This window comes from Callionymus lyra, chromosome 15 (assembly GCF_982586985.1).
Source record: "Callionymus lyra chromosome 15, fCalLyr1.hap1.1, whole genome shotgun sequence".
NCBI lineage: Eukaryota > Metazoa > Chordata > Actinopteri > Syngnathiformes > Callionymidae > Callionymus > Callionymus lyra.
The window spans coordinates 18,986,065-19,057,960 of NC_141832.1; the positions used below are offsets into that span (position 1 = coordinate 18,986,065).

The 71,896-nt window shown below is 38.7% G+C and overlaps 4 protein-coding genes across 4 annotated transcripts in view; 2 read left to right on the forward strand and 2 right to left on the reverse strand.

Moving 5' to 3' along the window:
- The first annotated feature begins 4,723 nt into the window (after positions 1–4,723).
- mylk5 (myosin, light chain kinase 5) lies at positions 4,724–20,552 on the forward strand. The gene is made up of 17 exons (XM_087809329.1): positions 4,724–4,958; positions 10,338–10,475; positions 10,557–10,709; positions 13,438–13,626; positions 13,908–13,943; positions 14,461–14,588; positions 15,305–15,458; positions 15,523–15,828; positions 15,892–15,997; positions 16,740–16,943; positions 17,011–17,228; positions 17,291–17,414; positions 18,577–18,729; positions 18,801–18,927; positions 18,991–19,078; positions 19,149–19,289; positions 20,172–20,552. The coding sequence occupies exons 1-17, from the start codon at positions 4,832–4,834 to the stop codon at positions 20,375–20,377; spliced, it is 2,598 nt and encodes an 865-aa protein (XP_087665455.1). The 5' UTR covers positions 4,724–4,831; the 3' UTR covers positions 20,378–20,552.
- A 973-nt stretch (positions 20,553–21,525) lies between these two features.
- LOC148065215 (coenzyme Q-binding protein COQ10 homolog, mitochondrial) lies at positions 21,526–24,190 on the reverse strand. Its single transcript, XM_087808905.1, has 5 exons — positions 23,974–24,190; positions 23,533–23,685; positions 23,252–23,444; positions 22,191–22,292; positions 21,526–21,930 (listed from the first exon to the last, which is right to left on the reverse strand). The coding sequence occupies exons 1-5, from the start codon at positions 24,084–24,086 to the stop codon at positions 21,778–21,780; spliced, it is 714 nt and encodes a 237-aa protein (XP_087665031.1). The 5' UTR covers positions 24,087–24,190; the 3' UTR covers positions 21,526–21,777.
- Positions 24,191–25,759: 1,569 nt separating this feature from the next.
- hsd17b1 (hydroxysteroid (17-beta) dehydrogenase 1) lies at positions 25,760–29,889 on the reverse strand. Its single transcript, XM_087808809.1, has 8 exons — positions 29,829–29,889; positions 29,253–29,787; positions 28,611–29,119; positions 27,816–27,977; positions 27,569–27,748; positions 27,406–27,499; positions 27,156–27,339; positions 25,760–25,934 (listed from the first exon to the last, which is right to left on the reverse strand). The coding sequence occupies exons 3-8, from the start codon at positions 28,705–28,707 to the stop codon at positions 25,779–25,781; spliced, it is 873 nt and encodes a 290-aa protein (XP_087664935.1). The 5' UTR covers positions 28,708–29,119; positions 29,253–29,787; positions 29,829–29,889; the 3' UTR covers positions 25,760–25,778.
- A 30,416-nt stretch (positions 29,890–60,305) lies between these two features.
- stk17al (serine/threonine kinase 17a like) overlaps positions 60,306–71,896 on the forward strand; it is a 12,542-nt gene continuing 951 nt past the window's right edge. The window contains exons 1-7 of the mRNA XM_087808949.1: positions 60,306–60,552; positions 64,360–64,572; positions 68,954–69,098; positions 69,803–69,929; positions 70,014–70,062; positions 70,323–70,502; positions 71,594–71,896. The exon at positions 71,594–71,896 is cut by the window's right edge and continues 951 nt beyond it. Coding sequence (XP_087665075.1) covers positions 60,458–60,552; positions 64,360–64,572; positions 68,954–69,098; positions 69,803–69,929; positions 70,014–70,062; positions 70,323–70,502; positions 71,594–71,876 — 1,092 coding nt within the window. The 5' untranslated portion in view covers positions 60,306–60,457 and the 3' untranslated portion in view covers positions 71,877–71,896. The remainder of the gene's footprint in view (positions 60,553–64,359; positions 64,573–68,953; positions 69,099–69,802; positions 69,930–70,013; positions 70,063–70,322; positions 70,503–71,593) is intronic.

A 71,896-nucleotide genomic window follows, 5' to 3' on the forward strand; every position in this document is an offset into this window, starting at 1 on the left:
TCCCATGTCGTGAAACGTTCTTGTCCTAATGTAAAATCATCCGGACATGAAAACTGTCATCTCTAATTTGTTATTTTTCTGTGTTTGATGTTTAAAAATAAACTAATCATACACATGGCTTTATATTATTTCTTGTATTTTTTTATTAATTATTTTTCTTGCTGAATTAATCAACAAATTAATAGATATTTCAGCTTTTTGCTTAACGTAGTTAATAATTTTCTAATAGACTTCAATTCATTTGATAATCAGAAAATCATATAACAAAATGGATGCATGAACATTTTCTTGCCTTTATCTCACACATTGCTCTGAATTAAGGGCGAGATCATTGAATGCTTATGGACTAAAATAAACAAACTTACAAATATTAAACGAGGTCTACCTTCCAATAACATCTCCATTCAAGCTTAAATGCAACTGTTCGGCTTCACTCCGGCAGCATGAAGAAAACGATGAGCAAAACAAAAAGACGTGCACCTGTCGACTGATTGACGTTTGATCCCAACACCCCCTCACCCGCCTCTTTCTGAAGCCCACCGCAGTGCATCCTACTTCACCATATTGCGTCACCACACCTCAGTTTTACTTTCATTATTATTATTATTTGATCTTTTATCCGTTTCATTAAAACACTTAGACAGAATTAGGGAGTCCTTACAATATCAATATTTATTTTAATCATTAATGTATTCGTCATATTTATGACATTGCTGAATAAGTAACTTGAAATATTTATATTTATAACGTACAGTGGACCATAGAAATAATGTGGAATAAATATATAAAGTTGATATATTTGCTTTATTTCTCCACTATCAGGGCATCTACAGAAGGGGAGGGCAACTCAATTTCTCAAGGTGCCACATTACATAAGGTAAACACATTCATATAAACCAAAAAAAAAAATTAACAGCGAACGGAGGTCCTGTCAATGTAGTCCTGTGTTTAACCAGTTTTTAGACACTTTGTATAAGGCAACACTTATTAAAGACAGATGTAATTGGAAAAAAATTACAAAACAGAAGACAAAAATCTAATGACATCACAAACGTTTTATTATTTTATAGTGACTTATTAAAATGTTTTTTTTAACATGTATTTTTTTTTAATCAAATAACTTTTCTTATACATACATAAGCGTACGATCCTTCTCTGTGTGAAGCCAGATGGAAGTAAAGTCTCATAATCTTGTGGATTTATGTGCTCTTAAGTCCAAGTCACTACCTGCCTGGCAAGCCCACAGACAAACGTCCATCTCTGGCGAATGAGGCCTGTTGGGCAATATGTTCGATTGATATTAATGTCTTGGAATCCTCCCAGAGAGTGAAGCTAACACAAAAAGACTCCTGACGATGTTATTTTTTAAAAGGTCATGACTGGTTTTCCAGCGCTGATGGACAAACACTGTGTGTTATGATGTGCAATCACACCCTGTTGCTCCGTGCAACACATTTCTTATCTTCTTTTGTCACATGATTTATTCAATTAGTGACTTTAATGCCAGCACTTGAGGACATGAACTCCTCTCATGACAACGTTGCTCTGATGGAAAATAGAAGTAAGTCATAAACACTGTGTTCTTTGTCCGAGCTAGTCCCGATTAATTAAATATCTGTATTTTGTTTTTATTTCATTTATGCATGACGTCAAATAAAGGTTTTTGACAAGAAATTAATCTGTCATGTTACAACATGTTACTGCTTGGATATTTCATGTTGGCTGCTTCCTGGTTGATGTCATAACAGTTTCACCTGAGAGTACCTGACATTCTCCCTGAATACTTCTGCCAGCTTTTCCGTCTGAAGAGTCTTTCCTGAGCTTTACTGGAAATGTAACCCCTGTGGTCTAGTTCATTAAGATCTTCATGTATTTTGAGGCAATAGAATGCATGCTTTATAATGTTCAGCAGAGTATATGAAAGGGCTGTTTGCTGGAAGTCATGTAGGAGGCAAAGGGTAGATGAGGGTTCAGGTAAGGGTACAGGATAGGGTCGGGATTAGGGGTATTGTTATTGTTAGGTATCGCATAGAATTAGGTATAGGGATATGGTTAGGGTTAGGTATAGAGTTATGGTTGGGGTTAGGCATAAGAATATGGTTAGATACAGAGATGGGAATAGGGATTGAGTTAGAGTAAGGTTTAGGGTTAGGTATGGGGAATTAGTTATGTAAAGGGATATGATCTCTGAATGATTTTATCCAGGGGAATCAAGTACAGCAAAAAAATAAAGGACCCAGAACAGAACCTTGAGGCACTCCAACAACAGATCCGCAGATTCAGAGGGTTAGGTATAGGTATATGGTTAGGTATAGGGATGTGGTAAGGATTAGGTATAGGTATAGGGATAGAGTTAGGGTCAGGTATAAGTATAGGTATAGGTATAGGTATAGCTATATGGTTATGTATAGGGTTAGGTATAGGGATAAGGATAAGGATATGATTAGGTATAGGGATAGAGTTAGGGGCAGGTATAGGTATATGGATATGGTTAGGGTAAGGTATAGGGATGTGGTTAGGATTAGGTATAAGTATAGGGATAGAGTTAGGGGCAGGTATAGGTATATGGTTAGGTAAAGTGATAGGTATATGGATGTGGTAAGGATTAGGTATAGGGATAGAGTTACGGTTAGATATAGGTATATGGTTAGGTAAATGGATAGGTATATGGATATGGTTAGGATTAGGTATAGGGATATGGTTAGGATTAGGTATAGGGATATGGTTAGGATAATGTATAGGGATATGGTTAGGTAAATGGATAGATATAGGGATATGGTTAGGATTAGGTATAGGGATAGAGTTAGGGTTAGGTTTAGGGATATGGTTAGGAAAATGGAAAGGTATAGGAATATGGTTAGGATAAGGTATAGGGATAGAGTTAGGGCTAAGTATAGGGATATGGTTAGGATTAGGTATAGGGGTAGAGTTAGGGCTAAGTATAGGGATATGTTTAGGATTAGGTATAGGGATATGGTTAGGATTAGGTATAGGGATAGAGTTAGGGCTAAGTATAGGGATATGGTTAGGATTAGGTATAGGGATATGGTTAGGTCAATGGATGGGTATAGGGATATGGTTAGGATTAGGTATAGGGATAGAGTTAGGGCTAAGTATAGGGATATGGTTAGGATAAGGTATAGGGATATGGTTAGGTAAATGGATGGGTATAGGGATATGGTTAGGATATGGTTAGGGTTATGTATAAGGATATGGTTAGGATTAGGTATAGGGATATGGTTAGGTAAATGGATGGGTATAGGGATATGGTTAGGATTAGGTATAGGGATAGAGTTAGGGCTAAGTATAGGGATATGGTTAGGATAAGGTATAGGGATATGGTTAGGTAAATGGATGGGTATAGGGATATGGTTAGGATTAGGTATAGGGATAGAGTTAGGGCTAAGTATAGGGATATGGTTAGGATAAGGTATAGGGATATGGTTAGGTAAATGGATGGGTGTAGGGATATGGTTAGGATTAGGTATAGGTATAGGGATAGAGTTAGGGCTAAGTATAGGGATATGGTTAGGATTAGGTATAGGGATAGAGTTAGGGGCAGGTATAAGGTTATCAATAGGGTTAGGTATAGAGTTAGGCAAAATGTTAGATATATGGATATGGTTAGGGTGAGTGCTAGAGTTAGGGGTTAGGATTAGTGTTCAGTCAGGGTTTGGGTTAGGGATAGGCATAATAACAGGGTTGGGGTAAGGGCTTTCAGTTATGGTTATGGTTATGGGTTCATTATTAGAGTAAGTTGCTTTTTCGAATATAAATGGAGAAGAATTACGAAAAAGTTTTTGACGTTTACGTAATAATTTACTTTTTATGAACAATAAATTATTTACATGAACAATTAAAACAGATTGATAGAGTAAAGATCGAGGCAAAAGGGAAGATCAGGGAAATCAGGGAAATAGCAAGATGGATGTGAGAAAAGCTCTGAAGAAGAGGAAGCGTGGACCAAATGCAAAATTTTTGAAAACTTGTCCAGGCTATTACATCAGGAATCGTTCTCCCCTTGTTTCAGGGTCAAACTGTACTTCGAGTTGGCACTTTCAACAGTTACAAAAGCCAGTACAGTGCAGCATCAACCCCCAAAATGAAGGCGCCTTTGTGCGCAAATGATTCGGGAATCCTCTCCTCCCTTCACATTGTTATTCTGTGGGTTCATTGATGTGGAATTTGGGCGCCTGTGAAGGGAAGTGGAATTAAAGGGATTTTCGATCACCTCAGTGATTGTTTGCTATGCGCAATGACAGCCATCGCTTGAGTAGGTCCATCATTTCTCCTTCACGACTGAACGCCAACTGTTGAGTCTTCCGACCCGGTTGCCATCGCAGCTGCCATCGCCGTGGATACCGCTCCCTCTGTGGCACTAGCAGGTTCTCCTCCTGTGGGATTTACGGCCCTAACAAGCTCACGTTAAAGGACCATTTGTGGGTTGATCCCAAAGTTCAGCGTTGATAAGTGAGGGAGCAAACAGGGACGGTTGTCGCCGTGATCAACCAGAGGGAAGACAATATGACCTTTGCCTGGACCTGTAGATAAGTCCCTGTTTTCAGTCACCTGCTTCCTTGTTTACATGCTGCAGGGGGGAAAGTGGGGGGGGGTCTGACGTTACCCCCCAATTTACAGTGATAACGGCACGCATATAAATGACTGAACATTTGTGGTGTAGGTGGAGTTAGAGCCGAGGGAGGGAGGGCGACCATGTGTGAGGGCAGTGTGTGAGCGAGAGGCAGCAGAGAGGGGAAGTCAGATTATCTCGCTGGGAAATGACTCTGTAACATATTTGTTTAAGAATAGTCAAGTGACTCGCTGAACAGACATGAACGATGACAGCAGCAAACAACGCTACGTGTCAACATTCAGGATGCACATCAAATCCCCCGGCGCTGCCTCCGCCACAAGGATCAGACCAGAGAGCCGGAGATCACAGCAGAGCTCCGATACGGGTAAGTGGCGCGCGAGATGTTGTCGACATGTGGACTCGAGTAGACAAGCCTGGACTTGGTTTCAATTTCTGCCAACAGTCTGGTTTAAGTCATCAGTTCTGGCTGCAAATTTTTAAAAATCTATCTTTGGATTTTATCTGATCTATACGTGTTTACACGTCCATTCATGTAATTTGGAATTTAAATATGCTTCTTTTTCGCCTCTAGGTTTGACTTTTTTAAGTGAAGTTCTGATTTCTCTGAGTCATGACCCAGCTGTCTACAGCTATAACACCTGACCCTTTAACACACATGTGGGGATCAATGGCTCCATTCTGTTGTTGTGGGACTCAATTAGCAGAAGCACTTGTGGTATTTATGACCCGACGTGACACAATTTGGTTTTAGTTTTTGTTTGTAGCAGAGATTGAGGTACTACTAGTTGTAGTAGTTGAATAAATGTGTGGACTTGGATTGTATTCGTCAACTGAACTTATTTATTTATTAATTTTATTTTAGAATTCTAATTTTAAGCAATGTTTCTGACATATTTTGGATTAGCTTAACTCCAAAATTTCCTTCCAAAAATATTTTTTTAAATAATAAATAACATGGTAAAACATACAGTAATTTATTAATTTCGATTCTTTAAAAAAAGAGTGTCAAACCATGCATTTCCAACAAAAAATGTAACTGAAAACAATAAATAAAGGTATGTTGATACTGCTAATGTGTGTAAATGTGACAGCTTGTCTGCTAATTTGTGGCCTGTTTATTGAAACATTGAATGACAAAAAAAATGGTACCTTATATATAAAAAATTAAAAAAAATCATCAGACAGCCCCTAATAAATGTAACTATAAGTATTTCATTTTCTCTCAATGGTAAACATATAAGCATTTACTGTTACTACTTACTATCCTGATGTACAGTATTCTAATTCTTACGGAAAAAGAGTTTATTTGTAAATTTGCATTTTATTATTTCATTTTATATATTTTTTAACTGATAGATTCTGAATGTGGATCATTAAAGAAAGCTGGAAAGCGCAACAAAATCCTGAAACAAATTTAATATATATATATACCTGTATATATATATATTATTACTATTTTTTTTATTAATTTCAGGAAATTTTAGCTTTGTTTCAATGATTGTCAGTAAGTAAGTAAGTAATTTTTATTTATATAGCGCTTTTCCAGACCAGGGTCACAAAGCGCTTAAACAATCAGAACAATATTCAATAAAGTTTATACTTTAAAGGGCAACATAAAACTGATAACACAACAGGAGTTCCAGAAAATCAAGGAAAAGCCTGAACAAATAAAAATGTCTTAAGATGTTTCTTAAAAGAGTCAGTAGATCCATCAAGCGCAAAGAGAGAAGATCGTTCCAAAGCTTAGGAGCAACAGCCTGAAAAGATTTCTATCCTCTGGTCCTGTAAGTATGTTAATATAAGAAACTGCAAAATGTTCTTTCAATTTATTTTGATGGACTGGAATCATTAAACAATATTAAAAAATAATTTAAAAGAAAATAAAGTAAACCTAATTAGTTTCAACAAGCTATATTTAATATTTACAATTGCAAAAAAAAAAAAGAAAATGAAAATATAACCCGTTGTTTTCTATCAGAAACCTTTCTACATTTTGTTTTATTGTGTTGTATAAGAATTAAGAGCCACATGTGGCCGCCAGCTCTGACACACGTAAGCTTGTTCTTCTGACGCTCATCCTTCACTGAGGTATTTGAAGGCAAGTTGAGGCGACTGTTCTGTCTAGTACATCACAAAATAAATGAGGCCATAGCGTATCTAATCTTTGATCTAGTTGGAGGATTTCACAGGAAGGATAAAACAAACGTGTGAGGATGAGGAGGAAGAGAAGGAGGGGAACTGGAATGACAGACTTTCTGTGGAAGTTGTACGTGGGAGGTTAGATTGAACACAGTTGTTGAAGAAAAAAGACACTCTTTTGTAAGGATTTCTCTTAATTTAGTCATTGCGACAACTTCCTCGATCAAATTTGAGCGGGTTTTAAGCAAAAGAAGGTCAAGTTTTGCAGATCCTGTTAAGATCACTTAGTTGTAGATGTTTCCGGTCGTTGTCGTTACAAATCGGACCCTTGGGTCTGATAACATCTTCATGTGAAGACCCTTAAGTCAGTGACGCATACACTTTTAGAATTTAAAAACAGTTGAAATAATCATAAACTAGGATAAATGTGACAGATTATGGGTTGACTTAAGAGCTAATGTTGGTCACGGCTGCAGTCATAGTGGTGTGAGCTCTAACTCACGAATGATAGCTGTTGACTTATCTGACACTCGTGACCTGGACAGTAGCCCTGAATTAAAATATAATGTCATTGCAGTGAGGTCATTGGTCTTGTTGGTTTCATGGTTTTGTAATATCTAAATATAGATAATAAGTAAGTACACGAACACAGGAGTCCCAGAAAATTAAGAAAAATCCTGCACAAATAAGAATGTCTTAAGATGTTTCTTGAAGGAGTCAGTAGATCATCAAACACAGAGAGAGAGGAAGATCGTTCCAAAGCTTAGGAGCAACAGTCTGGAAGGATTTCTCTCCTCTGGTCCTCAACCGTGTGTGTGGAACCATCAGTAGATTCTGATCCACAGACCTCAGAGCCCGAGCTGGGGTGTAAGGCTGGATCAGATCACTGATGTAAGGAGGAGCCTGACCATGAATAGATCTGAAAGTAAGAACCAGAATTTTAAAATTGATTCTGAAAAAAACTTGCAGCCAGTAGAGATTTTTGGGTTTGGGGAAATGTGAGTTCTTCTACTAGAGCAGGTCAGAATTCTCGCTCCAGAGTTTTGTATTAACAGCAGGCGAGACAGATCTTTCTTGTTTAGACACCAAAAATAAACTGTTACAATAGTCTAAACGAGAAGACACAAACTCATTGATTATAAGCTCCAGATCGTGTTGTGACGTCATTTTACTGAGTTTAGAGATTTTTCTCAGTTGAAGGAAACAGATTCTGGTCAGTTTTTTTGCAGTGTTGAACTACAGACATGTCTTTGTCAAATGCAACACCCAGGTTTCACAGGCTCAGTTTCACAGACTGGCCAACGAACAGCAGCGGTAGAAAATTTGTTTGTGGCTGCAACAGATGTTTTAGTTGCTGCGATCAAACCTCCTAAACAAGGAAGGAAGTAGAAGTAGAATTCATTAGAAGTTGTTTTTTTTAAGTCGTACTTTCACACTTGTGGGGGTGTTGTCGTTGTTTTATGAGAACTGATACATTCAACTCTTGATCTTAATGGGTTAGGGTTCGAAAGTTGTGTTGTTACAATGAAAAGTTGCAGTAGAATAAATGCTTAACATTTGCAGTAGAAAAACATGATGAAGATGAAGAAGAAGCTTTTATCAGACTGACTCAAAACAGCTGATCTGCGAGGTGTCATGATGTCATCACAGCGTGAAGATCCACCCCGCGGTGTTCGGGTGAGATGTTCCTTCTGACTTGACAGAAGGGCGCTCAACATCTCGTCTCCAACACCAGACACGCCCGGAGAGTTAACCGTGGCTAAAGGTTGACTGTAAAACAACATCTGTAAATCTTTGACTAGTTTTATAGACCCACACATTACAACACAGGCTTCTGATTGTGATCTCACAACCGCTTGACCGAGTTCACAGAACAAAAGTTGATCAGAAGTTTTAAGAAGTAAACAGCCACAAATGAACCGATGATTGAGGATCAAAAACGTGATGAAATACAGTTATTTATTGAGTTTCTATTGTTGAAAATGTGTTAGAATAATACTTTTAAAAGTTATGTTTTCAAGGTATAATTCAATTGAAAACAATATATTGTAAGTTTTTTCCCTGCAGTTTCCAAAAATAAACAAAGGTCTGTCGTCTGTCTATTTGTGTACTATTTATTCAAATACTAAAAGATAAAACAAGTGTGTACCTGAGATATATTACAAATAAATCTGTTTCTGTCTCAGATGTTGAATAAAGTATATTCAACATCTCCATGACCCAATTTTGGTCCCTGAGCCACCAGTTGAGAATCATAAGCTGCCAGATAATAGAAGTTAATTTTTTCACTCAATCGTGCCTGGAATCCATTTGAAAAAAAGAGACGAGAAAGGACGATGTGATTTAATCACGAGGGGAAATGAGGGTCTAGATCGCTCGAAGCAAAGTAGAGCTCCGCAGACCAAAGTAGTCGAACCATCAAAGATCATCGGAGCACAGAACAAACTCTTTCGTTCTCCTTGTCTTCTTTTCTGCTGTATCTACGGTGTCATGTTAAATTAAATAAATAACACAAAAGAATACCAAGGATTGCATTTAAGTCTTAATTTAACTAGAATATGATATAATTCAAAGGTTTAAAATATTCATAGTTACAAATGCAGAAGTACAGAAGCTGTTGGCACTTGAAAAATAAGAAGAAATAGCTTAATATAGCTTCTTCGAATCATGTATTTTAATGTCAATGAAGATGTCCTCTATACTGAACCTAGTTTCAGTGAAAAACAGATGAAACAATGTTACCTTGCAACGTTAGTGAAATGTAAAAAGAGAAAGTTCTCTCGATGAAAAATATAATGCTAAAATAGGAAACATTTATACAAAAAAAACACCTTAAACTTAGTACAAGAATATCCTCAGACTAAGATAAGATGAGGACATTTGTACAATATCAGCATTACAGATCACAGAATGACTTACAAAGAATCCATAAAAGTGTATGTATTCCAAAAAAATCACAAAAAAATATCTAATTAACTAAAAAAACTATAATGAAAATACACTTTTGAATATATACTATAAAAAAATACAGAAGTATGCATAAGAAAGTGCTCTGAACAAATCATACATGAAGTGCATGCACACGCAAACCTCCTTGAAAAGTTGTTATCCACTTACAACAAAAGTGGAACACACCCCTCCACACATTACAACATTTCACAACACAAACTCTCTCACACTCTATCTACCCACGCATTCGTCCACAATAATCACACTTTTGCCAAAAACAACTGTCACAAACGTCAAGAATCAATCCTAAGACCATTAAGAAACAGAAAAAAAAAGATCCACATACTAACTCAATAACCTCATCCCAGGACTGCATGCATCCCATAAATAACACTTTATTAAGAACAAACTCAACACAAGTTACAAAATGTTGGCCGACAGAACTGCACATTTTCATCCTAGTTTTTGACACATTAGATCCATCGGCCAAAAGAGTCCTCTGATCATCCGATCATCTGATCCGTGCAACAAAGCGAACTGATGAAATCGTTTCTACATCCGGACAATATAAGAGCAGCTGTGTCGTCCGTCTTAGGAACGTCCAAAAAGCTGGAGGCGTTCAGTCTTTTATAACTTACATCCTGTTCCATACCAGGAGTTCTCAAGGAACATCTGGACCCCCCCGTCTTCCTGAAGCCCCTGGCCGACTGCAGCGTGGATGAAGGAAGTGACATCACACTGACCGGGGTCCTGTCAGGAAGTCAGCCCATCAAAGTCAAGTGGTTGCACAATGGTGAGGCCAGAATTCCAACATCAACAGTAGATGAAAACCACGACCGTCTCTTGTCGTTAAGAATCTGTGGATGGTTTTCAGGTAAATTCTCCTACTTTGGGAAAGCGTCCTTCGATGGCAGTAGAGTGAGTTACGTGGTGACGGAATGTTTACCGGAGGACGCTGGTGCGTATACATGCTTGGCCGAGAACTCAGCTGGGAAGACGTCCTGCTGTGCAGCCGTGTTCATCCGAGGTGAGACTATAATGGGTCGAGATGCTAAGCCATTTCCACTCTACATCCTAAATATAGAAATATAATAGGACATTTTTATTTGACCGTACAGTAGTGGACAAACTGGATAAAGTGGAAATTTGTAAACTTTTTTTAATCGTATAAAAATTCCTGTTGAAGCAGCGACTGTTAGAGTAGGGGTCTCAAACTTGCCAAATGATATTCCATGGCCCCTGAGTGCAGGGATATCATGGGATTCCATTTTTGTTCAACGTCAGATGCTTATGTAACATGTTCGTCCCTTAAAATGTTATGATTCATATAGCTTTGACTTTCTAATTTATCTAGCTCATTTCCCACAAGAGTGGCCCCCTTGCCAGTTAAGTTTGAGACCCCTGTGTCAGAGGGACCATGTTTGTGTCTTGCTCCCACCAGCCACATAAGTGGATGACAAAAACTTTCCTAAGGAGATGTGGCTCTACTCTGAGTCTCTTAAGGTTTTTGGGTCAGGAAGATCCTCTAAGTAATTCAGTCTTGATGGAAATGAACGCAACTTCCATCGCCGACTCGAGATGAGTCGAGTTTTGTGGTCACCTGGTGACCGATCGCGTTGTCCAGACAAGGTTAAAGAATTGAAGAGTATCGTTCAGACAAAAGCAAGAGAGTTCTACGACATGACTCATGATTGTTCAGCATTAAGACATTATTACAGATAATATGAAAAACGTATGTGTGATGCTTTAAGTTTGCAACTCGTAACATTAAACCAACGGTTGTCTAATTCTTAGTTTCAGAAAATAAAGTTTATTTATCTTAACCTGTCATTGACACAAACAAAATATTTTCCAGGGGACAGACACCCAATAACTTACTAAATTTCTTTTTTTAAGCCAAAAAATGATAATTATTAGTGCTAATATGCATTTAACAGTGACGGTGGGCCACAGATAGGTCGGACCTTTGGCATGTCTTACAGTTTGGCACATATTAAATCTAGACTGACTAGCTAGCAATATTATTGACAAGCGATGCTATCAGTAAAACCTTCATTTTTAGTTTACTAAATTCTATCTAATTGTGTGGTAACTTGCCCGCTCGAGACTTTGTCATAAAGAAACAGTGTCTTTGTATTACCAGGAACTGTACTGACAGGATGGTGTGTACCACTACATTGAATTTATATAATAAAGTAATTACATAAAATATAAAAAAAATATGTATATTTCTAACAATTAAATGTATGAAAATGTCTTCTGAGAATTTGAATTTTTAAGCACAAATATCTGAACATTTAAATTCATACTAGGACATTTTTCATGTCCTAGTATGAATGTAAATGAAAAGTATATATATTTAAATATTTGTTTTTTAGTTCTCTGGCTAACACTTAAACCGTTTTGAAGCTACAAAATCTCATCAACTGTAAATACTCGGTGATGCTCTAAGTTTATTTTGACAGTGAGAGTGAGATAAGGTTGACTTTTGTCTCCATGTTTATATATGCAGAGAAAATATTTTGACTTGACTTAACAAACATCATCTGTGTCTGACAGTTGACAGAGAGCCAGAACCTTTTGGTGTGTTTGTCTACCTAATATAACTTTCAGAGTGTCCTGTCGAGTCTGCTGCACAAACACACGCACTTCAACATCCCAGCATGTGCGGGAGGCATTTGGCCCTTATTTAGAGCCGGGAACACAATCCTTTGTTAAGGCTTAACTGTCCCAAGAGCAGAACTATCAGGTCCATGTGAGGTTCCACACCGAAAAGAATAATGTCCAAATGAACTTAATCAACGACATTACATTGTTTTTATCTATTTAATTTATCCTATTTCGATGCTAAAATTTTCCTGTATAATATTTTAATAATCTTTACCTACATTTTAAGCTGTTTTCTGTTTCAAATTAAAGAAATTATTTATTAAAATAATCAAGAAGTCTCTACTACATGCTGCATTTTTCCTTCCTTAATCCTTTATATTTATATTTGACTTTATTTTTTCCTGCATCTGTTAAATCGAAATGTTGTTTTCTCATGAATATATATAAAGGACATTATTTATGATCCCCCATGAGTTATTTGTCATTTTAAATTATATTTAGTTTTATTTTTTACCTACTTTTGATGTGTTTTGTTGTTGTTTCGTAGGTTGTTTTTGCTTTCAACGGAATTTAAGAAGTGTATAACTCGCAGCTGGACTATTTGAAGTACTTCTTTGCGTACTCAATTTGTGTACCCGATAATGACCCTGTCGTAACTATAAGAAAACCTTCAGACTTGTATCGAAACATTGTTTGTTTGTTTTTTATTTCATCTCAATATTTTTGTCAGTCATCAGTTTTATTTCAAAAACATAAAATAATAGGTTTTTAGTTAATATTAATATAGAAAGTCCTTCACATAGGAAACAGACAACTTGTTCTTCACAAGTAATACACAATCACTACTTTCAGCTAAAGTTGAAAATATTCTTAGAATGAAAACAAAAAAGAGAAACGAAAAAACAAAACGCAAAGTTGTCAATGTAGCAGGAGAACAAAGGTCAAGAGCTTTGAGTTTTTGACCAAAAAGAAGGAAATGTAGTTCCACCATATGGCAGCTGGACTGACCATCACAGGTGGACTGAGAAGCTTGGAGCTTTGTCATCCACTTGTATGGCTTCTAACTGATGCCGCTGCTCATGTGTTCACCCTTGTTAAGATATTTCAACAACATGTTTTTGAGTTGGTTTCTGTTTTCAACACAGACTTTGAGACAATCTTCAGAGCCAAGCAGCCAGTTCTGAACAAACCCACGACCCCTCCCTCGAAGTCCCTCATCATGGACAATGGCAACGGACGTTCCCGTCAGTCTCCCGAACTCTTCCAGCAGGAAACAGGTGGATCAGTTTGTAGCTCACCTGCAGACAAGCCGAGCCCTGTCTCCTCTCCAAAGGGTAACTATTCAAAAAGTGTCTACTAGCTTGCTGCGCTGACATTCCCGGCATGCCTAAGAAAGGATGTATGTATCTTCTAATCCGGATGTTTTGTGTGAGGAAATGCATAATTTCCTGACCCCTGTGTGAACGCTCAGACAGGTCAGGAAATGACTTGGACGGTAAATGTTTCTCACAAGACTGATCTGCATGTCGTCTGAAAGTCAATTAGAAGGCGGGCTAAAAACCTCCCTCCTCGTCCTGTTAATATTACCTTAACTTCAGCTGTTTTGTTTTCACAGTTGTTTCCCCAAAGAAGCGAGCTGAATCCACGAAAGGTAAGACTTGTGTTTTCATCTTTAACTAATACCAAACCAAGTGTTTTCACACACCGTGACTCTTTAAGCCAGATTTAAGATCCTTACATATGTGTGATTATGAGTTCAGTTTTATTCATTACATCATATGACATCATAGGCTTGATATCAATCATGTCCGTCTGTGGTTCGTGAGTTTCCGACTGAAAACCTTTTAACGCCTAATTTGCTCCTTCTGGGTTGACATGACATGCACTTTTACCGCTTGATACCCTCCAAATTGGTTATTAAGTATCAACCTGCCTGCAGTCATTTGCTTTGCAAGTTAACGAGTATTTGTTTAAGCTTTTAGCCTTGATGGGACAGGCCAGCAGGAACACTGTTGATTACACAAAGACTGGTTCAACTTGTGTGGAAGTGCCCGTCCGCGTTGCATTTGTTGACACTGAAAACTCACCGCCAGCTGCTTAGGATGCAGCGGCGCAGCGGGTCACACGCCCCAGAGTTGAGGATAAAGGTGCCGTTTTTGTATTTGCAGGGTCCGGACTACAATTCAAGGACCCTCCTCAGAACTTGGATGTGAGGGTGGGAGAAACCGCCCGTCTGACGTGTTCCTTCACATGTAGCCCACCTGTCGTTTCCTGTTGGATTCGAAACAAAGATCAGGTGCAGTAAGAAACTGGAGGCACCCAAACGTTTTATCTTTAAGATATATTTACCACTTACCGATTTTGAGTTGTTTGCTTACCTTACATTTGGAGATTGCATTTCTTTAAAAGGTTATTGCACTACAGTCTTTGCCAGTAACTAATGCTATTTAGGACGCATTTGGTTCCACTTGGGCTGCCTACACAGGCCCCATATGTTGCTTGTTACGAGTTGTTAGATTGGCCCCTACGGCAGTAGCTCGTGTAAATAGTAAGGGCTACTTGTACACAGAATAAGGCAATATTGGCCAAGTAGGTAAGCCAACAATGAGCTTGCCGTGCAAGAAAGCAACAGTCTTCAAGTAGCCTTTATTGGTTACCACTGTGTGTAGGCCATAGTGAAGCTTAGCAATAATCATGCCAGAAAGCAATAGTCTTTTAGGCAGCCTATACATTTCACCAAAGTATGTAGGCAATGGTAAAATGTCATGCAAATCATGATAAGAAGCATCAAAAACTTCCAGGTAGCCAATTTAGGTCACCACTGAAGGGCCCTATAGGAATTCTGGGTACAAGCCACCTTTGTTGCTCACACTCACACAAGTGGTGTTCAATAACACCCGACACAGAATACATAGAATATCAAATCAAATTATCTTGGATGGTTAAGTGTATTTTTGAATTTTGCTGGAGCATTTTTTGCAAATATTTGTCTGACCGAAGGTTTTGATGCAGGTGGTGGACAGCCCAGAACTATGGGTGGAGAACAAGGAGGACAGCAGTACACTTGTGATCGCTGAAGCCAAACCACAACACACGGGCCGCTACACCGTGGTAGTTAAAGACCGCAAGAACTCGGCCCAACATACGCTGACTCTATCCGTTATCGGTAAATAGTCTCTTCGCATATTCATGAGAATCTAAATGTTTATTTTTGACAAATCCACCTGCAGAGAGGCCTGAGCCTCCTGCTTCTGGCCCCGTCATCTCCCTTGTCTCTGTCGACAGCCTGGATCTCTCTTGGACGGGACCCCACTACGACGGTGGAAGCGCCGTCCTGGGATATGTGGTTGAGGTGAAACGGAAAGACGCATCCGAGGATTGGACTGAACTCCCCAGCAAGTGCAAGAGTACGTCTTATAAAGTGAGCTCTGGGCTGCAACCTCAAGGAGAGTACTGCTTCAGAGCCAAGGCCTTTAACAGAGCCGGTACCAGCGAGCCTGGTCCAGAGTCCCGTGTGGTGAAGATGGAGCAGAAGGGTAAGCTCCTGCTGATTCTGAAAACTTTCGTAAGGTAGCATTTTCAGCGTTTTTTGTGTGTAGAAAAACCTGCCAAGCCAGAGGCGTCAACGCAAGAATTCGCCTTTGTGACCATCTACTCTGATCACAAAGTCGCGGACCACTACGTCACGGCGGAGAAACTCGGAGTGTGAGTACCAGTGTAGGAGACGACCAAAGATAGCTAGCTATCATGTTATGAGCTAAATACTGTTTATAAGGGATTAGTGAAAGAATTTACTGAAAGAGAAAGTTAGTGAAACCAAGCGCTCTGCATTTAGAGAAGATAAAGTGGACAACCGTTTATTTTCTTTCGTTTCTCAACTTGTGCAGACGCTCAACAGCGAGAGCGCTGCCCTGCACATAAATTTGCCCCAACATTATTCTTCCAGAAGAGACACCGTCTGTTACAGTAGTGTAACCGAGTGTATTCATGTGGGAAACGACGAGGCTTGAACTTAGTTTGTAGCTGTGCAGCGCGCACGTCTTCTTTACTTTCGTCATGTAGAACACACCCCCCAACAACAACAAACTCGACCAACTTCCCTTTCAACCCCTTCAAAATAAAACAGCGGAAGTAAATATTAATACAAGTGCGAGTGCCTAGAAGTGTGTTACAGTGGCATATATGCGGCATTCAGAATTACAAACATAGACATGCGGATTCGCACGGGATGAGTATCGTCACCCGACGTCTGTGTTTGGTGAATTACAGTAGGTCATTTGCGTAATTTAAACTCAGACATTCTCTGTAATTATTACAAATTACCAGAGGCCCCCAGATAACACTTATCCTGTGCGAATAGGGCTTTAGAACAGTTAAATCCTTTTATACCTACGTTAGCTAATTCATTTGATGGTATGCTCTGTGCTTAACACATGTTGTTTCTTAGGGGGAAGTTTGGTCAAGTGTTCAAACTGATCCATAAAGAAACGGGTAGAATCTGCGCTGGTAAGTTCTACAAAGGGCGCCGACAAAAGGAAAGGGAGGCGGCCCGGAGAGAGATCGAGCTGATGAATGACCTCCACCACCCCAAGTTGGTCCAATGTTTGGCAGCGTACGACCACAAACCAGAGATGGTCATGGTCATGGAGTTGTAAGTAAAAAGGAAGAAAAAAGACACTCTGTGCAGCCCTAAGGACGTTTTTTTGGTCCATGTGCAGCATCGCTGGTGGAGAACTGTTCGAACGCATTGTAGACGACAACTTCGAACACACAGAGTCGGCTAGCGTTCACTACATCCAACAGATGTTGGAGGGAATTGACTACATGCACCAGAAGAACATCGTGCATCTGGACCTCAAACCGGAGAACGTCGTGTGCGTGGACAACACTGGCACTTCTATAAAGATCATCGACTTTGGACTGGCCTGCAAAATTGGTTAGTTTTTAAATTATTCTTCAGATTGAAGCTCTTGTTTTAACTCTCCAATTTACCACCAGAGAAAAATACTTCTCTGAAGGTGATGCAAGGAACTCCAGAGTTCGTGGCTCCCGAAGTGATCAACTACGAGCCGGTGTCTTTTACGACGGACATGTGGAGCATCGGTGTCATCTGCTACATTCTGTGAGTTCAGCCTGATTATTGGCACTTTTTCCTCAATGATGGATGTATGAACTTTTGTCTAATCCTTGAATAAACCTTTCAAAAAGTCATGTGTTTACCATAAAAAAATACTGCTAGAAGTTGGTGAATATTTTGATGAAAATGAAAATGTTCAAAATGTTTTTTATCATAAACTGAAAAACATAAGAAATACATAAGACATGTGAATTATGGGTCATTTGAATAGTTACTGACAACAGTAAGAAGGGAAAAAAATACGTTTACAACTCACTGCTTTAAATGCCAAATTTCTTTGATGGTTGCTTTGCTACCATCTAGTGGAGGCAGGCCTAACACTTCCTTTTGTATTTTCGTTCCATCAAATTTCACGTAAAGAAAAGCACAACCGTTTTTGTTCAGGGTTAAATCAATACAATTATTCACCTTATTTTGAAAGGAACAAAATGAGTCAAAGAAATGTCAAAAATGAACTTTCAAAGGTACTTTTCCTCCTCACTTTAAAATAAATAAAAGGTAATAATCTTTATAATTCCTTTTGTCAACTGTAATAAGTATGTATTACTGTTCGTTTTTAATAATTTTTTTAAAGAAAAATGAACTTCTAACTACACTTACTGTTTTAGTTTTCTATTGCCATGTATTTTGTATTTAAAGTCTCTGGGGATTTTAAAACAGATTTATAAATACACAAACGAAAAGTGTAAGAATGTCAAACGTTTTTTTGTTTACAAAGTCTTTAAAAAGAAAACTGCAGAAACTGTATAGACATGTTTAATGACTTTGTAAATATGTTTCACAATTTTGTAAATTGTTAAAAAGCAGTTTTTTGCAGTTTTTTTAAGCTTCTTTTTCGTAAATCGTTTTTGCATTTCCCAGCCACTGTATGTATTTAATATAAGGTGACGTTGGTTTATAACCTCTCTTTGCAACATGGCAGCATAAAAAAGAAGATAAAAATGATTCCATACATCATTTTTTGATTTGATGACAAACATGCTTCGAAAGTGTTCAAAGTCACGACTATACAAGAAGAATAAAAACAAAATACTGTTGCCTGGTGAAATCCATGTCATTTCTCAAGGTCATCTTGAGAGAAGCTGACTAGACATTTTGATTGAAACTCTTCAACACAGTGACGCATTATTTCTCTTCTGACGTCCAGCCTGAGCGGCGAGTCTCCCTTCCAGGGAAGCAGCGAAGCCGAGACGCTGGCTCTGGTCACGGCCGCCCAGTGGGAGTTCGACGAGGAGAGCTTCGAGGAGATCACAGAGGAGGCCAAAGACTTCATCAGCTCGCTGCTGGAGAAAGACCCGAGGTAAAACCAGTCCATCCATCGTCGAGCGTCTAGATTCCAGTCAAACAAGGAGCTTCTCTTTTGTTTGCCAGGCACAGACTGCTGTGCAAACAGGCTCTGCAGCATCCTTGGATGGCAGCGATGGACTCGGATCACTCCAGCACCAAAAGTCTGTCCAAGGAGAAGATGAAACGCTTCCTCGCCAAACAGAAGTGGAAGGTGAGGCCGCTTTTCTGTTTTCCTTTCAGGGGTGTGACTTTGTGATGACATTTGTCTTTGCAGAAAGCAGGTAAGGCCATGCTGGCCCTGAAGAGAATGGCTCTGCTCTCCAGAAGTGAAACCCCGGCATCTCCGGTCTCTCCAGGAGAAGGTGAGACGGATTTAAACGTCAGTTTGTCACTTCTGTTGTTTCACATCCGGCCTCGATTTCACCGCCACAGGTAACCCTCTGTCGCCAGAGGCCGAGCACGCACTCAAGTCCCTGGAGGAGAAGATTCAGGGGCCCCCGAAGTTCACCAAGACCCTGACGGAGCAGACCGTGGAGAAGGAATCATGTGCTCGACTCTCCTGCCACGTCACTGGTACATGTCAAAAATTAATAAAGTTGATCTTTTTTTTGTGTTTACAAGGTCCGCCGGATCATGAACTTTGGTTTGGCAGCATTTTATTCCTGATTTTTTGGCTTTTCTTACCATTATTCATATGAAAAAATATCTTTTTAGACTTCAAAATCATTCTAGCAACATTCATTTCCATTTACAAGGTTTGCCAGATCATCAAGTTTGGTTTTGCTGCATTCTTTTTGAATTTTAGAGCAAATGTTCAAATTTTTTGAATGAAAAAAGGTTGGTTTTTTCCAGGGATTTTTGTAAATCATTAGTTTAACATTTAGGTAAGCTTTTTTGTTTATGTAAAATAATCAAATCTACATAAAAGTTTGTGAGATGACTTTTCTAAAGTTACAGAAACACTAAATATGAAATTTGAAATGTGTTTTATGAGGATGTGAAGCAACTTTGCCGAAATTATTATTTAGATTCGTTTTTATTGTCTTTCTTGTTTTACTACTCTTCAGTCATTAGATAATAAAATAATTTAAAATGGAAAGATGACTGAAAAAATTGTGTTTCATGTATCCATTCTGAAATAGATGTTTGCAAGTTAAATTTCAATAAGATGACATGTTTTTAAAACGTTTCAGGTAAAAAAAAAGTGCTGTTAATATTAATTCAATTCCACTTAATTAAATAAATAGAAGATTAAAAAATAAAACATTAATGTACGTATTAATCATCACAGTCATCATTTTATTTATTTTTTGAAGAAAACAAGCATTTAAAAAAATAAAAACTTGTCACTAGATTCAGTCTGTTGCAGTTCAAAAGGTGTTTAATATTTAATAATTTAGATACTATTGAAGAGCAGTATATCTGTGCCTGAACCTCACTGATCTCTCACTCCAGGCTATCCAGACCCAGAGGTGGTGTGGTTGTGCGGGGACGAGCCCGTGCACGAGTCCACCACCGTCCAGATCGAATATGAAGAAGACGGCAGCTGCACTCTGGTGCTGCCCAGGGTGGGACCACAGGACGCCAACGTCTACACCTGCAGAGCCAGCAACCTCCACGGCGAGAGCAGCTGCTCGGCCAAACTCAACATCGGAGAATAAGAGTCTCCGTGAAAGAGACGCCAACGCTCGCTCCGGGGCTGAGGCGAGGCGTATATGAAGTGATGTTATTGGTACAAGTGAGGGTTCTGTTCGGTGAAAGTCTTCACTATTCTCCGGTCTCTTCGTTTGACCTCCTCTCAGATGGTGGATGAATAAACTCAAGTATTTAACTCCACTTTGTTTTGTCCATTGGTGCATTTTCCTTGTGTTCATGTTCTCTTTTAAACACTATTAGGTGCAATAGTGTGTAAGTCTTGTTTTAAATTCTATTTTGACTAATTACGAAAAAACAAATTCCACCCAAACAAAATGTATTTTGTTATTCTATTATTATTAAAGTGAAATTCAAATGTCACTTATTTTCTACTCACCCTCATGTGGACTAAGGGATGGGATTCTTTTCAGAGTAGTGTTTTTGGACTTTTAGGCAAAAATGTAAGTCCTCAAGAGAGCCCTGAACAGCGTGCATTTTATCCGGCCAAAAAGACAGACTTAAAAACATCGAAATACCACCTCTTGTAGTGAAGACCAGACAAGAGAAATTGTTCAGAAAAAAAAAGTTGGTCTATATTTTACATTGGTTTGTAGCATAAGCTAAAAGGCTAACATGCTACAAAGACAGGAAGCACTCCTGGTAAATATGGCTGTGGACAGTATCACAATACAGGGGCAAACATACGATATATTGTGCTATATGATGATACTGTAGGGATACGGATATACTCGTGGTATTGTCCGAGAACATGACTGTGACATTTTATTTAAATGTACAGACCGCATGACTTCTTGATGTCATAACTGTCTTTATTATATATATTTAAAAAAAACTGTATCCTCTTGTCCTCAGTCATTGCTGGGATCCTACTGGATTTTAATGTTCTTCCATCTAGCAACCGGAATTTGAATTGCAACACAAAAATGACGCTTTGAATAATTGCATGTAAAGTAATTCTACAAATGTTATAATCTAATCCTTTTTGAAACAGTAACGATAAAAGGAACCATGATATAAAATATAGAATTAGAAATCTGTAGTGATGATGAATATCAATGCAGTATCACAGCAAAAAACACAATATATAAACTCCCCCCCCACACCCTTACTCTACATAAGGTCTGTGTTTTTAAAAATGACTCCTTCAATTCACATTCATGAAAACTTTTAATACCTTGTCGGAAAATAAGGATGTGCTGGACGAGTCAACTCTTATTTCCATCATTCAAACATCCCACAGGTGAGAAGCAGCACAAACATCATCATCATCATCATCCAGCACCAGAATTTGAAAATACCTAATCATAAAAAACAACATACCAAAGGAGTAAACAAAGAAATTTCAAGGCTATAAATAAATAATCGTTGTGGGTGGAGGAGGTGAGATGACACCTGGAGGCTTCCTTCATGCTGAAAGTCTACTCAAAGTCTCCCCCTGCTGGTGTTTGAAGAGCGTCGCAGCTCGTCGCTCGAAGGCGTAGACCATCTGCTTGATCACCTCGTTGAAGAACACACTGGCCAGCTGAGAGTGAAGGAGAGACCGGAACTCGAAGGACACCTGTGAGAAGAAGAACAAGTCTGTGAATGGAACGACCGGTGAGGACATGTTAAGTAACAATTAAGAGTACTCTAATCCCTAAATCAAGGTCAAACGTTCACTCCGTTCTGCCACTTAAAGCCTCTGGACCTAAAGTTAGTAACTAACGGGATCTTAACTCGTCACTAATCCTAAAAAAGACACACCAGCCAAATACAAGAAAAAAATCACGACAACATTCATCCTTTATATACACAACAAGATGTCGTAAAAACACTTACGTGGAAATGTAGTTTGCACGAGTCCGGGTCGTTTTCAGGTCCCGGGGTGAACCTCCATATTGTTTCAAGATGGCTGAAGAGTGATCCATTTATACACACAGCCTGTTTTGTCAGAAACCAACACTTAAAAACGTGCAACACACTCGTGTCGATCTTTGTACGACTAGTGTTGGGGAGAAGGGTTGTCGACGTTTAAAAACCCGCTGTGTAACCGGTTACAAGCAGTTTTTTTGTCTCCATTTAAACACCCCCGTATCCCATTATAGAAAAACCTTTCCAGTAGTAATCAGAGAAAAAATGATTTGTTCTTTTAAACCCAGTTAAAATAGATTAATAAAGATTGGCTAAATGATAGCCAACATACACAGATAAATCACAGAACTTAAATTAACCATATATTCCGGAGTATAAGGCGCACTTAAAATCCTTTCATTTTCTAAAAAATTGGCAGTGAGCCTTATGCATTAATTCTACTTACTGACCTCACACCACTTTTATTTGGTACATGACACTCAAAAATCTGTCAAAATTTTTGTAAACTATGAAGCACCTAGACTACCACCGTAGTATTACTCCACAAGCCTCCATAATAAGGTAAGGCAAGGTAAAACTTTATTGAAATTGTTTAATAAAAGCCTCACGTAGTAACGCACTATGTTTACAACCCTGTAACACTTTAAAAAATATTGTTGTACTTGTAGCTTTTAGCAATAGTACATCAATGGTTGCAAGTTGTCACATTCAATAAAGTTTAAAAAAAAATGTACTGACACCAAAGTCTCCGATCGGAGTCACATGACTAAAACACACTTCATTGATCAACGACAGCTCAAATGCAGACTCGTATACATTCTGAGAAATTAACCCGGAAAAGGGGAATTAAAAAACATGCAAAAACGTTGATTTTTCTAAACGGTTATGTAACTGTGTAGACGTGGACTCCACCAGCTCCTAAGCTGCATTCCTCAAAGTCTTGTGGGTTTTTTTTAAGTCCGGTCTATTAGTTTCCGAATCAACCAGCATGGGACAAAAACTTCCCTCTTTTTCTAAACGACACGTACCCTGACTTGGTGGTTCGGGACGACCGTGATGTCGGAGGTGTATCGCTCCAGGATTGGCGGGAATCCGATCTCCAACTCGGCCCAGGTCTCCCCGTTCGGTCTCCTGCTCGTCCGGGACCTCTTGCACCAGGGGACGAATCGATGGTACTGGTCCACGTTGGAGACCACGCTGTACAGCTGTTCAGAGGTGTACCTGAGAGATCAGAAGAAGAACAGATTCAACAAATCTGGTTTGTATGAGATCACGAAAGTCGGTTACATAACCCCGTCATGAGACTTACGGGAGTGTCCTGGACTCAGTGTACTCCATTCTTCGACTGCTGGCTACAGCCGCCAGGTTGATGAAACTGCGGCTGAACAGGGGGGTTTGTGAGGCAGGGTTGGGGGGTACAGGTACCCCTTTTGTTGCCATGGAAACACAGGACCCCAAAGTTCTTTACAAAGAAAAAAAATGGAAAGTTTAAAACACAACTCAAGTTACCAGTTGCTCCAGTTGAATTAACAGAGGTTCAGTTTAAAGTTTAGTCAATAGTAATTTAAAGGTTTAAAAGGAAGTACTTGAAAGGAACATCATTTTTAAAACTATGTGAAAGTGAAACAACTTCTGAAAGACTACATAAGGAACGAAACGAAAGTATTTTAAAAAGGAATTGTAGCGATAATAATCATTAATAAGTCAACGAAACATACATTTTAAATAAAAGTATGTGGTCGAAACGTACCTGCTATTTCCGGGCTTCGCTTTATGAAAGTTTCCTCGAGATATCTTCGGTAAATTCTTCTCCGAAACCTCCATTAAACCCCTCAAAAGAAGCGGAACGGTTTTCCTGGCCATGGCGAACGTTTGAATTTGAAAAAATACTAAAGTAAAAAGAAGCTTCAGGAGGAAGAGTTTCAGTAAAGTGCGGTGTTCGGCAGCAGAGCCGCCGGCTTTGTTCCTCACAGATGTAGGGCTGAGATTAAATAGATAGTGGTGACGTCACGGCCAGACGGACCAATCAGAGGAGAGACCAGGGAAGATTGAATAACAGGAAGTAAACAACTTTAACTGATAAAAATTCGATCTAACAAAACATTTTAATATACTTAGATTTGCGATCGAGGGAGTACACAAAAACATTAATAGTAAAGCCTCGATAAAAGTGTATTTAAATCAGATTAAAGTATGTTAAAATCACCTTTTAGTTTGTAAAAAATATATATAAATAAATAAAATCGCGCTTACCTTTAACTTGAAAAATGAAAAAAAATGAAAATGCATGAATTTTATCGCCATAGTAACGAATAAGGATTTGCTGTTTTTTTTGTATACATTGAAAAATAAATACTTAATTTCCATGGTAAATCTGAATTATTGGCAACAGATTTAATATCCAAAAAGAAACACAGCCACGTTATTGACTAAAGCAAAAATATTTTAAAATGCAATATCCAGGTTGAAATCCAATTTAGCTGAAATAAATCAGGGACCTGAAGTGACTAAGGTCAGAGGTTATAAAAAAAGTTAAAAATGTACCCGCATGCAGTAAAGAAAGATCCTGCTCTATGATCCTGAGACACTTGCACACGTGAAGCATGTGACAAGGTGATAATAATCATAAACTTACGAGGCACTTAGGTTTACAAACATGAGTCAGTCGATATGAGTGGAAACGTTTGTTCTTTAAATTGATGTTGCAGATGATCTCAGTTGCTTAAAAATATATACAAATATGTCAGTTGGAATTAGAATGATCATAAACCCAGAGTGTTCTCTGGAAAATCAAATAGGATTTATAATGATAGATTTGTTTTGAGTTATTTTAAATAATATGTCCTAATCAACAAGGTAAAATATTACACTTTTAAAAATATATATCTATTTATATTTCATATACAGAAATTAAAGACAACTTTAGTTTTGGTTTAATTTAACTCATTTGAGCTGAAAAAAAAATACAGTACCAGGACCGAAAGAAACATCAAACCCTGTCTCTCTCTCACTGACAAACATTAGCATCTGTATGAAGATAATCACTTTTAATTAACTTCACCTCCATCCTTAATTGTTCTCATTACCAAAAGAAACTGCTCAACCTTCTATTCCATCAATAAAACTATGAAGTCAATTCACCTTTTGATGAGAGGATATTTTTTTGTTTCACCCCCAGATGTTTGCGGGTGCAGATTGGTATTTTTAATGAATAAAAACACATTTAAAAACAGAGTAAATGTATTTGACTTTTTGCCAGTTTCAGTTTGACTTGAAAGAAATGCTCTTTACAATGTTACCTGTTTGTTTTGCTTTTCTAGTTTCTCTCAGTGTAGTTCACTATCCTTGGAATGAAGAAACTATTTTGAAAATGTGATTCTATTTGTAGTTTTTATTTGCTCGTTTGCTTCTATGATTGAACGCAGTTACACTTTTCTCAAACTCACTATAAACTCACTCCACTTTCAGTTGTGCAACACACGCCAGTCAGAGTTTATTCCAGGAATCAGGAAGCACAGCGTTGACACATGACATGTTGCCGCCGAGGACACCGTGCTACTGTTCCTGGGCCGAGAACACGAGTTTGCTCATGGTGCTGATGTAATGGTCGCCCTCCGGGTGCGAGATCTTCAGCTTGGCAAGAGGCGGGATCGCACCGCTGGTGAAGTACCTTAAGGCAGGACTGGACGACTGTATGGCGTCTAAAAATACCTAAAAGAAAAAAAAGAGGAATAATTGACGACAATTATTTTTATCAATGGAGGACTTTTCATATAGAATATGACATATGTTGACTGTTAGTTTTGCTATATTATCAATACACCTGACTTATTATGGGCCAAGAAAAAAAATCTAGATCCATAAAAATGTTTTGCTAAATAATATGTTCATTTTTACCTAATATGCAGTTTAGTGATTGTCGGTATACATTTATAAATGTTTTTTATTTAATTTTTTTTTTTAAATACTTACCAAAATAACAATATTCCCAAAAATATTTTTGACTAAAAACGTGTATTATGGGCGATATTATTGGCGATACAATACGTATCACAATACAGGGGCAACAATATGATATGTTGCAATATATTACAATACTGTAGGAACAAGGATATATTTGTAGTATTGCTGAGTCATTTTGACTAATTTCTTGGCGAAAGCGTAGCTACTTTTATTTGTTTTGAAACCAAAATATGTCCAAACATCAGCTTTAAAAGCTGCTGGAGTCGACTGTATCCCCTCGTCCTCAGTCGTTGCCGTGATCTGACAGGGTTTCTTTAGCTGCCGAGGACGTAGTTACTCTAACCAAATGCTGTCATCTTGTGGCCAGATGTTGAATTGCAACAGAAAGATATACGAGCGTTATGAACATTTGCGTTGTAATCTTTAATAAATACAAAAAGATAATTTAAATACAATGATTTAAAATCCCCCAAAAATATATAAGTGTTTTTATTTTACTTAGATTATATATATCGAGATATTGCTTTTGAATATTGAAATGAAAGAAAAAAAAATTGCGATACTTAAGTTGAATTAATAATATAAGTATTGTGATTTACATTATTATTGTTTTTAATAATTACTAAAATGAATGTAAAATAGATACAAAAACATGTCAAATGAAGGACATAGAGAAGTAAAGTCTTATCACAGTTATGAATAAAAATTGTTTTGAATCCATCTAACTGTATGGGCAACATTTTTGACCATATCTGTCAAAGTTAAGGAATGACCACTATTTTACTAACCCAAAAATAGATTGTTATGTGTTATTAACCGCGAGTTCATGTCCTACGTGGACGGACAAAGTCCCTGTCAATATTGTGACTGGATTACGTCAGGTTAGTTTGACACTGATGACTTCCAGGATCTTTTTCATAAAAAAAAAAAAAAAAAGCATTTTAGAATCAACACTTTCTTGCACGATACCTTCACGATGTCCTCCGTGTCCTGAGCTGCGTTCTGGAAGACGGAGTCGCAGTGCTGCAGGTACTTCTCGTACAGGTTCAGGGTCTGACTGTCCACCTGCTGGACCAGGGTGTCCCCGAGCTCGGCCTTCTGCAGGTTGACCAGGAAGTCTGTGTTGACCGGGCCGCACTCGATGAGGCTCACGCTGCAGGGAAGAGGGACGAGGTTCAGGAACCGAGAACTCGACTAGACGGTGACGAGAGCGACTCACTGGATGTTGAAGTGTTTCAGGACGACGGCGAGACTCTCGCAGGCTCCCTCCACCGCAAACTTACTGGCACAGTACACCTCGTTGAAGGGGAGGCCTGCAGAGGAGCATCATGGGACATTTTGGAAAACGTGATCATTAGCGAAACCACACGTCTGCATCTCACCGTGAAGACCCCCCGTGCTGCCCGTGACCAGGATGCGACCTTGACCCCGGAGCTTCATCTCAGGAAGGAACGCCTGGATGGTCTGGATGGTGCCAAAGAGGTTGACCTCCAGGATCTGCTTCATCTGGTCCAGGGACTGGATCTCCAGAGGTCCCATCAAACCCACGCCAGCATTACACACTGAGGGAAATAAACAGTTGTGAAAAAACTGCAGTGTTTAAAAAAAAAAAACAACACAAACATATACCTAAAATGTCCAAACGCCTCTCCACCACTTTGTCCTTGGCCTCCAGGATGGACCGGCGATCGGTGACGTCCATCTGGAGGATGTCCAGAGTGTCTTTGTGAAGGTCCTTGACACACTCGAGGAGACGCTCCTTCTTCGCGAGGTTTCTCATGGTGGCGTACACTGAACACACGCACACGCACACGCACACGCACACGCACACGCACACGCACACGCACACGCACACGCACATTTTCAAAAAAGAAGTACAATTCATTTAATACTACAGACATTCGTCATGTTTTAATCTACTTTCTTTAAACTGACAATTTATTTTTTATTTAAACACTTTAAAAAAAGGCATTTATTTTAAACGTGCACAATTTAAAAAAAAACATTTTTATTCATGACTTTATTTTTTACCATTTTCCAAGCTTTCACTTTCATCCGATTCCTCACTATTTTTCTATATTCATTTATTGCCATTTTTATTACTATTCTAGCTCCTGTTTGCACAAAATGAAAATCCTAAAAGAGCCACTAATGAGGAATAATTCAGTGTATATTGTCAATATATATTTGGCTAATAAAGCTGTTTCTAATTGATTAACTCTGTTATTATTATTTATTTAGCAATATTTCAATCATTTGTGTATTATTATTACTTGTATTAACTCCGTTTTTAATCAAAATACTGATTGTATGTCTTATATACAAATATATAATCACTATTCGATTTTTAATTTAATTTAAATTAATTTAAATTAATTTTAAAAGCATATTTAGACACTTAATAACATTATTAAATATAATTACCTTTATATAGCTTTTGGGGGTCCGAGGCCAGTCGGACCGCCAGGCTCAGGCCGATCCCTGAAGAGCAGCCGGTGATCAGAACCACCTTCTTGTCCATGACTTCAATTACTGATTCTAACTTCTTTTTTTTCCCCAGGGACTGAACAAGAAGCTGTTACAAGGACAGTCGATGGGAAACATCTTCAGATATTTCACTTTATCAGCCACCTGGAGCCCCCCCTTCTTTCTCAGGCCCCGTAGAATGGATTGTTTACCTAAAGAAAGCAGAAAATCTTGCACGTTCCATTTGGTTTTTATGCCATTTTTAAAAACAGATTTCAACGCAACAATATATGAGGATTCAGCTTTTTTTGTTGTTTGTTTTCTCCAGCTTTTTTAAGCAAAACATTGAGTAAAGAATGTCAGGAAATCAGTCCAGCGTCATTGTGTGGTCTGTGTTTGCAGCTCCAGCCACAAACATCCGAGCTGGGAGGACAGTGAAGGCCACGCTGGCTCAGTTCATCTCACACCTGAACACACAAGATTAAAAGAGTTGCAGAATTTTGGTCGTGAAGATTGTTTGGGCAGAGACTCTGGTGAAGTGACTGAAGTTTTTATATTCATGTGTATCTTAGTTGTGATGGAGTGAGCTGAGTTACTCACTAGGTGGAGACAAAACTTCACACTGGTGAGACTTTGTCGCCCTGGTGACGTCACTAGAATGAAACGTACCTAAAAAAAAAGTTTTTTATATACATCGTGACGACGTCATACATCCAAAGAGACCATTTTCTTTGACTAAATAATAATATTTAAGAGTAACTTGTAGTTTATGGTACAGAAAAAAGATAAAATAAATTAAAAAAGGGCTCAATATTAATAGATATGCAAGTGATCTCAATATAATCAATATATATATTTATTAAATAAGAAGATAAGTTAATGTTTTAGTCTGGTAATAAGGGATTCATAAAGTGTATCTATATATGAGACAAGAAGAAGGTAATAAACTATAGATTAAACTTGTTTTTTTATTGTTTTAATAATGTGACCTTGATTACATTTGCTCTCTCAGTTGCTGAAGTAGCTTTTATTTATTTTATGGAATTCAAATGTCCAAATGTTCAATGTTTAAATTAGTTAAGAATAAAGGAATGTCAATGAATCTCAAACGTTTCAATTTAAAGTCGGAAAGATACTCGAAACAGTCTCGAAAAGCGCTATATAAATTACTATTACTTACTTACTTACTTAAAGTGGGAATTATGAGATTAAAGCAACTTTAAAGTGAGAATTCAAGTGAATTTAAAGTAAGAATTCTGAGATGAAAGTGATCATTTTGACATTAGTTTTAACTCTGAAAGAGAATTCTGACTTCAACAAGACAATTACAAGAATTAAGTAATTAATGGGACAAATAAGGGATTCTAAAAAAATATATATATATATATATATATATATATATATATATATATATATAAATACATTTTTGAGTTAAAGTAAATTAAAAAGACAATTCTGAGATTAAATTGACTTTAAAAAGAGAAAATTCTGATACTTACCCCTTGTGTTATCTCTGGGTCAAGGTGACCCGAAAGCCTGAAAACAAATGTGTTTGTGGTATCCCTTGTGTTGTCTCTGTGTCAAAGTCAACGACCTCCCTGGCTTCCAGAAATACATACGCATTGTTTTTGGGTCAACTTGACCCTTAGATAACATATACCTTTAACAAGACAAGATTAATTTTACTTTAAAAAACATAATTTTGAAATTAAAGTGAATTAAAAAGGTAATTCTGAGAATGAAGTGAATTTAAAAAAGATATTTCTAAGAAAAATGTGACTTGAATCCTGAGATTGAAGAAAGAATTATATTTTTCCAGTCGTCATATTCCTCCCTTTTTACTTGACCATTGATCTAAACAATGAAAAGTAAAACAATTTATGAACACAATATTAATGTTTTCATGGCGGTGTATCATTACTGTGATCATGTTGTTGCAGGTTAAAGGTGTGTTCGTGTTTTGTTGAAGGACGTGTTCTCATAATTGCTTTTGGACAAATATCAACCACCAAGAACAACAAATGATTCTAAACAGAACAATGACAATGTTGTAATGCTTTTAAAGCTCAATATAAATCTACTGATGTTACATTACCGCAGTAATATCCCTCCAATGACCCTTAAAATAGTCTTTATAAAAGCAGGAATTTCATCAGCCAGACTCTGCTTTTGTCCCAGTTTCCTCTCATTTTGCAGTATTTCTCCCTGGCATTACTCTGGCCTCTCGCCCGGTCGGCGGGACAGATAACGTCAGGCCCTCGACCTTTTGTACACATTTCCAATTCTCCAAAGTCCCGTTCAAAACTTTTAAACTTCCTGACCTTAAGCAGGGGAGTTTTAATGATGTTCAGAACCATCCATCACCTTTAGTACCTGCCTATCAGGTTTAGAACTGTACAAGGGGTGAGGAACAAGTTGAGTCTGAGAGAAGTTTGAGTGCTTTGAGTCAAAGAAAGACATGCTTCAGGGTGATAATGATGATAAATCAAGGGGATTTTTTAAACCAATGTTTTGGACGAGTAGGTTAACCAGACAAACCAGTTCTGCTGTTAAACAGAGGTATTTTACCTTGAAAATGGATCTTAAATTGAGTAATCTTTAAACTGAGACCATTTATGGGATATATATCAGAAAAGTGTGGCATATTTATTCATGAAAAAACGAAAGTCGACCAAGAAAAATGTGGGTTAAACACCAACAATGAAAAATGTTAGTTTTTAAAAGCCAAAAATTAAAACAAGATTCAAGGGATTTCAGTTTGGAAACCTCTTTTTTTTATTGGTCAGTTCTGCCGTCCCGCTTTTATTTTGATTGTTCTTTTTTATCGTTGTTGTTATTATAATTTTATTTAAAAAGGCTTGTTTTATGAGCTGATGTTTACTCGTTTTTTTTTTTGTTTTGCTAGTTCTAAAGCGACTAAACTCTAAAAGTATTTTTGACAAAACAAAAACATCTTTTATTTCTTTAATTGTCGTCATTTATTAAAAATCTAACCAAAATATCTTCACGTTGGAGTAACTTTACTAGCAGACAAACACTAAAAACATGAATATATTTAAAGAAAGGACATGAAAGTATAGCGATGAGGTCAACATGCCGATGATGGAGAGATGACCATTCTAAGCATCCGGACAGCTGGCAACACTGATGCCAACATACAGCGACGCTGAGTCACACGGATACAAAGAGTTAATTCTGGTTCAATTTAAATGTTTATGTGTTGATGCACTGGTCATGATGTGGGTCATGCGATGGAAAAAGTCACAACGTTCTGACTCAGGCCTGAGAGTCAAACTCTCGCTTGGTGACAGGAGATGATTTTCATTAAAATTAAAAACTGAAAGTTGTCGTCTCCTGTCTTTAATGTATGAGAAAGGACAGAGCACAGGGAAGCAGCCAAGCAGAATCACAGCCGGGGATAAGACTGCGGTTCAAAGTGAAGGGTTTTATACGTGGAAGCATTTTTAAGGTTCAGGATTCATTTGTATTATATTGAAAACATATTGAGTCTAAAAAGTCACACAGTTTATAGTGGCATTACTACGTGGAATCCAGTTTCCCCCGACACTATAAGGATATACAGACAGGGTCCTGTCCAGGGTGTCCCCCCACTTCTCATCCTAAGTAACCTTTTGCTCTTTTTAAATTATTTTTAAATTTCTTTAAGAACCAGAATTCAAAAGTTGATCCTGAAAGAAACTGACAGCCAGTGAAGAGTTTTAAGGATCGGGGAAAATGTGAGTTCTTCTACTAGAGCGGGTCAGAATTCTTGCTGCAGAGTTTTGTATCAACTGCAGGCGACACAGCTCCTTCTTATTAAGACATGAAAACAAACTGTTACAATAGTCCAGACGAGAAGAAACAAACGCATGGATTATAAGCTCCAGATCGTGTTGTGACACCATTTTCAAAAGTTTAGAGATTTTTCTCAGAAAATAAGCCTATTTATGCTTTTGTAGCTCTTATAAAAAGGGAGTTAACGCACAACTGTTTTCAGCCTTTTTGTCCTTTGCTGACGTAGGGCCAAAAACCAAAATTCGTGAGAGGGTAACCAAGCTACCTCAAGTGCCCTCGATAGATATACAGTAGATAGCATTTCAACTGATTATCTATAAACATCTGACATTGTGCAAAGATGAACTCCCTCTCTCCACCCACACTTGTAAAGACTTGGATGTCAAATATAGGGCCACAGAATTCTTCATCACGGGTAATAAATGGTAAATATTATATATAAATAATAATAAAAATAACAATGTCGTTTAGGGTTTAGGTTTAATTATGCTCTTTGTAAAACAGTGGGTGAACAACATGTTTAAAAAAAGATAGTAGGGTGTCTGAGAATTAAATCACATTAGTCTCAACATATATGGAAGATGAGGAAACATATTGATGGTTTCACTTTAAGACATTTAATAAAAGTTAAACTTGGCAACAGCTCGTGGATAAACCTTCGCAAACACATTTGTTCTTTCAACAAAATCATTCAAGTGTGTCTCTCGCCCTGTGTTGTTAAACAGCGTGAACTATCCTAGACAAACTAGCAAACACACGGATCAGCTGATGTTGAAGATGAGATCATGAGATCCATTCGTTGATACAAAGGATCCAAAAAACACCTTTTGAATGTCATCAAAACAAAGAAGCTAATGATAAATATCATGAAATGTTATCAGCTCGTTGTTGAGGCCTCTTTAAATAACGTGTTCACCCTGCAGGCCACACGGGGATGTTCGCCCCCCACAGACTCGTGTGTTGAGCTCGTGTTTTGAACAAGACGGCGGTTGTTGTGAGGAACATGCGTGCTCGACTCAACAGGATGTGGACTCTCTCGGGCGCAGAAGTCAAACAGCTGAGGCTGACGCTCGCAGGAGGATGTGGCGAAGACGAGAATGTCACACCAGACCTGCTGTTACCGAGAAATGTTGCGAACATCACGACAGTTCTCACGTGTTCGTAACTTCCAGCTCCCCCTCGACGCGAATGTGAAAAATGTTGTTGGACATTTTCCGATCAGATGATAAGAGATCTGGAGACGTCTTGCTGTTTTACATGTGTGACCATATATTGCGATATATTGTGATACTGTAGGAACAACCATTTATTGTTTATTTTAAAGAAACAAAACTTTTTCTGGCTTTTACAACAAAGAAACGAGCAAATTATTTCTCTAATCAAATGAGAAAGTGCTTGTAGGGAAAGTGCTTCTCAAAATATGAACAAAAACTTATATTATCAATGCACAATAAAGTGCATTAACAGTGTCAAACTTTTTCAGTCAATGCTGCCATTTCGCAGGTGTTGTTGTTACTTTAGCACAAATAAATGACAAATGTTTCCGACTAGTGGCCAGAGGTTTAATTGCACCACACAAATGAAGAAACGCTGTGAATATTTGAGTGTTAATTGTAATTGTACACAGACTTTTGAAATATAAACAATTAAATAACTTTTAAATTAAAATAAAATGTTATTTCAAAGGTTTAAAAAAAAAAAATTGATTCAGTGCTATTGATTATCGATAAAAAATATTGCGATAAATCATTCTATAGATGTTTTCTTACACCCCCAAGTTATTTATATTATTACTGCCTAAAAGGTGTTATACTTGGAAAAAGAAAACTGATTTTCTCTGAAAAACATCATGCGAGTCTTGACTAGTGAGTCCACATTCCATATAAAAATGCTTGAACACAAACTCACACATTGGCTCAAAGTCTCTCAAAACAAGGAGACAGTCACACACATACAGAACACTATCCTCTGCATACAATCAAATATACATAGATGCAAATACACAAAAAAAAAGCTTTGTAACCAGTCGACCAGTTGCTGATTCAGCGTTACGGTGGGGGACCTCTGTTGTAATGTAAATGTGTCAAACTCAAGCCCAACAAGTCATATTATGTTCTAAAACTCCTGATGATCTACCTCAACAAATACACAGAAAAACTGACGTTGAAAAGAAAGGTACGGTTAAGGAGAAGAAACACAGGTAATACATGTTTTATTCGGCCAGTGACCTTGACTTTGGACCTGTGATTAAGTTTAACTCCACTGTTGTAGATGAACATTACACAGTATTTGAAGTGGCCTTTTGAAATATACTGTCAGTATATACACTAGGTATTACACCACAACCTTAAACCAACTAATACAATCCAGGATATTTCTATTGATTCAAATTATATTTCTTTTTTCTTTCCATGATCATGCTCCTCACTAAATATTTTTTTCTTGCAGTAGGTTTTTAAATGAAGTACTAATAGATGTTTTGAAGTAACCAGGAAGTAAATAAAAAAATGAAATGTATCTTGTTTTGTAAACAAATGTGAATATGGTATTTGGCAACTGTGCAACAGACACAAAGACACATCATTATACTGTTCTGACAAAATAAGTAAAAACATTTTCAATATCAAATATCGCTTCTTTTATCAAAAGCAATGCTTTCTTTTCAGAGTAAATACACAAGTGCGTCTGTGTTGAGTGCAACAATTTAGTGTATTCCAATATATCAAACGCAGCACGTGCTTGTCAGACAAAAACGCAGAATCCACAAGAATCCCTAAACACAGTTTTACTCAATAGCTTTTCCATCGCTCAGAGCCTGATACAAAATCCAGAGAATGAAAAAAGCAGATTTCTGGAATCGACCCATCGCTGAGAAGGGGTTAGGAAGACCTTTTTATCGCCTATAATACTTCAAAAATAATAATATATCAAATAAAACGAGAGCGAAGAAGCAAAGGAAAACGAGGAAGATGATATGCACCGATAACATAAATATTATGGGATGTCGTGGGAACTCTGGATCGGCATCCAAAGCTTTCACCCGAGAGGTTTTCCTTTCACCGTTTGACAACTTTTTGATCCAAACTTGACGGACCTTTATGTTCCGAGCTTCTGCGTCTGATGGGGTCGAGTTACTGTCACCTCTCCTTTCAACTCGCATTTAATCTGGATCCCTTACGGCTACAGAAAAAGATTCCTCCCTTCCCCGTCAACCCTCCACTACATGTTCTGCCCGGAGCCATTATTGCTATTCCTGGTCTGGATCCAGACTCGGGATCGTCTGCCATGTCACATGTTGCCGCTTACAGCTCGTTTCTTCACTAAAAACATCTATATCTGGTGTCACAGGTGGTGAAAAACTTATCTGATCTTCAGGTGAGAGGGGAACAAAAACCATCCCCTCTATGGAGATGATAAACCCGCTGAGCTATAAATTGTAAATGTGTGTTTGCGAAGCGGGATGAGAGAGAGAGAGAAAGTCTATGACAGCTCCACGAAAATGCAGTTTTTACAAGCGCAGAGAAAGTTGCAATCCTGGTAAAAGCATCAGCAGAGAAACATGAGAGGACATGTGGAAAGTTGGGAAATGCATGTTGACAGAAGAGAGTCTGCAGGTTCATTGCTCAATCACATCCCAGACGTTTCAATGAAATGAAGCTTGACTTTTTTTTGACACGGACGCTTCCAAGGAAGCTAGGATGACTCTCGGCTCCGAGTCGGTTCTTGACCCATTGGGTCAAGGTCCGATCGGGGGCCGGGTGTGTGGTTCCTCACGACCAGTTTGTGTACTCAAAGCTCCAGGAAGTACGAGGGGGGAATGGACGGGAGCTTGTCATGGGAAATGTTCCCTCTGTCCCGGCTTGACCACTTGAGATTCTCTTCCTCTGTTATATGGAGGACATCCTGTCCCTGGTCCGCTTCTTGGCCGAAGAATTTGTTTAATATTTATGGCATTATTTAATTTCATGTCAACGTAAACTAAATATTTGTCTGTTGTCTTTGCCAAGGAGGTAGGAGCTTATTAGAAGTTTATCTGCTAGCAAAAATAGCTTTAACGAGATAATTGATATAAGTTTTTGTCAAGGTCTTCTTAGCCTTTGTGTTCGTTTGCATCTTTGTGTTGCACAAATATTCCTTTACTCCATGACCACCTGCTGTCCAATCGAACTAATTGCCATCAATAATATTTAAAATGATACAAAGGTATATAATTATGAATATTAAATACATGTACTTCAATAATATTGAGTCAAAAAACAGCAATACTGTAAAAAAGAGCAGTTTTGGCAGAGGTCTGTTGACCAAGAGTACACTAATAAATAAATAAAAAGACCTATGATGCATTTTACTATACCAAAGTTCAAACAGCTTCTCTCAAAGTACATTCTTTTTTATTAAGTTTTGCCTTATAAGAAGGGTCTAACATTGGATATGGGACCTATTTCTAATGTCTATGTTATTTATGTGTGTGATTTGATATTTCTACATATGTCATATGGTTAAGAAATAAATAAAACCTTTAAAAAATCATTTATATAGAGTAAGTTAGTAAGTAATTTGTATTTATATAGCGCTTTTCCAGACCAGCGTCACAAAGCGCTTAAACAATCAAAACAATACTCAATAAAATATATACATTAAGAGTCAAGATAATACTGAGAACAACACAGGAGTTCCAGGAAATCAAGGAAAAGCCTGAACAAATAAAAGTCTTAATAGAGGTGATTATATAGTTAAGATCGAACAGATTTTTTTTTAAAGAAAGAAAGATTATAAGGGAAATTGGGGGGGGGATCAAAAAACAGCAGAATGACCCCACAGGTCTGTAACCTTATATCAACAGGAATTTACCTCAGTTGAGTTATATCCATGATTTCCTTTGAATAGATAATTGTTGCATAATTACTTCAAATTGAAATCAACATTGTTATTGGGTTTTGAGTATTGGGTCAAGAGGGACCAGAGAAATCCGACTTACAACTCAATCGTTTATAAAATTCTCTTAAATTATGATTATTATTTATCCTTTTTCTATCTTTTCATCACAACAAACCAATTTGTATCTTTTTGTAAGTAAGTAAGTAAGTAAGTAATATTTATTTATATAGCGCTTTTCGAGACCAGGGTCACAAAGCGCTTAAACAATCAAAACTTTGTGACTTTGAATTGAATTTTGAATTGAATTGGGGATGGTGACAGAAATCTAAAGACATATTTTCAAAATAAAATAACGTGACTTATTTAAATAGCTGTAATTTAATGATTGATTCATAACCCTGCTTCAAATAAATACAACCAATTCTTCTTTGCACCTTCTCTAACTGTCTGTTAATGACTTGATCAGATATGGTCCATACATGTGATCAGTATTCAATGCTGGAGCTCCTTTCAGGGTGTGCCACAGTTACAGCATGTTTCCCTGGGTCTGAGAAAAACAATAATTAATAATGTGATTTATTTGATAGGTTTAATTCCTATTATGCTCCTTGGCAAACAGTCGGTTTGTGAAAACCTCTGAATCACCCGCCGTCTGCGCTCTAGTGGATTTAAGGGATGTTGTTATGTCACACCACGACGAGACACAAACCGGTGAAATTGAAACCTTTCCCAGACGCATATTTCCGTTCCATCATTCTCTCCATCTTTCTTCTCAGTTTTGATAACCAGTCACAAGGAGATTCAACTCGCCACCTGAACACGGAGGTGACGACAACGCTACCTTTCGCACACCTTCTCAATACAAACACATATTTTAACACTCATCACGACACGAGAAGGACGTTTGATCCGACATCCTGAGTTCTCATGAGCACCGAACCCATTTCCTGCGCCGCTTAAATGCACACAAAGCAGGATCGAGAAATGCCAAAGAAGCCTAATGCAGGTCCGGACATTGTTCCCGGCGCCTTTTGTGGTTTCATTTTTTTTGCAGGTGAAGGATACTCCACCTGTTTTCTTAGCTTGCATAATCCATCCGTGTGAACTCGGGACATTCTCAGGTCATGCCATGGAACGCCGAGACTAATAGCGGTGAAGCAATGAAGCTTGTAAATATATTAACAGCAGTCAATCGTCGATTCTTTGCTAATGAACAATGATTCTGTCCCGTCACATTACGATGGACGTGTTTACGGCATCAAAAACATCTCTTGAGAGCTAGAAGGAATGTCGTCCGCCGCCATATCCGACATACTTGCCTCGGTCCGTCATCGCCGGTGTTTTCCCAGGTAGTCTCCGATCTCATTGGACTTTTGAAAAGCTAAGCTGACCGAGCCCAAGACTTATGGACTCCACCTCATATCTTCAAGATTGGTCTTCAGAGTCTCTGTTTTGTTGTTGTTGTTGTTGTTTCTCTACCGGCCTGGATCAGGTGAATAAAGATGATGTAAGTTATAATTATAGATCATAGTGCGGAACAAGTGAAACTTAAGATCGTTAGCATTCCAACAATATTTGAATACAACCCAGCAAATCATTTCTTCGGTCGTATCTTGCCAAAAACAATAACCTTTTGATGAAGGTGCGAGTAGACAGATGTACACCCTGTACCAAATTATTATGCCAATTAATTTACCTTTCTCACACGCAAATTACATTTTTCTATTTTCAAGTCTTCAAATGTAAAATTTGGATTTTATCGACGGGCCGAAGTGTAAAAAATATGGCAATAGGACCTTTGTTCAAAATTATTACGTGCAATGTCATCATTTGTTAAATGTGAAGCAATGGAAGGTCATATTAATTGAAATCAAAAGCTATTCTTCCAGACCACCTTCTTAATTCTTGTTTGGCCCAAAATAGCTTTTCATAAACATGATCTCCTAATGCTGTAAATTCAACAAATGTACATTTTTAGTTCTTTAAAACCTGTAAAAATATATTGAAACAATGCATATTTGCATTTATTATATTGAAATAAAATACTAATATAATTGGGAGGCTTGTGTAATCCAATTCGAATTCTACTCCAACACTAGAAAAAAAACAACAGAAAATAGCAAACTGCATTGATTATATAAAGAAATCTGAGATGTCATGGGATAAAAGAAAATCTATACAAGAATCTGATTTGATGGACAGATGTGTAGCCTGGTAACTTGGGGAACGTCTGATGATATGGTCGACAGTGATTGGACAGATGGATTGATCAATACAACAGAAAGAAGACAGATGGGTCGCGAAATGGATGAACGAACCATTGTAACAGCAGCTGATGGATGAGTGGATGGAATTAGAAACACCTTTGTCCAAACAAAATTCAGGATTTTAGCTACAACTTAACACCATTTTTTGAGTGGATGAATGGATGGATTGGTAAATAGCTAAATAGATACATAGATGGACGGACAAATGGATGGATAGAAAAATGGATTAAAAAGACAGGTTGATGGTTCATTAAAGGCGTTTTATTTTTTGGAAAAAATCTGGATTTTTTTCTGAAAGAAAAGTAGCTTCTTTCGGCCAAGTTTACTCAAAAGAACAAGCGTATAACTAGCCTTAATAAATGAAAAACAAACTCTATATGTGACTTTATAGTTGCAAAGAAACCAGTTCAAAGAGCTCACGCTCATTCAACATTATGGTGAGATACTTTTCCATACACTTAAAGTTCTTTTTTTGGGGGTCATGCTCTTTCATTTTTTCTGTTCTTAAAATAATCCTGCTTTAAAGTAGAAAATGAGTTGTGTAATTGGTTGGATTGTGTAATAGGTTATTATTGGTATGATTCAAATACATACAGTAATTTATAAATATATACAATACACTAGAGCAGAGGTGTCAAACTCAGTGACACAAGGGGCCAAATCTGGTAAAAAAAAAAAATTCTGTTGGAGGATAAAAAATTGCGTTTCGATTCTTTATCTCCGTGTTTGACATCCTTCGCCAAACAAATCCCTTCTTTATCCCTTAACAGTAACAATAAAATACTTGGATTTTTCATCCCGGGTCTATTTGAGTTTGACAGATCTAAAAAAAATAGAATTGTTCTGATCTGGGAGTGGAAGGAAAGAGTAAACAAAAACATTCATGTATGTTTTTTTATTCAAACTTTCTGCAGCCCAGAAACAACAAAATGACGATTGTGCACCAAAGAAACTCCAACAAAGTGGATAAAAGAAAAGGAAATAAACCCGAATCTGTTTGGTTATTTATCAAGCCGCTTTGGGAATACACTGAGTTGCATAAGTCCACTGTGACGGAAACACTCCCCAAGAGCTTTTGACTCCTATCACCTCTTGTCATCGCTCACACAGGAAATCACGACCAGGAGCCAATTTTCTCGAGAACTTGGATGTTTTAGTTCGAGGCTAGTTTGCCTTTAAATGTAGCCAACAGTGTAATGGTGGATAAATATACCATATTTCTATCTTTCCATCTCCATTTGATCTGGTTTAAGCCAGAAGGATCACAGAAGATGAATCTGGGGTTGAGGTAAATAGTTCGTCCGATGATGTTTCCTCGGAGCTACAGCTAATCAATCTTGTGTGCGGTTATTAAATAAGAGAGCGAAGGTCGACAAGGATCAGCCGAGCAGCAGCGTCTCCAGGGTCCTCGCTGTATCTGGGGCAGACTGTTCTGGCTGACCTTTTTTTTTTTCCAAGCATGGTAATTATTACATAAGGACTTTTGCGGCCTGTAATTTAGCTTTAGGAAAGCAGACTTCAGTAGATATCAGGCGACAGGGATGGTTATTAGCTACAGGTTATGTAAGATGAATTTCGGTGCCTTTTCCCCCAGCAGTTGAAATTGAATTCTCCGATGCCTGGTTAAGGGGAATACCAGCTTGTGGCAGCCGAAGCGTGGTCATAATAATAATAATACGTTGACGGGTTTGAGAATGTGACGATCAGATTTTAAACTCAATGTTTTGATCTTACCTACCTGCACATTCCTTTCTTGTTCGTGGCTCATTTACGGGATGGTGACAGGATTAGTCTGTCTGAAAAAAAAGGGTGTTGTTCATTCCTGTTTACAATGAAGTGAAACTATTCTGTCTTGCTGTGTGAAGAGTTCATTTATCGTAAGAGTGCATCTCAGAGGAAGTTGTAATTGTCTGGCCAAAAGGGAGATCTTACCTCTGACTTTGGATTAAAATATAGATGCTAAAATAAAATATTCATTTTATATTGTTGCCAAAAATGGTGGTTCTTTTTACATGTAACACTACATATTGTTTTATCATCAAACATAAAGTACTTATTTTACCCACAATTCTCTGCACTACACCCAATAATTACATTTTTTCAAGGTGTTTCTTAAAACTTAAAACTTAGGGGAACTCTTTGAGAAACTAATGAAATCACATTTACATGAATTTGCTAAATAGTTTGTTTGCCTTTGGAACCATTTAAGGGTTTTTATAATTCTAGGCTGCAATGCAGACACACCTGTTTAGGGCGGTTTCGCCCGTTCCCTTCTCCCTGTGAAGCTCCGGCAGGTCGAATGGAAAGCATGCGCACACAGAAACATCAAGTCGTATTGAGATGTGTACTTCCTCAATTGACTTGAGATTGAAGTGGAACTAGACTCACTGGTTTAAGACAGGGAGTTGCGTTCACACCAAATCGTGATGAGTCAGCGTAAATGGCTCTGTTATGCGTGAAAGTATTTAGTAGACGGATGCCGGGAATGCGACACATTTGGGCCGGCGGTATTACAGCTTAAACGCATTACTTTAAAACAGGTTTTAAAACAAATTAAGTATCAAACACCGGGGTTGAAAAATGTTGAAGCGGAATAACCAATAACAAAGAGCTGAGAACATTTGTAGAGAGGTTCGATTCATCAACAAGAAGTGAAACAAGTGAAATTAAACTAATAGAATTAATGTTTTTTTGTTCAATGTTTCTACCCTTTTCCCCTGTAATATTGAATTTAATTTGACCTCTTACTTCATGTGCTGAGACACTATAAGAAATAAATTCCATGCATCGTACTGCTGCATTTATAAAGTAGTTTTGGTGCGATTTACGGAGAGACATTAAGACTGAACGTCCACTTAGAGATCTGATCCTCCCGATGGAACTTTCATCAAGTCTGTGGTTAAGACTCAATCACATGACATTTGCTCTCTCCTTGTTAACGTGCTGGAGATGAAGATTGCAGCTGTGAGAGATTTGTTTCTACTTATTTTGAAGCTTTAAGACAATTAGCCTTTATTAAAGGGCGATAAAACATTATCACACAACCAGTTAAATTTCAGTGTTTTATGACTTTGGAGACGTAAAGTTTGTTAATTACTTTTTTATGAGGCAGTTATCTTAAAGGGCAACTAATGTAAAAATCCAAATTTCCTGACTCACTCACATGTGTCAAATGTGGAAGTCTTACTCTCTAAGATGCAGTAAGTATCTTATTATGTTTTCAAGTTATTACTTTATAAAGGTCTTCTTCGTCTGAAATCTCGGAGAACAAGAGGTTACGAGAGCAAAGTCCATTACGATGTAATAATGTCTTCGCTCGTCCTCCAGCCAGCTGTAATCAAGCCCTGCTTTGTTTATACAACGAGTGCTTATGAGGTGGAGACATCCAGGATCGATGACGCGCGGTGACAAACCTCAATGTTTAACCAATCACAGCAGAGTGGTTGTGGTTATGGTAAAGAAGATTTCATCTCCAGAAAAGTGTTTCTAAGGTAAATACATGTAGTTCAATGAAAAGAGAGTTTTGTACAAACAGACACATACTGATGGTACAATAGAGTTCCAAGATACATTTAAGACACACTTAAATCAAACCTTTAAATTTGAGTTGTGACAACTAATCCTACCTCTGTATACAGTAAAGCTATCAGTGTCTATAGTTACATAAAGGCTTTAGATGAGACTTTGATGACAACGAACAATAAATAGATGAATTTTGCATGACTTAAATCCTTCATTTATCAAAAGAGTTATTATCTTTTTTAAGATCACGGGTTAGGTTTAGGGTTAGTAGCATAGGTTTAAATACACATGACAGAGACGGTGAAACCACAACGGGCTCTTCTTCAGGTGTTAATCCAGGGGTGGGTAATGGATGTTCTGTATGTACTGGGACGGTTGGGAGCGGCTGTTGTGAATAAAGTGACACCTCAACATGGGAGAGAACCTTTTTCTTTTGTTTGCTTGTTTTTTCATGTTTATTATTTGGAATAAATAAAATGTTATATGATATTTATTTTGTCTTATGATTCACTTTTCAAATCAATAAATATGTGATTCTCTATCAATGAAGTAAAGATGTAGGTCAAATGTAACATGCCAGAATTGAATTCTATTAATATTATTTTTGTTTTCAATGATAACAAGTGTCCTGAAAATAAATAAGCTATATTCAGAATAGAGTATTTTTCAAATGGAAATATATGAAGCAGGGCTTCATGAACACTTCCACATTATAATTATGATAGTTTTACTCTAGTACTAGCCAATGAAATCCATTTTTTCTATGCTAATCCGAAACAATCTACTTTCTTCTTGGCTAATTCTTTAATTAAATTAAATTACATTTTATCATACAATTATTTTGACTTGGCAAGTTATTCTTACTAAGTTTTAGGTGATATTTAGTTTAAATCAATGGCAAGATTATTTTTAGTTTGAGGTATTTGCACATTTAAATGTATTCCAATGTACAGGCTGATGACATTCAGGAATTGTCCTGGTGAAAAGGGATTAAGGAGATAAATATAAGACACAGATTCATGTTAAAATGTGGATGAATTGGATTTATAAATCAGCTTAACCAAAAAACAACAATGAAGTTTTATCTAAATCTGGATTTTAAGTTGTGAGCTTTAATTATGATTAGTCTTAGAGTATAATGTGTAGATCTGTAAATTCTTGATGAGAAAAAAGTGTTTGATTGATTCTAAGTGAATAAAAAGTGTCATATACAAGGTCAGTGTGAACGAGTTTAAGAGCAGGCAACCACTTTTTGGTATTTTGCTCATAAATGGAAAACAGAAATTTCCTGAGCGATTTTCCAAAATCATCCATTCGTCTCGCTCTCGGGGTTTAACAGGGACATGGCAGCGGATTCTTCTGGCCTGGCCTTGCGTCAGCGAAGGGGATTCCACGGGATCCGGCATCTGGGTGCTGCATTCTTAGCGGTCCCCGGCACAATGGCCGGCTCCACACTCACGAGACTGCGAGCGTCGAAGAAACAGCTGCAAGACAGAGCCGCTTCCTGTCCGGCCGGCCGAGCCAGGGGTGTGAGAAAAATGCACACTTCGCTCTGAGTTATGGCGGAAGAGGCGAATGGCATCTTGGAAATCATTGGACCGGGGGGGTCCTTCGCCACAGACAGTAAGGATGAAGAGAACGGGGACAAAAGAAGGATTCTCTCGCTGACACAGAGACCCCGGTGTCTGTGATGAATGAATGAAAACCCTTGGAAGACGGTGCGTTGGAATTAGGGCCGACAAATCACTTGAGTTGATTGAGGGGATTATGCTAACAGATGGCGCTAACCCTTCGCCTCTGTGCTGGTTCAGGAATTAGACAAGGTTTAGCGAGAAGCAGACACCCCTGTGAAGGTCGACTGTGGCCACGGACGCCGAGCCGGAGGGCGGATCTCCATCCATCTCCATCTGTATCACTGCCAGGATGTTTTATGTTGCCATTCAGCTCTAACAAGGGGGCTGTAGAGCGCTGGACGCTGGACTCTTTCCAGCTCCTTATTTATTATTTAAAAGGGCCGTTTATTAGACTTTTTTACATTTTCTGTCACCGGCTCAGGCCGATGTTATGCGAGCGCAGAAGTTTCCACTTCTCTTTAACGACGGGCCCCCCCAAACTAATTCCTTCCTGTGGAAAAATCAAACAGCGGTAGTCGACGACGGTTTCGCAAAATTGTGGGTCAGTTGGTTGATTTGCGATCCTATCAGCTGGAACGTTGAGGGGGTCACGAAGAAGGCGCGGGCCTTGAGGGGTGCATGAATAACTAGCTGTCGACGTGGACGATAAGTCATCCCCAGCGAGGTCTTTGAGTGCCCAATGAGTAGGAAATTACACACACATTTAAAGAGTGCACACGTTGTTTGGTCCAGGGGTCTCCTTGGGAGGTCTGGCCGGGGTGACGGACTGAAGAAAGAAGTGCTGAATGTTGAAATTATGGGAGCAAAAGTTCTGCGGCCGGATACTGGTGGATGCCCTGTGGATGGAGAGAGACAAAAGACGAACGCTTCGACTGGATCGACGTGAAGGATTTCTGTAGAGATGTAGGGAGTTTACAAAAACTAAATTCTTCTTTACTTAACAACAGTGTACCCTAAAATAAAATAAAAATGTTTATGTTACTCAAGTTATCTAATCGAACCATGGCCAAAAATATGACTATTATTATGGAAAATGACTAGAATTCAACCTTTGTCTTCCATAACGTCGACATGTTACATTTTTTTATTGTGTGAATGCTTCCCAGCATTCACACAATTGAGATACTGTTTTCGTCTGACCTAAATTTTGTGCCTCTTTCCGCACACAATTTTTATCAGATTTGAACCGTTCAAACTTTTGTCAATTCAGCTTGTTTCCGAAATACGGGCTATGTTCTAGCTTTCTTTTATCTCTTCAACTCTTTCTTTTATTCCTCTTTTTCTACCCCATTCATTTCAATGGGGAAAATCTTCAACTCATGTTTCAACTCGTTCCACTTTGACATACTACTTCTACTACTAATTCCACTACTAATACTACTACTTTTACTTTTACTACTAATTCCACTACTACTTCCACTAATACTTCTACTACTAATACTTTTACTACTAATTCCACTACTACTTCTATTAATACTTCAACTACGTATTTCACTACTACTTCCAATGCACAGCAGGGTCAGCATTCGCACTGCATTTTCTTCTGGAAATGCATTTTTCTAGTTTTTTTTTATTTAACCTTTATTTAACCAGATAAAATACCCATTGAGATCAGGAACCTCTTTCACAAGGGTGACCTGGCCAAAAGAAAGGCAGCAGCACACATCATAGCTGAACAAAAAGAAGGCAACAAATACAAAACAAACAGTAAAAGACAAGAGTGAAACTAGACAAATAAAGAGTTGTGGTCGAAGAAACAATTTAAAAACATGGACACTGTTCAGTGGATTTCTTTTGTCTGTCTTTTTTATGGAGCAGAAAGCTCCCTGTGAAATAAAAGTTTGCTATTCGAGTTCAGTTTTGAGAGCATTCCAAGAAGACGGGGCAGAGAAACTTAAAACTTTTTGTTCCATATTTGGAACACATGAAGCAGAAATGTGCAAAATATAATTTGAACGTGAGGAACGATGGCCTCTGGTTTTCTGAAGAAAAGTGCTTAAATAGATGGTAACCAGGCCGAGAAGAGCCTTACAGACCATCCAAGTCATCCAAAGCGTTGTTCTACTGTTGCAGTGCAATTTGGGACTTGTAGTACAAACGGTTGGAAAGCTTTTAACTGTCATGTAAATTTATAAGAAATACATTCTAGACATTGGACCCATTAATTTAGGATTGGTGGCTTTTATTAATAGGGGTTTGAGAAAATATTGATACACTTAAATATCACAATATTTCGTTCATGATACAACAGCACTGCAACAATAAACATCCAGATATTTAATTGATTTTACTTTTGTATTTTCTCCTATATTAGAATTTAGTACCCAGATGTTAGGCATGTACTATTGTATCATATGCTATGATTTACTGCAATTTAATTCTTAAATAGAAACCCAGTATATCTTTTTTGCTTCAGTATATATATCCAAATATACCCAAAAATATTGTATCATTTCCCCTCTATCGTGATACGTATCGTATAACTATATTTAAAGTAAATTGTCCAGCCATAGATTTTGTATCTAATGTACCAACCGAGCACGAAACACAAACACATTTGCAATAGAAAAGAAGAAGCTAAAGCAACAGTTGCGACAACAAAGAAGGGTTTCCACCACTGCCTGACCTCTGACCCCCAACCTTCCTACACTTGTGTCCACATGTAAGACTGAAAGAAGGCTGCCACACAAAAGAGCATCGACACAAACGCACAACAGGGTGCAGAGACACAATTAGGTCCAACCAGGCAGAACCTTCAGTGGATTAACTGATCACTTTAAATCAGGTAAACATGAGCTGAATCGAAAATAATCCAGGACTAGAAATGATTGAGTCTCATTTGACTCCGTGTTTTTAAGAGCGGTGATGTTAATGCATCAGGATGCTCCGTCACCACGGATACACAAACAAGCAGATAGGCACGCTTCAGCAGGTAATCATTAGTGCAACACTGAACTTTGACCCCTGCCAGCCTCACATGACATATGTTCACATCTACCTGCTGTTGCACCGCTGTCATCTGATGCAGCACCGAGCTTTGTGTGTTGTCCAGGTAACGGAAGCACCATGACATTTTCTTTTTACTCTCGTCCTGACAAATAAACAAGAAAGAGAATAACATGTCAGTAAATAAAAGCTTTTTTAAAAAAGTCCAGCAAAACAATCCACTTTATCCACCATCAGTCATGATTCCTCTTGTCTCATATTATTAAAAACTAGAAAATAACTAAAGAAATAAAGTATCAAATAAAAGTCTATCCATATTTACAGATTACAAATGAATATAAAACAGTATAAAACTAGGTCCATGAAAAGGAAACAGATTTCAAATAGTTTTCTGTATTCAAGATAAGAGTCTGGTATGTACTGTATAAAGGGAAGTATCATATCCCAAAGGATCCAAAAATAACATCTTTCTGTTTGCCTTTTTTTTCTTAAAATTCACCACTTTACTCAATCCTCAAGTGGTCCTTGGGACTTGTTAAAGTACATAAGTTGCACTTCTTTTCAGGCTTGGTATGAAAGTAAATGTATTTCCAGAGTTAAGAAGTTGACAAACTATTTTACATTATTGGACCTCTTACATTGTCATCCCGTCATGGTTCCAGTGGCTAAACATATCAAGATATGACTGGACTAATGTTGGGGACACATTAAGAAGATCACGAAGTTCCAAGAACTAAGGGTCCGTGGGCCAAATCTGGCCCGCCAGTGATTATATGTGGCCAACTAATTTAGGGATTTACCTAGATATCAATGTATGTAGATTAATACATTAATATTGATATATAAAGAGTTATAGGTAAATATGTATGTTAATTTATTGTAGTGCATGGACCTCATTTGTCTTCGTCTTCATCTTATATTCTTAAATAATATAAACTTGTTTAATTCTTTCTCTGAACAATTCCTCATGTTGACTCTTTAATAAAAGATAGTTCATTCAAATGGATGAACATTTTTGGCCTATGACTATAAAAAGGAACAGATTACTCTGAAAATAATCCCAACCCTTTGTTGACATGAGGGTGAATTTAAATTTTGAGAGAATTATCACTTATAATTATCACTTTAAGGTAAGGAACAACTTACAATAAGATTTATGCTGTCAAAGAAAATAAAGTTATATGATTGTGTTGGTTGAAGGAGAACAAAGATAGATTGAAACCCCAATAATTAAAGGATAATAAATATATATTTTGTTTAGCCTGTGACCTCTACTGTTACAAATGTTTGGTCTCAAGTGTGAAGCAGTTTATGGTCTACGTGATGAACCATCAGACCAGAACTAACCGAACTACATCTCAACCTTTTCAGCCTGTGGTCTTCTTAACATGCAACCCGACTCCAATACCAAAACCCTACTGTTAATATTGCGGTGAATTCTGTTCGTCATACGTCTTAAACCCTCATCTCTCGTTTTCCCAAGTGTCGACATTCCTCACACATCTTGGTTTTCCTGAGGCTTGTCTTTTTCCTAGCTGCTGAAAAGCTCCTCTTCCATCACTCGCCCTTAAGTACTCGCAAATGAAATTCTTCGCCGACTTTATTTGATGCTATCAAACTGGAGGGGAGCCAGTATTTTTGGGAGGGGGCATTAGCGTCTGACAACATCTGCTATTTCTTTTTTTTTTTTTACAACTTTATCACAACCCAACTGAGACAACAGTCGTTTGTTTGCCAACCAACCCACACGGACGAGCTGCTGACGGACGGCCGCGGCTGCGCTGGTCCGCTATCATCTGATCTGTTTTCCATCTGCTCTGGGATATTACCATGTCGCCTATTAAAAAAAACCCAGAGTAATCCCACCTGATACAATCGCAGTAATGGGAGTGTTTAGCGCTGAGTCACGCTGTGGTAGCTTTCCTCATCCCCCCTTTTTTTGGACGAATGACGCGACGTTGTGAGAAGAAGTGGCGGGTCACAGCAACAGCTGAGAAAACCCTTGTACTTTTAGGTCTGTCCATGATTACCGTTTGCATACAGTTACAGTTGCATCCGTTTATGACCACACTCGTGCCTTCATGGTTCGCCGGCCAGAAACTCATCAATCGATCTCTTTGAATATCATCTTTAAAATAAAAAAGAGCTTTCGTCATTACTCTTTTGTCTAGCTCAGTGGTCCCCAACCCCCGGTCCGGGGACCTGTACCGGTCCGTGAGGCATTTGTTACCAGGCTGCACAGACAGAAAACACAATTTGTATAGTTTCTATTGATTATGACTGTCTTAAAGTTGAATTTGTTTTAAAAAGGATGGTATTTTCTCTGAAGTAACATTAGCCTGTGCCGTCAAGATGCTCATTTTAGTCAAGTTTACTCTAAAAATAAACCTTTAAACTAGGGGGAAAATGTTTTTATATATATATATATATATATATATTTATTTTTTTAAATTTAATGCCCACATTAAGCCAGTGGTGCAAAAAAAGTGGGGGAACTCTGGTCTAGCTCATTTGAGATTAGTTACTTGTTTTCATCTTGTTTTTGTCACAACAACCATGCTTCCAGTAGTAAAAAATAATACTACTTTAATAGCACTTTGCACAGATATTCTACCGCTAAAGACGTCTTTAAAATTTGCAATTTAACAAGCAATTAAGCAACGATGGGTAACAGAGAATGCTGCGAGAGTATACGTTTTTATAGATTTCTGTTTGAGAAAAGAAAACATAGAGATAGAGGTGTGAGCTTGAGAATTTAGAGAGTTTAGATATCTGATGTAATACATGGCAGTGGACATAGTAGGCGAAGAAGAGAGTGCAGGCAGGTTAGATATATAAATGACTGTGAAATAGTGGCTACAGAATGAGTGAAGCCTAATAGGGACATAAGTTACACCTGCCACGATGTATGGTATAGAGCAGTCCGTCTAAAGTCTGACTAGGGGGCCATTTGCGGCCCTTAATCAGATTCCATAAAGTTGCTTTCTACTTTTGACAAAATCTTAGAATTCAATCCATACATTTTAATTAATTCAATTTGCGTGGCCCCTAGACACAGTGATGCCAACTGCTTAATAAAGGATTTCATAGAACCACTATGGTGCAAATCCCATTCATCTCCTTGACAGGCTTCCTGGTTCCTCAAGATCAACCGTCAAAACTAGCCCCTAAAACTAAGGAATGAGGGTCATTTGTCGACTTAGAATTGGGACACACCTTAAAGGAAGAGACATAGGTCGTCAATTACAGTTGTTGAATATAACGTGTCATTTAAGAACAATAGAACCTGCAAGAATGGTGCCAGCAAACGTGTTGATCATGGGCTTTAGGCATGTTCATAGAGTCTTATAGATACAGTATTTTGCCTACAATTCCACCCATTACATTTATAGCTTTTATGAACTATGACTTAAGGAAGTCTCTTTATATTTTCAACTTTGCCTATTCTGTATTAGGCAGAGCAAGTTTAAGGCAGATGGACTTGAACGTTAGTAAAAAATATGTATATAGACGTTATGTAGCAATATAACCTCAGGCATGAACTTTAAAGCGTGTATTGAGGTATTTATCTCATAAATCATTTGATTCACAACGTGAAAAGGTGCTGACGCTTTTGTAGCTGCATTAGCTCGACTGGATCAGTTTTTTCGTATGCGAAAATGTGGCCGAAAACTCGACTCCTTACATGTTGCCACTAAAATCATCCCTCGTCAGCTCTTTCCATTTCTGTTCTAAACGTTTGTGATGACGCCGTTTCATGCAAGTTAATACTCATCTATGGAAAAATCCAAAGCGCGTTATCGCCTCATTCATCAGACTGTTCTTTCATTCAACAATCATTTCAGTACTTCTTTAACCTTCCTGTCTGTTTTTCACACTCACTCGCTCGGGGATGTTCTGCATAAGATAACAACCACAAACATGGTGCGTACACGCCAACAGTGTCTGGCAGACGATCGCTGCCCTACTTCTGAGTTCTTGCGGTCAGGAAGGTCAGAAGCTGTCGGAGGACGAGGCAGGATGTTGGCGGAGCGACTCCTCACCTCTTATCCTCTCTCTTCGCTTCTTTTCCTCTTATTTGTTTAGCAGAAGCCCACACAGCGAGAGGCTGGAGAAACAAAACAAGTCGCAACAATTGAGCTAATTTGTGTACTTTCTGTGTTATGTCTTCCCTCATTCTCGCTCATCCGTGACATTCATTTTCTAATAAAAAAAAAAAAAGTCAAACACAGTCAGCGCTGAGTGAAGCGTACAGCAGCCAGAACCATAAAACTGGTTTAATAGGTGAGACTTTACACGATTGACATTTTCGTGAGTTGACGTTGAGGTTCTCGTTGAAAGATCCGTTTGGCACGACAGTTTATTACGTAAAACGACTTTGACTGCCACTCATCTGTGGCAGGTTATGTCAGTGTGTCAGATAAGAGGCTTAACGCTTGCACGCTGTCATTCAACGTAACTAGGTTGTGGGGAAATGTGATGAATAAGCACAAAATGTATTTGGTGCATTTAGAAGGATTCTATTACTTTTAACTCTCTTTTAATTCAAACATTTATATCTTGTTTACTATGTCCACACACACTTTCTAATTGGTTAAACATCAAGGTTTGTCACTGAGCGACATCAATCCCGGAAGTCTCCTCCCTCCAAGTACTTGTTGTATAAACAAAGCGGGTGTGATTACAGCTGGCTGGAGGAGGATTGAAGCCATTAATACGTCACCGTGGGCTCTGCTCTCATAACCTCTCCTTTGCTGAGATTTCAAATGGGGGAGAACTTTATAAAGTAATAAGTTCAAGACTTATCTTGGAGAGGAAGACTGCTACATTTGAAACATGCGAATAAGAGAGTGATTAGAATATACTAAAAACAATTGTACCTGGGTTTTCATCATCTTTTGGAAATCTTATAATTCAAGGTTTACACGACGCTTGTGCCAATGAAAACGACTAAAAGACTTAAACCTATTGAAACCACGTTTACGCCGAGTCTATGCCATTATTAACGCAATTTAGGAAAGATGGAGGCTCACTTTTGACATTGAAACTCAGTTACCAGTTGCATTGTAAACACAACTTTGGAGGCAGCTTCGCCAGACTTTTCCCCAGTTGTCTCAAAGGTTTAGACAGTACAGTGTAAGACACCGAATTCTATCAGAATCCGGGGCATTTAAACAGGCTCACATAGTTGGAAGAAAAAAAAAAACCAACCTCTCAAATGTCGCTTTAAAGATAAACACTAAAGTATGTTTATCGTTTTATGACGTTTTACACGGACAAAACATATAATTTAACATGAGAAGGGAAGAAGACAACGACACCTTTCTTCACATGATGCTTGAGAAACCTATTATTAACCATCTTAGACATTAGACAATAAGTGTAAATGAGTGTCACGGGATGAGAATAGGCGATGCCTGCTTTAAACAACATATAAAATGTGGCTTATAAGCAGCTACGACTGCCAACACTAGAAGATAAGCCTGTTGTGATGTTCTGATGCTTTAATTGTTTGCATGTGGATTTAATATTATATTGTACATGTTTTTTTTGTTTTTTAATGTATTTTTTTTTGGGGGCCTTTTTACATCATGGCCAGGGGACTACAGATGAAAACTAGCCTTTTAAATAAACTAATTTAAAATAGAAGCTCTTTTAAATTCACTAAATATATAAGAAAATATATTTTTAAACTTGAATAAAAACTCAACAATTATTGCCACATACTTCCTGATATCTACAAGATCCTGTTGTGCAGTGTGTTTTTTTGAAAAAAATCTACATTAGGCACTACTTATTTTTCCCTAGACTCTTATTGCATTTATGGTCGACCATTCAGATAAATAACGAAAACTCTTTTAAATACCAAATTGGGAAAAGGGTTAGTTCCTGGTGGCTATTGACGACTGCCCTAGGAGTTCCCCACAAAAAAACCATCAGGCTGGATTTCTCATCATGACCGGCACCAACAAACTTGTGGCTACTACTACTTCCACTGGGTAGTAACAATAACCGTGGAGCAGGAAACTGCGGTTTTTCGAATCCCAGTGGATTGAAACGTCTTCTGAATGACTTGTGATGCATTTTACTATTGTTCGCCCGCTTACAAGCCAACACACTCTGTGTGCAAACAAACTCACAAAAGTTGATAACTTCTGCGCACACTCGGACCACACACCCACCACAACAAGTTTACAGTGGGCTCTGTGACAAACACAATAATCCTTTAGTCCATTCTGATATTTTCTCCCTGCACTTTGTTTCTGTTGCCAAAAGGATTAAGGAGACTTTTTTTTAAACACCGCTCAAGCGTCAGCGCTCGACGTCACCCAGCAGTCTGGAGCTGAACAACTTCAGCGCCGGAACCTCATGATGAGATTTGTCCTTTTTTTTGTCTACGCGCCAGTAAAGGCCGCGAGGCGGACTGAGGTCGTGGGTGGTGGTGCGAGCTTCTGGGCCGTTTCATTTTTACGAGGTGTGAGACCTTTGCAGATCCTTTTCAGAGCGCCTTCACACCGAGGCCGTCACCAAAGGACTGGAGATCACACCGGCGTGTGACCCCGGGACCCTCCGTCACTGAACCTCGGAGGCCGGTGATTTATAGAGAATATGAAGGGACGACGTCGCGTAAATCACTCGGGATTTTAACAAGCCGACATCTCAGAAACCGAAACGACGCCCATACCTGCTTTGTTTTCCTTTAACTCTCCAAAACAAGGTTGCGTGTTAATGACAAATCTCAAAACAGATGACAGAACGAAGTTTCGTGTTAGCATCAACCCGAGGTGAGATTACCACGTCACACCTATCATTACACACAATCCCCCCCCTGATGCATAAACAATAGTTTATTCCTCACAAGCATAAACAGAGAGCTTAAAGAGCCGGCAGTTATCCTTCGTCGGGAACCCGCGTTGTGCGATTTCAAAGGCTACGACAACATGGAAGGACACTTGTTGGTTTCCTCTCCGTTACTCTTTGGGTCAAGCATTCGCACCGACATTATAGCACCGCAGTGTTACGAGTGCTACGTGGACGTGGGTCACCGGGGTCCTCCAAACAGAGACGTAAAAGTCTGGGATTGTTTTCAGGGCATAAGTACTCCTGGAGGAAAATGCAGCAGAATTTTTACAGCACCATGTTATAGAGTCACCGGATGAAGAGCACTTGCGTAACGCCCCCCCGTCCCCATCCCCCCACCCCCCCCCCCCCCACCAACACCACCCTTCACCCCTTCTTTTTTTACACCTACCCATGGGCGACAGCAACAAGCAGAGAAAGAACAGCTTTGAAACGGTGGACAAAAGAGCGTCTGTCGCTATTTAACACGTTAACCTCTGGAGTCAGAGGAAACCTAATATGTACAGTCGTAAGAGTGTTTTGACGTCGTAACCTGTAGATTCATAGACGTGAGCCCGGGGGACGAATCTGACCCACTGAGTTATATAACGGATGGTTGGCTCGGGTCAAATTAATGTTCATGTTGATACGACCTATATTGATGTCAATGATTAAGATGAGATGAGTAAGACAGTATTATACGTAGAATGGAATTATACATTATACATGGAATACATGAATTCCAATGACAATGTAGTCCATGTTTATTTAAGGTAAGAAACGCACAAACAATAATAAAGATTAAGCCCTTAAATAGTTGATATTGCAATCAGACTCACACTTCCTGTCGCAGCCAGATTGGTAAATAAACACATTTTTGGGTCCATGACTCAAAGATCTTGAAGATTTTAAACCCGAGCTGATTGAGTTTGACATCGTCTTAATAAGACGCCATCGTTGATTAAGTTATGTTAATTTAATTTCAATTTTAAATGAAATTAGCTATGAAGTTTAAGGGTTTAATCTGATCCAATTCACGGCCAATATGATTCATATTTTATTATACAATATTGTGTTTTCAAACATATTTCAAAAAATAAATCATGATTTTTTTTATAGTTTCTACACTCTCTCGCGCTGTAATGTTTGAGGTACTATTAAACAATATTGTTTTTTCTCAAGTTATTGAAGCTTAAATATTAAGTAGAACAAAATACATTGTTTTCTATTCTCTCAACTTTCTCCTCCTTCTCCCTTTTTTCCATCCCTCTCTCTCTCTCCATATTGCTTTTTGTTTTCTCCAATATAATCTTACTTAAAATGTAGTGTCTTGAGATAACTTTGTTAGGATATTATAAAGAAATAAACTACAATATAACAAGAAAACCAAAAAAAAATGTCACTGGTATGAACTATCTGCAATTTGAGAGAAAGTATCCAAACTTTATTTAAAAAACGTTTTGTTTTAAAATGATTATAACCTAATCCTGATGAGTTTGTTGAAGATATTTATGTTGTTTATTTTATTTTATTTTTTCCACTACCAGACGCCATAACATATACTTTTTTAAGTATAAAACTCAACCAGACTTTGTTTTTTTAAAAAACAAGTACATCATTCAGGCATGTTTTAGGAGTCAAACCTAATGTTCTCTGACCTTTTTTTTTTTCCACGGTAGCTCAAAAGCAGTTGTTGATCCGGGGGTCGCTGCATGACTTCTCATATTTATGTTAGCTAAACTACAGGCTGGCAGGCTAGTTCACTAATGTGTGTTTTCATTAGTCCTTTGAGGCCAGACACAGATCCCGGTCTGACGTGGCTACTGCTGACCTGTGACTTCAGATTTAATAGGCTGGCTGGCTAAAAAAAAAAAGGAAGGGGGTCACTGGCCTAGAGTGGGCCCCGCCAGGACGTCCAGGTAACAATTTAGTCTTATGCAACCTTCTCCGTAAACACTAATGACTCTGTGGTGCTTGTGGAATGTCTCCTCTCGGTAACGCCTTCCACATTAGTTGATGTTTGTAGCAACAGAGTTAGCTTTAGCATGGCGAGATAAGACAATCCCTTCTCTGTGTGCTTCAAATCTAGGGCATGTGATCCATCGCTCACTGTTTTAGGCCAGAGAGCCTTTTTTTATACCACTCCGGAGGCCTCGCAAATCTCCAAGCAGCCGCTCAGGAACGTAAATTATAGAGGACGGAACACAAGCTCTAACCTCTTAGGTATAATTGTGCCATCATTTTATTAAGTCACCTCTTATTCAATAGACAAACCCAAAGTTCATACCACGAGTGAATCACCACGGAATAATCGGTGAAAAATACATGACACAAGCACCACCTATTTTCACACAAAGGTGCCGTAACGTGTCTTGACATATCCATACAGAGGGCCAACAGAAAAGTTTTACTTTTTTTTTTAAAACCACCAGAATACATTCTTAACACTTAGCTCATTGATGGGCAAATGAGGGAGGGAAGAAGGAACAACACACTGTTTCAAACCTCCAAGAGTCCATCATTTGAATGTGCTTAAGGAAAAAATGTCAGATAGGGGTGTTAAAAATATTGATTTTGATATTCGACAGAACTGCATAGCATGTTTTATTTTTGGCATTCAAATTTAATTTAATTTTGGAACTATACTTTCTTATCATTTACAGTTTAATAAAGTTCTTTAAAATAAAAAATATTTTATTTCTTAAATGTACAATAAACATGCAATTATTCACAGCATTAGTGAATTTTTCATTACATCTTCTACAGCTAAAAGAACAATGACATCCAGCAAGATCCCGGGGATGACTGAGGACGAGAGGATACAGTCGACTTCAACAGCTTTTAAAGCTGATATTTTCATTTCAAAACAAATGAAAGCAGTTACAACTTTGTCGAGAGTCATACAGATTGTACATTCTGCAACTCCAGAGTCAAGTACTTGGAAAATACTATAAATATATATATCCCTTTAACTACAGTATTGGAAAATATAGCAATACATCGTACTGTGTTCCCTGTATCGTGATACGTATTGTATTGCCAGATTCTGGTTCATGGAGGAATCGAGTTGGAATCCTCAGGTCTATGGTTTTGTTCTTGTCTCACCTGGTCTGATGGCCCTACCGTAAAGTAAGATGATGCTTACCTCCTTTTACTAGAGAATGTTATTGTGAATATTATGTGTACTATTTTGTTTTTCTTTTTATGTCCTTGTCTCAGGCTCAGTTTATTAGTCGTGACTCTTTCTATCTTGGTATTGGAAATGTCTTGTCTCAGGTGTCTAGTAGCAACTTTTAATAGCTTTTAAAATACATTTGCAATATAATCACACTGTTATCTTTTAATACATCGTCTTACAACTCTACAGCTTTAATTCTACATTTAGGCCTACCTTATTACAGGCACTGTTGCAGTGTATTTTGAGAGCAGGCCATTTGATTGATTGGCACTATATTGTTATACAATACAAGCCCTCACTAGTAGTATCTATCTATATATTTTTTAACATATTTGTCTTCAGTTGGCTACATAAAGTTCTATTTTAACAACAAAAAAAACAAGTTATTTACTTTATACTGTTCAAAGCACATGAGGTTTAGCAATTCCAATAGACCGACCTTTTAGTATTAATTGATGGATAAAGTATAATTAAAGAATTCTGTAATGGGAAACTAAATCCTCCACTCATGGGGCAACTCCGTAAGCAGCTGTAATTCAAAGGAAGACTTGACGGAAAATGCGCTCCAGGTCGTACCAAGAGGCTGAACCCAAACAGACGTGTATTGACTCTATGCTAGGCAAGATTTGTGTGTGTGTTCTATGCCCAGGGTCACTCCAGGTCGCGGCCATTCAAACAGCTTCAGCTTAAGGATCAGAAAGTCCCTTGAGTTAAGGTGACACATTTCCCATGGAGTCCGGGTCATTGTCACGTCAGCCATAAATACCAAGCGCCCCCTCACAGCTGAATCCAGTCATGTTTCTAAATCGAACGAATGACTTTAGCACGAAGCTAAAAATGTTTTTTTATCTATATCATCAATCTCTTTCAGCTCAGCGGTACATGATGAGTTGTTTCCTGGGATGCCGAGAATTCCTCTTTAATGACAGGCAGCCTCGACTCTACCACAGGAAAGTTAGAAAAACTCCAGCCCTTAAAAGCTTTTCGTGGCCTCAGGGGGAAACTTCACATTCAAGATTGTGTGAGAAAAAAGTCAAGTATCACCTGCATAACTGAGGCGCACAGCAGCAGCACATACCAGTGATAACAATCAAACACACCTTGAATGCTAAGTGTGCCTGTTGAGTGACAACATCATTCTATTTAAGAACATTTGGAAGTAAACAACATTTCATTTCGCTTATGATACCGTCTATTTTCTTAAAGTACACGTTGGTGTTTTTAAATAAATTATCTGTAACTTGTTTTTTTGCTCTTCATATTACTTAAAAAAAATAGTTTGGCTTGTATCAGTCAAGTGCTGTCGAAACTCAATGTCTTCGCACCATTTGAATGTCCCTTGTATGTAAAATTTTCAGCTCAAGTTCCTGTGATAATTATCTCGGTTAGGAACGAGAAAAATGTACGACATGCGGCGCAAAACAGTTTTGAAAAACAAATGGATGATTAGGTAAAGAACGGTTTGTGCTACAGGTTATTGTCCTAATACATTTAAAATGTTGTGATTTGACCAAAAATACAAATACATTCAAGTGCACAATAAGTATATACTATAAGTTTACTATTGACATACTTAGAAAACAAAATAGTACACTGATGTATACCTGTACCTCTACTTCACTATACCATATGAAATGTATTTCACGCAAAATATACTACTTTTTTTGGGCAACTGTATTATTATGGTGATCCAGAAGTAAACTGTGCAAAGGATTATGGGAGTGTGTGATGGATGGTAGAAAAAAGATAGTGTTATTGTTAGATACACATAACATATAGTTTCAGTCCATTACATGTAGATGTATCTTTGTATACTTAAAATATTTATACTTTCACTAATCAGAATCAGAAGTGCCAGTGTCAACACAACCTGGGATTTTTCAAGTGGTCGCAGTATAAATAAAAATGAAAGAAATAAGATAACACACAAAATAAACCATCGAAAAAACATAACCAAGAATCAATGTTCATTTATTTTCTATTGGTATTTCACACAAAAAAACGTTATATTGCTTATTTTGTGTAAGATAAATTAAAAAAACAAGGTTATACTTAAGTATATCATATGAAAAATAATTTTATAATTAGGTAAATAAGTCGATGTTCTATGGGTCATTTTCTAAAAATGTAAAAGTTATTTGACCTACATTGAGTCAATGCAATAGTCTTCACCTTGACAATGTTTATTCTTAAGAAAATGGGTTAATTAAAACATATTAATGTAAAATGTCATCATATAATACAGAACACATTCTATTGCTAGTTGTCAGTGACAAACTGAAATAATAAATTGTTCTTAATACAATTAAAAAGAGGTTTTTATTATTTTAGTCGTGAATTAACTTTAAAAAGTGTTGCCGTCTATAAGAGACGTATTTCATAAGAAGTGACACAACGTTTGTTTTTATTTTAAATACCAAGCAAACGTGTTTACCTGAACCCGGAAGCTTCTTCACACTCGAACCACCCGGAGGCACTGCGAGCCCCGCCTACTTCTAGCGCCGCGGCGGCGCTCATTGGCTGTCCTCACGGCGCGTCACGGACGGGGGGCGGGGCCAGAGGGCAGCGTTTATTGTGAGGGAATGAGTGGAAGCACTTCAAGCAATTTAGCGCGTCTGCGTGTGTCATCCTGGACTATATCTCACCACAACCTTTTTTTTTTCTAGAATGACAATCTTCACCTGAACCCCTTTTTTATAAAATTAGTTCGAGGTGCCAGAATTGTTTGATTTTTTGTCTGCAGCAATGAGCAAAAGTGGAATGTTGAGTAAAATCCTGACCAGGATAAGGAGCGAGTCCTTCACTGCCCACTACGACCTGGTGGGCAAAGAGCTCGGCAGGTAAAGTCATTCTTATTTATTTATTTTTTCTTCTCACTTGTGGAATGTTTGTCTTGATTGGATTTCAGTTAATCCTCTGATCGAGTTAAGATTTACTCCCCTCTGCACGTGCGACTGGGACGCGTGTGGATTTTTTAAAATACTTCCCAAAATCTCGCGTTCCAAGTGCGAGAAAAGCTGGATGATGGAGCCTCGCACCGTGGAGCCCAGAATGTGTGGAGTTTGTAATGAGCTTTATGTGTCTGGCTGCACTTTTGTGTTGTTTTGGTGGAAGGATATGTTTCATTTCGGAGTCACTGAGAGAACTGTTATTGTTTTTATCTGATTTATTCTCCATTTTAAAAAGTCATAAATCTTTAATTTATACTAGACGTTGGCAGCTACAATTTCCTCAGGGGCCACATATCATACAGTTACTGTTGCGAGGGGAAACAAACAAACAAATAAATAAAGCGAGTGAAAAGCCTTAATATAATGGTAGCGCTAAAACAAGTTTTAAATCAATAACCTAAGTTAATTAACTTTTATTCTATTGTTTTTATCTGATTTAGAATAACTTTTTAAAAAAAGATTTTCAAAATATTCACTCAATCTTATTGACAGGCAATAAATACTCCCAAAAATGACAAAACAAGAGAACAAAATTCCTCAAACAATAGTCATTAAGAGTTGAACTAATTCATTATAAAAATAAATGCCAAAAAATGTTACTTTATACATGATCTGTCTGATTAAAAACAGTCATAAGTACCGCGTGTGGCCCCTAGGTTGTGCTCATTCTAAGTGTTTAATTGACAAATTCAATATCTTCCACTGTAATAATATAATTCAAATTTACTTTAAATTGTAACGTTCAGCCCTTTATTATGATGGATATAGTTTTTGTAGTTAGTTATCATTTCAAATACAAAAAGTAATGAGTAAATACATCCTTTTTTCTTCTTTTCTTATTGTGAATTCTGAAAGAAAGGCTCATAATTGACACATTTCTCCGCTGCAGCTGTTGCCAGCGTTTGTCGCTCGACTCAACTTTTTTGCTCCTCGAAATATTTCATCCGCTCTGATTTTTGTCTAGTAGCGATTTTTCCTCGTCAGTCACGCTGGGATTTACCGGGACGGCAGCCAGAACCAGCAGGGGCGCAGCCTGAGAGGAACAGTACGCCGCTGGCCTCTTAACACCCACTCTTCCCTCGCCCTGTACGCCCCAGTCTCCACTCATGTACTTTGACCCAAAACAACCTGAACCCCCCCCGGTCGCCGCTTCCTCGTTTTTACGCCCACGGGCGGTGAGCCAGGAGATCCGATTGGTCATATTTGTAACTGAATAATTGTGTTTACCGAGCTGTCCATCATTCAGTGTGTGTGGCTCAATGGAAGCAAATGAAGATACTATGTGACGTTCAATGGTTGCCATGTAATCCACAGACGTCACAGGACCTAATTCTTCAATCGAATCATGGGTCCGTCTGGGGGGGGGGATGACGTTGCCAGATAATGTCTCTGCAGATGGCGAGTTGCGCATCTGCCAAAACGCCACAGTGTGTCGACGTTTGCATTGGAATGACCCCTGACCCCGTCGCCAGCCTCTTAAAAAGACTTCATATGTAGTTCCCAGCCCACAGTGAACTCTGCTAATTAAGCCTGAATAGGCTCTGACGCGTTTGTGGCTTTTCATCCTTGACAATGTGTCGTCAACTTTCTTTTTGGCCGACGACTAGAATGTAGCCCCAAAACAGATTCATCCTCCGGCCTAGAACATTGGCACAATGAGTCGGGAGTAATGCTGTGTGGGAAACTGACCGGCACCCAGCTGACTGGACCTTCATTCAGAATTCTCTCTAAGCTCTGTCTTTTCAAGTCTCGGCGTTCAGTTTCCCCTTAATCTGTCTGTATTTCAGCTCATAGACCGTGACAGGGTGGCGCTCCCTGGTCATAAATGGTAGTCGTTTTTGGCATGCTGCGTTGGCTCCAAAGTGACTGTAGCGACGAGATGACCCCCCCCCCCCCCCTTCCATGCCTAGACGACCCAGCCTCGGGTCAGGTGGGTGGTCCAACTGGTCAGCTTTTGTACAACTGTCAAAGGAGAGAAGCAGGCTGTCGTCTGGGTGGAGGCGTCAATACAATCCCATTTAACCCCGTCAGCTGTGCAGGAGGAAACGGACAAGGCTTCATTATCGGCCTGGAGTGACGGCTCTGAACACGTTTGGACATCCTGCCCACACCCATACTTTTTTTATCACCTCCTAATGGATCCGTGTGGGTGACTCCCTAATTTTTAATGACAGTCATTCTTATCGCTTCCCTCCCGCTCGTGTTTTTCTTCAGATACAAATGTCCTCAGCTGTCAAGCGGGTCCATCCCTTTTGTGATTGCAGAGTGGCTTTATCAGGGTACTTGCCACTTCAGCGGCTCAACGGTCAGCCTTATCAGCCTTTTGTCGGACCCTCCCAGAGTCAAGAGAGTTTGAGAGGCTTGAAAATTGCCATTTCCGCACATTTCAATCTGTGCTTCACACTAAAGCGAGGGGTCCAAAATGTGTGGCCCATGTACCCATGTATGTATTTGTAGCCATGAAGGTTCTTTTTTTTGTGGCCATCCTTTTAAGCAAGAAACTCCATCTATGACAACGTCAGATGGTTAAGAAATAAAGATTATAACGTCGAATGTTATCATTGAAATGACGTTGATTATGGATTTAAGATTCACAAATTCACATGCAAACCGTAGAAGAAGAGAACCTGAATAATATTTGGATCAAGAACTTGTACGGCGCCCACTTGACAATCCAAAGGGTGGCATCACTCGCATGACGAAAGTGTGCATGAATAGAGGAATATTAACATCTAGTCCTACATAACGGATAGGATCAAGGTCTTTGAAAAAACAGTTGAAAGACCCCCCCCCCCCCCAGTCTGCAGACCATCCTTGCCAAGAATACCCCCCCTGGCCAGTTAATGCTAAAGTGCCCTTTTTGGGCCTTTTACACTTTTTTTTTCAAATCTTGGTCCAGAGAAACGTTCATTCAACCGATCACGGAGGTGCTGTATTAGTGGAAACCTTGGCTTTTTTCCCAACCTATGATTCCCTATTGTGGGAAAACGATGGTGCCTGACCGGTGTGACCTTATGGAAAAGGGAAGCCAGACGATCTCTGGATATGTTTGCCTTGAACATAATCCTGAAAACTGGCAAAGAAACATGGCCACCATCAGTTGCAATCTTTAGCAGTTGATCGTCTTATTAATCTTTGGTTTTGGTGGGGGGGTTTCTGTGGTCGGCAAGTCCCTTTTAAAAAATCTTTCTAAAGCCAAACAATTGGACGAGCTCAAGCTCGGAAAAAAACTTTGGCTTAGTTTAACCAGCTTGTGGGTTGGATTTTTGATGAAGGCTAATATATCAATAATATAGATTTCTTTTAACAATTGATTTTCCAGACTCTTAATAATAATAAAAAAAGATTGTCTTGATACATGGCCCAGACAATGGCTGCTCTGCCCTGCCATTGTCTGGGCCATGTATTTACAAATCTACACAACATCTCCACCTCCTACTACAACAGTGCTACGGGCCAGTAAAATTGATGGCAATGTCCACCACTTTTGTAGAAGAAAAAAAACACTATAATCCCCACTTCATGGCAGCTCAAGTTTCTCTGGTCAGTCAGTAATTTTAGCTCCTTTTCTCTCGTTATTTTATATAAAACCAGATCAAACCGTCTTCGTCGTAGGCCGCGTGGGCATAGACCATTACCGACCCGTTTGGAATGACCACTAAATGTGTCCCTCTGTTTATTTTTCTCATTTCCCAGGGGAAAGTTTGCGGTGGTGAAGAAGTGCATGGAGAAGTCGACGGGGAAGCAGTACGCTGCCAAGTTTTTGAGAAAGCGACGGAAGGGCGAGGACTGCCGCATGGACATCTTGAACGAGATCGCCGTGCTGGAGTCGGCCAAGGCAAACCCGTATGTGGTGGCCCTGCATGAGGTCTACGAAACCAACACTGAAATCATACTGGTTCTGGAATGGTAAGGCTGCTTTATATTTAAATTAAAATCCCAAAGCAAGATAATGTTAAAAAAAAAAAAAAACTGCCCTTTGGAGGGTTTGAATGTACATTTTCCTAAGTTCTGTCCGTGCCAGGAAAATGGGGATAAATATATTCAGTTTGAAAGGAGAGATGGAAAGTCATTAATCATCATTTTCCAGAGCTGCTAATTTCATGCTGAGGATCAGGGGAACGCGACGCTACCTAATCTACTTTGCCAACTGTGAGAAATCCCCACAATTAGAAGCATTTTTGCAAGTGATAGAGATCTTGTTGCATCCGGTGTTTTTTGCATGACAAAAGTGATTTTCATGATAATCGCTTTCGCGGTCTGGCTACAAAGACGTGTAGTGTGAGCTGCATATCACACGCATCTCTCACCTCAAGAGTTCTGCAGTTCCCTTTTATTCTCATAGCTGCTGTTTGTTCTTTAAAAAGTCGTACAAAAGACTTTCAAGACACAGCTTTTTCCCAGACAAACTGGACAGCAGCCTGACTGAAGCTACCTGCCCATTCAACAAAGTCACTATTTTGAGTTCCGTCTGGCTCCTCAAGGTCCACTAGTTAAGATTGGAAAAAGATAACTTTGATTGCTTCATGATACAGAGGGAAAGGACAGTTGGAAATAATGCAATGTGGCCGGTCTGTTCATTGCTCAGGCAGGCTGGGAGGCAAGGGCAGGGGTTTCTGACCTTTGACTGGAAGTGTGAAAGGGGAAGTAGCACCATGGTGCACCCTAGCATGCCTGCAGAGAAAACATTGTAGGGGGGGCAAAAAAAAACCAGTCGGATACTGGCTACGACTCCAATCTGGAAGTTTCTTCCATTTGACTCATTCTTATTGTAGCAGACCACCAGTACCTAAGAATGTATTCACTTCTTCAAATGTACCTTTTCAATACAAAAACAAAATGAATCGGGAACAATGCAAAACTGTTCTTGCTATTGTGGGTTTCTGCAAAAGCATCATACAAGCAAGACTTCTAAATAAGAACCACACCGCTACAGCTGTTTGCACATTCACATAAGACCACAACCACATCCTTCGTAATGTCTGAGAAAAAAGATGCGACTTGGATTTCTGAGTTCTTGAGAAGCACGACCGTAAGAATCCTTTATCGCACGACATCCGTTCTAAATGTCAAAAGCTCATTTACACTCAATGTAATGAGTGTCTTAACCATTTAGACACAATATTTATCCTCTTATGGTTAAACAAGTTGTTTGCTTTGCAACATTTGACATTTATTTTGTATTAAACATGGGCTATATTTCTTTTTGAATATTTGAAAGGATATCGTAACTTCATTTAGGAGATTCTTTACAAGTCTTTTGCCGATATTTCCGTCACTGCCTTTTTTATTTTAGTTGTTTGTGGCTAAACAATTAAGTGTAACTATTGTTACTACAAGATTGTGTATAGATAAATGTAGATACTGGTGCTTAAAGGTAAACATGCGATGGGAAGGTAAGTCAATATATAAATAAATAAATGCTACTTCAGTGTGTTTATAGATACAGTCCAATAACAAATCATTTTCCTTCGTACTACTTCGCTCACATAATTTTGCTGCTTTAATCAAGCAACAATTGTGGATAAAACCTTTGCCAATATTCAGATTTTTATCAAGACACTGACATCTGCAGGTAATCACACGGGTATGTACGCAATCTTCCCCAATTTGAGAAGAAAAAAGATCTTATCTTATCCTAAACTAGTATTTGAGCTAAAAAAAAAGATGCAACAGAGCTAATACTTGAACTTTCTGAACCCTCAATCTGTGGTAATGATGGTCCACTTTATTTCCCCATCTGTGGCATCGCTCACGTCGACCGCGTTAGTCTTATCTCATGGTCGGTAGAAAGGGAGGATGTCTGCCTTCACACTCGGAAGGATGCGGAGAATGAGGAAAATATTTGGACTTCAGGGAAGTATCAGATCATTCTTAAGTGCTTGCTTGGCCAGAAAGTGTGCAGTCTGCTGAACTTAAACAAGACGCTCTTTATGGGGGATGTTAAATCCTCCCGAGCTCTTAACTGACAATTTAATGACACTTTTGAAGCTGCTCATTTTAGCTACTTGATTGTGTGGATGGGTAGCGTAAAAGCTAATGGGTGCAGTCAGTGGTGTACTGCTTGGCGTTTTAAGTCCCTTTTTTTGGCCTTAAGACAAACATTTACTCATTCCTGCAATACGATTAAGTAACCCATGATCAGAGTTTGTAAATGGAATGTTGAATTGAAGAAGGTATGATGCAAGTTACTCATTTACAAGCATTTACAACATTATATAATTGATTAAGATGGGATTTGGGTTTAAATTAAAAAGTCATCGATGTCAGGAAATCAATTTACAAGTCAACTTGCACAACAGTAGAAGTCAGTATCCTCTCAGGGTCATTCTTCTGCTTAGGTGCACATTTAGGTAACTGGATTCCGCACCAACATTCTTTTGGTTCTCCCTTACAATTTCTTCATTATTTGACCTACTTCTGATCCTTTCATCCTGCCATTCATATGGGTTGTGCCTTGTCACCTGGGAACACCATCTGGGATTTGCCTTCAGGCCAGATCATTCCTCTTTTTGTTTCTCAATAGAAAGGAAATGTTGGTCTTTTGGCCAAGCATTAGGATATTGGTCAAAATGGGTATATAGTCTGAGTGGAAGATCCTCTCTGTGCATACATTATTGTGTTCCCCAATTTGTTCAGATTCAGATTTGTCTACTTTATCCGTCTATCACACCTCTGAATTGACTGCATTTAAACCATTCGCTCGACACTTTGGTGTCCCTCAAGGCAGACCTCTTGGTTGCTCAATCATTGCCTAGTATATCAGCATTGAGAGGTCCTTTTGAGACACCGTAACGACACCAAATACCCATTTATCCATCTATTTTCTACCATTTATTTCCCTATGGGTGTTGTTTTAGGGCTGGAGCTTATCCCAGTTTCTTCGGGCAAGAGGCTGGGGATACCCTGAACAGGACGACGGTCTGTTGCATGGCATACAAAGACACACAACCATTCACACACACACCCATACCTAGGGACAATTTCTCCAAGTTCCCAATCAACCTCTGTAAGTTTTTGGGCTGTGGGAGGGAACCTGAGTGCCCGGAGTAAACCCACGCAACATGGGGAGAACATACAAACTCAACACAGAAAGGTGATAAGTAAGCCCTCACATTTTAAAGTCTGTTTTGGTGACAATCTGGAATTTCCTGCTTGGATTTCTGTTGAGTTAATGCAATAAAAATGCAGTTGTGGAATAATGGAACTCACCTGCCTAACCGGTGGTGCATGCTTTCCTTATTTCCTCTAAAGATAAAACAAGCGTACGCTTAAAACCAATAAACGTTTTTGTTTGAAGTTTCATGTAAACACGCCAAGGTTTCCTTCTCCAGGAAAAGAGTAGATGGCAGATCTGGCATTCCGTACAAGAGCAAAACAAGATGAAATCTTGTAATGGCGGAAATCCTCCAAAATCAAACCAAACACCAGTTCTATTTCCACAGCTGAGGATCGTCAACGGTGTTCCGAGGGTCATCGGGCGACGGGGCGAGGGTGGGCTGGTTATGTAACGGAGATCTGCTGGAAAACATGTTTAACCCCCAACATGTGTTTTGCATTTTCCGAGTGAACTGTCTGCTTCGGGGGCGAGATCTGTGTGATGTAGCATCGAACATAAATCCAACCCGGTCTCATCTTCACGTTGTTATGCAAGGAATGACAAGAACAGGCAGGGATCCACACTACCGGATTTCACAACAAAATATCAGGAATCATCATCTGCTACTAACCGTCTCCCAAAACAAGTATCCTTCAGGTGTTTCCAATGGAAGGTATTTTCACGGTGCACCTTAGTTCCAGCCCCATATGGGATCATTTAAGACAAAATATTTAGACGTATGTGCTGCAAGCAAGTAAACATTCTAGTTATTGTTGACATTTTGACAATCCTATCGATGAATCAGGAAAATCAAGGGTGTCAACTTCAGTTATGAAGTTTCAATATTAACACCAACAACGTGTTCCATTTCTAGTAAAACATGTGGAAATATTTTTGGTTTCTGAACTTTTTTTCACCTACTTTTATCATTCATGATGGGGACTTTTATGCTAGCCATTAGCCATGCTAGGCTACGATCACTTTAAAAACACCGAAGTTATGCAAGACAGAACTCTGGAATCAGCCACTTCAGAGGAATGTAATTATAGACGTCAACCTCTCTTCCTGTCACTCTGTATTGTTTTTAAAAATATTCTAAAAGAAATGAAGCCAAACACAATTTTCAATGTGTGTTTAAGGACTTCTTATACTATCACTTGCTTATTTTCCTTCCTGTTCCTTTTTTCTCAGCGCCGCCGGCGGAGAGATCTTCGACCAGTGCGTGGCCGATAACGACGAGGCGTTCACGGAGAAGGACGTGATCCGGCTGGCGAGGCAGATCCTGGACGGCGTCGCCTTCCTGCACCGGAACAACGTGGTGCACCTGGACCTGAAAGTAAGTCAGGCTTTATCTTGACAAAGTAGGACAGCACATTCCCTCCAGTGTCAGACTAGGAAGGGATATGGTTTCGCTTATGCAACCGTTCGTTCGAGAGCATCAGTTCCCACCGGGAACCGGACTCGACTATTATGTTTTTCTTAAATGGTCTCTGTGGTAACAAAGTAGGTATTGCTTTGGGGTTTTTCCTACTTTTTTCATCAGTCCTACACGCAGGGGATTAAGTTTCCCTCTGAAGGTGAAATATGATCATTTTTGAAACGACACGGCTATAATTGAAGCGTGAAAGTAGGATGAAGTAATGTATTTAAAGAATGCGACCCAGAGATCAGGTCAGATGTTGCTCTTCTTATGTCACTTCTGGGTGTATCTTGGAACTTTGGCCAATCAGGTATTTCAAGGTTATTGCCCAACAAGACTTGCTTAAGTCGTTTATAAAAAGTTGAAAAAGCAAGTTCTCAAAGTTGTTTTGCCTGAAAAACAGTCCCAGACATGACTAAGGGTGTCGGACGCACTCGCCGTGAAGACATCCAAGTCTCTGGCAGGCATCTCCTCCCTAGTACCAACCCTTTGACAGGATTAGCGGATGATCCGGGATCAGGAGAGCCTTTTCACATCTCCTGCCAATGAAACATCCACCCTGCTCATTATGTAACACACCTTTTTTTTTGTCTAATCTTTGTGTACATTTCCATCTCCAGCCACAGAACATCTTGCTGACCAGTGCCACGCCTCTGGGAGACATTCGTATCGTGGACTTTGGTCTGTCCCGGCGCATGGACAAGATCACAGAGGTCCGGGAGATCCTGGGCACCCCCGAGTATGTCGGTGAGTGTTACCCCTCCACCCCTACTCTTGAACGATGTGTCTTGCCTCACCTGACTCGTGCTAACGGACTTGTTTTTATTGCAGCACCAGAAATCCTCAACTATGAACCCATCAGCACATCGACAGACATGTGGTGAGTAACACGCGTTTCCTTCTGTTTTAACAGATGTCATGCAGAAACCATTATCCTCGCGCTTTACTTTCTCGGAATGAAGAGACATTTGTAAAGCTGACATCATCGCAGCGGCTCAAAAGAGCTTTTGTGTCTGACTTTTTTTAAGTCATAAGACCCGACGCTTTGCTGTACTTTCACGGCGGATCACGAGCCACGATCTGAAGATTACAAAACTGCCCCATTAACCGCCTCCTTCTCCTCCTGCTCCTCATCATCAGGAGTATCGGCGTTCTGATCTACGTCATGCTGACGGGCGAGTCTCCCTTCCTGGGCGACGACAAGCAGGAGACGTTTCTAAACATCTCCCAGGTCAACGTGGAGTACCCGGAAGACACCTTCGAGGGGATCTCCTCGCTGGCCGTCGACTTCATCAAGTCGTTGTTGGTCAAAAACCCAAGGTGAGAAAACCAAACTTCAAATGCTCATATCTCCCAAAGATTTATACCGTCTTGAAAATTCGTTCTCATTGCTTTGCGCTCATATAAGTGTTATTACGGTAACCCACGGTACAAATGCAGTAAGAACAATGATGCCTAAATAATGGGTCAAAAGTTGGTTAGCTTCTTTGTGCAATAATTCCCTGGTAATCCCCCCAAAAATGCTTCTGAATGTAGGAATCTTGACTGTAAATAAGGCAGAGGCCGTTATGAGTTTACTGTGAGGGAGTGAGAATGTATTAAGTCAAAAGTAAGACGGCTAGTTACGCAGTGTGTGAGGCACTCGAAACAATTCTGTTTTGTGAAATGGCGCAAAATGTTGTCAAGTCATTTTTTTTAGACCTTGCAATTTTTTGATTTAATAGTTTGGTTTTTTCTAAACCGTCAAAAACTGACCATAATTTTAAATAAAGGTCAGATATAGATTAAGCACTAGAGCATAACAGACATTTGAACAATAATTCGGCCACAAAATAAACTTTACCGAGTTTTAATCGTAGTTGTCAACGATAAGAATTGTCCACCAGCAGCTCTTTAAGATGTCTGCTAAAGATTGTGACTCCCATCATGAAATTACTTCTTGTAATTATCTGTTTATGTAATATTCCCATTATGTGACCAACCGTCACCGATGACGCTTGATTGGTCCACATTTTGACGTCAACAAACTTGTTTTTCTTTAACTTACGGAATTATTTATTCACTTATTCAATAAACAGATGTACTAAATAAATATAGATATATTATTTTATTGAGCCTGGATACTTTGGTTTTGCCTATAGTACCTTGTTTTAATGAAGATTTTTAAAATCTAAAGTTGATTTAAGGAAAAAACATGTATTATTGTTGATAAAATGTTATACGTTTTCCACTTCTGACTTAAAAGTTATTTTTATTGAAAAGGCGTGTCAACCAGAACTGCATCATGTCCCAATTTGCATCTAAATTTCCTCAAAAATCATCCCAAAAGTCATCAATTTTATCAAGTGATCGGGTTCTTCCAGGAATTTATTATAAACTTTGAACTTATTGTCTTTATCTTGTGGCTACAGGAAGCGGGCCACAGCAGAAGAGTGCCTCGACCACCCCTGGCTGAACCCTCACTCGCATCATCAGCACCGCCGCAGCAGGTCGGACTCGCTACTGGAAGAGCCGGAGCTGAGTCCGTCAGAGTCGGACCCCGAGAGCCCGACCCCTCCCCCCGAAGTGGACTTGATCGGGTCGTATCTCACGTGCCCGTGCCAGGGCGAGCTGAAGACGGGCCGCGACGCCTTCACCTTCGGCGACCCTCCGTTCCCCACCCGGCCCGAGATCCAGCAGGAGCTGATCTGCTGATCTGACCTCTTGCGCTGGAC

Coding starts and splice junctions, on each gene's coding strand:
- hsd17b1 (XM_087808809.1), bottom strand. CDS start 28,707: ATGGACAAGAAGGTGGTTCTGATCACCGGCTGCTCTTCAGGGATCGGC. Junction 27,978..28,610: donor CCCCCAAAAGCTATATAAAG/GTAATTATATTT, acceptor GCGTGTGTTCAG/TGTACGCCACCATGAGAAAC. Junction 25,935..27,155: donor ACACGGAGGACATCGTGAAG/GTATCGTGCAAG, acceptor TTTTTCTTTTAG/GTATTTTTAGACGCCATACA.
- LOC148065215 (XM_087808905.1), bottom strand. CDS start 24,086: ATGGCCAGGAAAACCGTTCCGCTTCTTTTGAGGGGTTTAATGGAGGTT. Junction 23,686..23,973: donor GCGAAGCCCGGAAATAGCAG/GTACGTTTCGAC, acceptor TTCTTTGTAAAG/AACTTTGGGGTCCTGTGTTT. Junction 23,445..23,532: donor ACTGAGTCCAGGACACTCCC/GTAAGTCTCATG, acceptor CTGATCTCTCAG/GTACACCTCTGAACAGCTGT.
- mylk5 (XM_087809329.1), top strand. CDS start 4,832: ATGAACGATGACAGCAGCAAACAACGCTACGTGTCAACATTCAGGATG. Junction 10,710..13,437: donor TGCAGCCGTGTTCATCCGAG/GTGAGACTATAA, acceptor TTTTCAACACAG/ACTTTGAGACAATCTTCAGA. Junction 14,589..15,304: donor GGATTCGAAACAAAGATCAG/GTGCAGTAAGAA, acceptor GTTTTGATGCAG/GTGGTGGACAGCCCAGAACT.